This window comes from Botryllus schlosseri, chromosome 8 (assembly GCF_051294905.1).
Source record: "Botryllus schlosseri isolate E-star chromosome 8, Bs_hap1, whole genome shotgun sequence".
NCBI classification, from domain to species: Eukaryota; Metazoa; Chordata; class Ascidiacea; order Stolidobranchia; family Styelidae; genus Botryllus; species Botryllus schlosseri.
Window position 1 is genome coordinate 17748991 of NC_137243.1, and position 71901 is coordinate 17820891.

Below are 71901 nucleotides of genomic sequence, written 5' to 3' on the forward strand. Positions count from 1 at the left end.
TGCTCCGATGTAAGATGCTGAGCTACTACTAATGGCTGAATTCACATAATCTTACGGTATTTGCTCACAAAATTAAGTCTTGTTGTCTCGTTGGCACTACCTTTTCTAACTAACCATGTTCAATGTTCATTGTTCATACATAGACGCCAAACCTTGGTACGCTAGATACTCCACGCGTACTCCGTAATTACTGTATTATGGGTATTCGCCGTACCCACAATTTCGTCATCAGCACAACACCGATGCCAATTGTGGTTCGAAAAATAATGATCACCATGCTCGTATTCTAGAATTGTCGCGCATTGTCACTTGTGAGCTTGTTGTTTAATTCGTCATTGACTTGTACAGTATACGGCGTTGGATAAAGTTGTCAAATATTGATGCAACAACACTCAGTGGCACTAATTCTGAGTTTATTCGATTCGTTGGAAGGGAAATTCCACTGAACCTGATCGACGACGGACGGGCTAGTAACGAGCGCACCATTATCGAATTTCAAACCCTTGGGTATTTGGTAGAAAGTGGATTTCTGCTGATAATCTCGCGACATGCGCTCATTTCTGCAGTTACACTTGAACAAATCACACCATTTCTAGATTACATTGGACCAGGGGTGACCAACCTTTTTGTCATTCAAGGCCGCATTTCGACTACTCATGTAGCTTACGGCCGCATTCCAGGGCATAATCGTAATGAACTAACTAGACGCCAAATGCCCATGTTAGAGTGTCTATGTCCATTTCTGGTGAACTCCGAACTAATCTATTTAATCATATAGGCATGCTATACGCACCGAAATCGCGAGTGGTTTCTGGTTATGATATGGGCTGTACATTGTCGCGCGAAGCGAGAAAAATTTTCAGATTTACCAATGAATTTCGTGATTAATAATATAAGTAGTTTTACGTATTACTGTCAACCATCGATCCTTTCTAAGCCCATGGATGTGATCAGATTCACCGGTAGAGTTGATGGAGGAGGTGTTTTCGAAAGTTTAGTGCAAGTCATAAATGATGATGCATCTTCGGGTGGGCCAATTGTTAGTCACTTTGTTGCATGCTGTTATTTCTTGACCTGTCATCAGGATTGTCGGTATAGTGAAGAGTACACGATTCCAAGTTGGTATTTCTATATGGGGCGCATCATTTCCTCTGCCGTTCCAAAACGTAATGTGGGGCTCTAATTGCAAAGGGCTCTGTACTATGAAAATTCCCAGATTAATTGAAGTCTGTCAAGCAATCATGAGTCAATTCGTAAATTCGAATTGCAGTCGACGGCCACCAACACATACTAATTGAACTACGTTTCCACGGCCGCACAAATTTCCTTCTACGGACGCAGGTTGGCCACCCCTGCATTACACTGTATTGCAATTGCTTGATATTAACGAGCACAGTGCTATTATTAAAACCTCACGTTACTATTTTTAATGCTGTACAAGCGATGGCGTGGAGTAAATTGCGTTCTCGGACTTTGCAACTCACAAACATTGACGGTCCTTGCGACGGCTACAACCGAACCATTCGACAGCTTTCGGAGCCGGAGCTGGAGCAGTGGCATCAATGAGATACGGAGCTAGAGCCGGAGCAGGAGCAGTTTAAAATTTACGACTGCTCCAAAGTCCTTCTTCATTCGACCGGGGGTTCTCAAACAGGGGTGCGGTGGTGCGCGTACCGCCATCACTATGCGAGAGAATTTTCGGCGGAACGCCAGCAATTCCATTTTGATGACACTGCTTACCAAATGCAGCGTTTATTAAGGCTTAAACCACCATGCATTTACAGGGCAGTGTAATGTTACCTGCCTCATCTACATTACCTGCAGTGAATTTATGTTTCTCTACTACCGCGGAGATGAGTGTTACTACAAAGCCTAATGAGGCCTACTAGGCCAAACTGTAGGTATCGGATTAGTTGTAGCAGAGTCAGTATCTTCTGATTATCTCCCCCTTGGAGCTCGCATCCCCAATTGGGGGGGTTTGAGGTGCGGTAGTTACGGCCCTGGATTTAGCTAACCACTGTATGCAAACTCTGTTGCATTACGATCCAACGTGGTTTCACTGTTTCGCACAAGTCTGAATTGTAAACAGTTAACTTGTGATTAGCCATCTCTCAGTGCTGTGTGCAACTGTGCATTGTGGGGGCCTCATTTTGCCTCTCCTTGTAGCTGCCGCCTCTGGCGCAGAGTTAGAACCGCTGCTACGCCACTGGTTGCAGCCTTGTACAATTTCTTCATCCTTAGTTCGATTAGGCCAGGGATGACCAGCCTGCGGACGTACGACCAGTCGACCACATGCAGCCGTAAAACCAGCGTGTACTTTGAGTTCCTTTGAGTACACGCTGGTTAACACCGTAATTATGCGGCCATCTAGCGTGTGTTGGCGGCCGTCAATATACAATTGAATTAATGAATTGCTGGTTCCCAAATCTTTGAGAGATTTTAATTCTACCTAAGAATTTTCTTCACGATTAGCGCCATTCCTGATGAAATGGATTTTCCGTTTTCAATGTAATAGTGTCCTTGAGATCTGAGCCCCACCGTACTAATGCGAATCGCAGCGGACAGTGATGCGACATGCGACCAATGAAAATACCAAGTTGAAATCGTGTGCGTCTCACGATTGAAGGTTTTTCTGGCACGTTTGGACGATTTCAATATATTTTGACTTTAGCGACAACCATGGAAGGAGGTGAAGAAATAACAACATGCAACATGCTGCCTCCACCAGCTCTACCGGTCTGAGAATGAATATAATTTTGACAGTAATATGTTGAAACATTTTTCGCGTTCTACGCGACTACAACCCTGATCCCAATAACTTTTTCTGACATCAACATTAGCGATTCTGGTGCATATTTCGCAAACCTTAGGGAATGTTCTGCTTCTACCATAAGAAACTTTTATACGCATGGCGTATCTCAAGAATTTGGTGTTGGCACGGAACATCACGAGGGCCCTCCGCGGTGCAGTTCCCAGTAGCTAATTTCTCATGAGTATTTGTTGTTCAGATGGGCCATGATGACTCTATGCCGGAATGCGGACGTATGCTGTAATCGAAATGCGGCTTGCTACGGAACCGGTGTATTATGTTTCCAGGTCAGGGGTGTGCGAGTTTTCGGTAAACGTCAAAAGGGTGTACCACGACAAAAAAAGGTTGGACAGCACTGAGTTAGAGTAGAATGCACTCTGCTGCCGTTCAAGCTGATCTTGATGCGGTGTAAACAGATTACAATATTCTGTTATTGCATTTGTTGTGCGGACATAAATGAAATCAACTCGACTTAACGAAACAACAACAACAACAACAATTTGGGAAGTAGGCCTACGTCCCAGCGTAACAACAGAATGCGATAATATCTGGAAACGCCTATCTAGATATCATCATCATTAATTTCGATTTTAGGTGATATTACGCTGTTATCATACTAAACAACAGCCAATAGACTGAGGTGGATGTCAGATTGATAGGCCGCATTCGGGTAGTGTCAACATACTCCTATCCGTTTGTTACATCGCATTTGTCTCGACTATTCCGATGAATAAATGAATCGAACCGCTCATTATCACAAAGCCTATTGGGAGTAATCTATACCTTATGAAAGTACTTCCCTCCTGTCCGCAAGGGTTGTAATGACTCGATTGAGTCACGATTATTTGGTGACTCGAGTCACTTTTTCAAATGCGTAAAATGACTTGACTCGTGTCGATCTGTGTACTGACTCGACTTGAACTCGAGTCATTGCGTGCATGACTTGAACCAAGTCATATGACTCGACACTAGGACGACCAAGACAGACATTTGATTTTAACCTTGAAGAATAGTAAAGACTTTACTGTAAGTCACCACATTATTGGTATTTCGTATATCAGTATTTACACTTAGAAAATAGCGCTAGAAACTGTTAGGACTGAGGGAAATTACGATATGAATGCGTGCCATTCTTTATCACTCGAGCAGAGTTGAAAAAAGTGGATGTATCCGGACTGAATACAATGACTTGTACTCGACCCTCTACTCAGTGGTGAATTGAAAATGACTGGAGTCAAAACTATAAAAGTGAGATTGACTTGTGACCTGGCTACAACCCTGCTGCTCGTATGCCTACGACCCAAGTCCAGACGAAGTTATCGTCGACATCGCTTTCCCACAGCCTGTCGCATAGCGCCCTAGCCCAGAACGGATACATACAACCAGACTAGGATAACTAGATAAAAATTAACATCCTCGTGCTTACGAGAATGAATTCTGATTAGAAATGAACCGAACTTCTTTCTGCCTCAGAATTTAGTTCTATGTCCAAGTTTTGGCGAGCTCAGAAACTCTTATTCTAATTTAATTTGGAAGAGCTAAAATTCTCTTTGTCCAACTCTGCCTGCAACTAGAGTCGCTAACAAGTCCTCAGCATCGTCACACATCCAAACGACCACGAAATTGACCAGAATCTCATCATTTATTACACGAAGAGCATTAAAAGCGACAGAAAAAGAAAACAGACGCAAAAAACGAAACCGCGGCACACTCCAAAACCAACACTGGACGAATCCACCGAACACTGTTGAACTATAGAACGCAAATCGCAACGGACGACACGCTCGCCGTCTCGAACGTAGAAAAACACAGGCGCCGACCCGGCGGAACTCCAAAACAGTGGACGTCGTTGCAACGCGGCCGAACCGCCAGACGCAGAGAGGTAGTAGCAGTGTGTTTAAGGATAGATATTAGTCCTACGCCCTGCCTGAGACATCCAAAAAACAACGGTTTTAGTCCAAACCACGCGGTCTCGCGACCACAGACAGACAGCACCCACGACGGTACTTACGCATACTGGAAGGCCGACTAGACGCGCGATGAGGAAACGGTAAATATCTGCTGGTGAAATACAAAGATCTCACGTTTCGTAAAAGTGTCACCCACGATCATGGCGATGACAAGAAGACATGCGCACCTGCTGCTTTGAGGGTAGGACTCTCACGTGTCGCCGAGCAGTCGACGCGGGTCGACTTGCAGCAAGTTGCCGCATCTCTTCATCTCGCTGTCGAACTCGGCCGGCAGACCGTACGCATTCAGCAGCGTCAGGTACTGGAGACAACAGAAACCACGATTACGGGTTGCCATTTTTCGGCAAATTTCTCCGACAGCCAGACTTGGGCAGCTAGATAATCTAACTCTAATCTAATTTCTGGTTTAACTGAAAACGCGTCTATTTCGAGATTAAGGCGCGGGGCAAAACCAAAACGAAAATACAAACGGTCAAAACTTCACCTAAGAATGACGCGAGAATGCACAGTGACGTTACAAAGAGCATGCAAAATATACGAGGTAACGAACAAATAGGATACGTTACAACAGTGTCCCAACCCACATCCGAACGCTGTAACGTAAGGGGACCTTTTCAGTGGGGCAACGTCACTAATCGTGGCTGAATATTTTACAGTCCATGCACGAATCGAACGCGCCAGAGAACCGACCTCTGTACAGAGATTGACATTTTACGTCCGAAGATTTCAGTAATTGGCGTTCACGAAACGCGATATTTTGTACTTCATCCAAAGCAATGTATTCAAAGTGGACGCTGAATAACTAAACGCCAGAATACACGGCCGCACTACCAGCATCGACAAGATCGACCTACGCGACACGCTTCGTCAGTGGCTCGACTTCTAAGTTGTACGGCGGCCGTGTATCAACACAATTCAGCGAACGGACAACACGCATCCATCAATGTCACCGCATTCCGGCGACTTAGTCACAAGCGCGCGGGTCACGACCGTGTCACTGCATAAGCGTCAAACGGCGTATGACTACACATTCGTCATGCGAGCGTAAACAATCAACATGCCACGATACAACTGAAGTCCAGATAACTGAGTCCTGGTGAAGGCTACCATGTAATTCGACACGTGACGGCTCCTAATCCTAATCCTAGCCCATTCCATCTCTACTCTAACCCTAAGCCTAACCAAACCCATTACCTTAATCTTAAACTAACCCGCCACTCTGTCCTTAATACATACTTATACCAAGTCCTGCATGGCACAATTCACGCTCACATTCAGTGAGACATCCATTTTCGAAATTATTGATACAATATTGATGCATAGCCTTCATAATAATAATATATATTCCTTTTTTATGCCAAATTCATCAAAGGTAACGAATTCAAAGGTAACCCTAGTGGAATTTTCAGTACTAAAATCTGAAATCCTAACAGCAACACGTCACGGACAACTAACGTTTCGCTTACCTGGCCACTGTAAGCTACAAAGTTTAGTGGTAACCAAAGAAACAAAAATCATATTTACATCCGACCAGAGTTGATACGAAAACGGCAAGCTGTCGAGGGCCTGCTTCGCCAAACGCACCGCCTGCGAACGACAAGACATCCGTCATTATATCACAAAAACCCTTGTCCGACTCCGAACTCACTCTTGCTATCCTCCCGATCAGAAACAGCGACGATATCGATCTAGATTACACAATGATAGCAAGGTCACGCGGGGGGAATTACCAGAGGTTTGAGTGCTAATTGTGATGGTGCGCCAAACCGGGCGAAAGAGGGCGAGTATTGATTGCTCTTTACATAAAGTTCCAATATGTACCTTTTATGGGACCATAAAGAAAATAAAGCCAGTTTTACATGACATAAAGACATGCCGACTTCATTATATATTGTGATAATGTTGTGCGTTAGGGTTGTTCAAAAAGAACTGTTCTCCGGATCCCAGAGATTCACTGATTAAATTGTTTGGTTGCCTAAATAAACGCTGCACGCCAAATTTGGCTCAATCCCGACCTGTATACGCCGACGCAGAGACAATATAAAATTAAATATCAAGTTTTTTCTTCAAATTTTACTGCCGACCCCATGGGATTGATTAAACTCTGATTTGATATGAACTGAATTGATTTTGCTGTATTTCTTCCCGATTGCGATTTCAACTAAATTTCCAAGTTTTTGCGAAATCAGTAATTCTAATTGAAATCTAATTTGGAATAGCCGAAAACCTTCTAGTTCAACTCTGACATCATCCATAATCCATCATCCAAATCCCCGCATCGCCCGAAAATCTCGTGCAGGTGCTACCATGTCAAAATCCAAAATCACCGGCTAGGATTACCGCGATTGCCGATCCAAAACGATGTGACGTCACACACGAACCACGACACAAATTCGCAGTCGCGCGATATAAAAAAAACGATAAACTCGAGCCGCAGACCGTAGGAATGTACATTGTGCATTTATTTATATAGGGGAACCGCATATTTTGCGCATTTATCACGTCTTGTCGGCGCACTAACTTCGTAACTTACGGCGACGCGCTGTCGACACGAAAAACGGCAGGACAGTCAAACTATATGCGAACGGGAAGGGAAAAAAAGTAAATTGTTACTACATTTTCCACAAGGTCTCGTTCTGGCATCTGTTGCTGGTGGCTATCTTCCACACTGTCGACACCACCGAATGATAGTCGCCCAGCTCCCAGTGATGTTTACAAGCCCTGTAAAACGCAACAATTGTATCGGCGCTTACCAGTTGATAATACACACGAAACAGCCGTCTGAACTGCTAACAGTAAATAGGCACTTCGTGAATTCGTCATTTGGCGAACCCTAACCCTAATCCAAGCATTAATTGGAATATGTTAACATCAGTGGCGTATCCAGGGGGGGGCTTAGGGGGTCGGACCCCCCCTTTTCAAAATCCTAAAAATTGATGTAAAATATAGCCTCTAATATTTGCTAATTTCGTAGTTTAACATGTTCGTTTTTACCTATGAGAAGGCGAATATGGCGTGTTAATGTTATTTAAGGGGACTAAAACCCCTACCAAATCTTGGAATCATGCGCCGAATTAGTCGAAAGGATAAAATAGGTCATTATATTTCGCTAATTCCATACGAATTCTGCGCTTGTTCAGCTACATTTCAGCGGTAGTTGCTGACGTTCTCAACTTTCTTCCCTCGATTTCTCTCTCGCCTTGCTAAAACGAGAGACGCATTTTAGGAAAATCTAATCTAATTGGCCGACGCGATACGTAATTGCAAAGACGAAGTTGTCGGCAATCGACATCGCCCGCGAATTCGCTGCACCTGCTCGCCTTGAAATCCTAATTAAGAATTGCACGGCGTGTTGACTGATCAGCGAAACGCAGACACGGCGGCACCAGTACGACAATGGTATTCTCAAATCCACATTGTCTTCGCGATTATTGGCGAGAAATAGTCTGCGATTGACATTCACATTTCAAAATACAAGCCTAGCAATCCACATTCCCGATTGTTAGGTGGCTTGCTGGCGTTCAAATACAGGCCTGTGTTGTCGCTGAACGGGAGAATTGAGTAGGCCTAGTAGTATAGTTAACCTAATTATATCGGCTGACAAGTTTCTCTGTCGATCAAGTTATTATCCCAGTGTGTACTTTATATTAATTGACTGACTTGCAATTAAGGTCTAATTACCTTCGCGCGTACTACACGCTCAGCCGTACGGCTAGTAAAGCCATCGAAAAGCACACATTCGTGTACGATGTACACTGTTCACACCACACCTCTATGTGGCGATTGCGATCGCCCTCGTTTATGCTACCACCTTATTCCGCGCTTGTTCGTCCGCTGCGACACTACCGACCGTGCGCATAATATCGTCAAAAACCAACAAAGTCGCGCATCTCTGGCCGGAACTAGGCGCTTGGCGACGGGCGGCGTTTGCTGGCTCATGACTAAATGTGAGCAATTACGAATTTCTTTTAATCAAACCGTAAAAGAAACGCGATTTTCTGGCAATGTCTGTATCGTATTCGTTCATCTCCCACATACCGCAAATCTCTTTTTATTATTAAACTATACAATATCGTAAATATTCGCCTTGGCGTGGAGACGAGTGATTGTAATGATGACGTCATGATAGCCAATTTCGTAACTCAAACCCCCCCCCCCTTTTTCGCGCTCTGGATACGCGCCTGGTTAACATATATTGCCATATTGCGCACACAGAGCTCAAATTCACTAACGCGTTCATATTCGAATTCATGAATTCATATTTATGCATCGCTGTCCAACAGCGATTACATTCCAATGGCAAATTCCCCGAATGTCGAATTCACAAGTAGCCGCCTGAAAAGCAGGTTTGAAACGGCGCGTGTTTACCAACGATGACATTGGAACCGACGTTGGAATTGGAAAAGCGGTATACAATGATTCCATCCTCATTTGGATACTAAGTCGCTGATTAGCTTAGGATTCGCCGCGTGATGCCGTCTTACGGAATGAATTCAGGCTTAGAATTGCGACTCGGATTCGAAGCCGCGATCCGGAGCAGGGGTTAGAATTTGTCAAAATGTAATTTGTATCATCTCCGTGTCGACCAGACCTCGGAATGTTGCCTGACATCGAGCACGCAGCACTTGAATAAACCTAAACTATAACCGCAAAATCTAGCCTTAATCTAGCCTTAACCAAACCGTAACCAAGTCTTTACTGCACAACGTAAAGCTAAATTGATGTAAATATGCTGCTAGTGAAAACGATATTTTAATGGCAGGCTCGAAGCGTGAACGAACGCCCAAACAGAGTCAAGGCGAGCAAGTGCGCTGCAAGGGGTTTAAAACCGGGAGACCAATACACTGAGCGCATCTAATCTAAAACAGTTCTATGTTGACAAAACCAATTACTGCAAAATTCCGAAAGCAACCCACACTTTCTCAGCTGTTAGTTATCTAAAGTTGAAGGCGTCAGCTGCCCGCGTTGCGTAGAGTAAGTAATACTTTCGTAATTGACTCCATTATCGGAAATGTTCAATTTAAGGCGGCTCTGCAGACTTTAAATACCATGATGAGCGACGCACGGTAAAACTTCGACCAAATACACATATATCAACAACGGATGTGGTAAAGGAAGTTGATATTGTTACACGAACGAAATATTATCCTCATAAGTGCTTCTTGGAGGTACAGAACTTCAATTGAATACAATGGAATAGTATGTTCATATTGAAATGAACCCGGATATTTTCGGCTGACACTCGTCAGGGGTAATCGTCAGCAACTAGTAGAGAATTCAAGAGAACATCGTATATCAACAATCGTATCACAAAATATGACGTCACCAGCATGAAATGTCGAGCTGGTGACGTCATATTTTGTGATACGATTATTGATATACAATGTTCTTTCCAATTCTCTACTAGTTGCTGACGATTTCCCCTGACGAGTGTCAGCCGAAAATATTCGGGTTCATTTCAATATGAATATAATATTCAATCATATTTAAGTAAGTTCATTGTGGTACAGAATTTGAATATTGCGACCAACAATCCATTCATATTCGCAACTTATTCAGTCGAAGCATTTCAACTGACTCTGATCGGGAGCAACCGCCAGCAAATTGGGAGATGACAATTTTGAAATTTAAAAATGAGATAGATATACCGGTACCATTCTTAAGTTACATTTATCAAATTCCTTTATAAAGCTCGAATTGTAACCTCGTATTTACTGACAGACGCTGGCAACGAGAGTCGGTTGAAAAGCTTAGAGTGAATTACTTTGCGAATAAGTCTGTTTTGTTAGCTGCAACTTCACGTTGTTAATTAATTCACAAAAACCTTCCGACGTAATCTCCGCCGTGGCGAACGACAGTCACACGGTGAATCAAATCCGAAAAGTAGGAAGTATTCTGTATGTGTGACGCAATAACATCAAAAAAAGAGACAGCGTGAAACCGTTAACGAGTATATGTAATATTCGCTTATAAATAGTCGATAACAACAGCACTTAACGTCAATGTAATGTTCTAAAATTGTAGAGGCGTTACTACTGTACCGCATTACCACTAGCCGTTTGTATTGATATTATGACGCCTCACAGACAAAGTATTCCCTACATTCCGAATTAAACGCATAGCAGACGTTCGCTACTGTTGCGGGACACTCGAAAAAGCCTGTAGCGAATAATGTTAACGATACAAAGTTGTGATTTCGTGCATTTCTGCAGTTCCGTACACCGGGTGGCTTGCTCAATATACTACTTAATAAGCACGGCACTAGTCACAAGCGAAGATAGGTCAATCAAATCGAGACGCAGAAGAGGCACGACACCGCAAACACACCAACCTCGCAATCAACAACGAATTATAAGGCATCAGCTCCGTGAGAAAGTTGTAAGCCGTCGTGACCTGCTGCCTGGTGGTGAAACACGACAAGTAGACCGACGACACCTGCCCGCGAAAACAAGACGAGATTGAAAGAAATCCGGGGTCTGGAAACCTGGGAAAATGGCGCGCGCGCGCACCTGGTTGTGAAACGCGTAGTCGTCGTGACGGGCGCCATCGAGATGCGGCGTGACGGAGAGCAGGCCGCGTTTCACCAGCGAGCTGAAGCCTCTGAGCCATTGTTGCTGTTTCGTTTTGGTGGCCGCGGTCGCGGGCTCGGAGGTGCAGACCGCGAGAGTTTGCTTGAAACGGATGTACCTGACAAAGATAACGAACTCACGTTACATCGTCTAAAGCAGTGGTTCTAAACAGCGGTTCGTTGAACCAGTGATTTGCAGTAAACATTTACGATTGTTTCTCTGTTTTGTGTGAAAATCATCATGTTCAACTGTTCCGTTCTCTCACGACTGTTGTTGATGCACAAATCATTTTGTGCGCCTGTATTATATAGTAATGTAGATAATACAATGTTTTTTTTTCAATTCTCTACTGTGTCAGCCGAAAATATTCGGGTTCATTTCAATATGAATATACAATTCAATTGTATATTGAAGTTCTGTACCTCCAAGAAGCTCTTCGTCATATCTTCCTCACTTGAGTACTACCCAAGTACTGCAAGTAGACAAAATCTAGTAGAGTAATATGAAAAAGTAAAGGCACTTCGTTTCTGATGACATCTGGCTATTTCTCATCGAGTGTGGATGCCTCTTTTCAACACAACATTTTTGTCACAATATTTGTAGGCCGAGGAGTAAATTTGGTTGATCGACTTCAGCATATCTTCTCGACTAGGAACTCCCTTTGATTTTCAGTGTTGAAATTCTTGTAGTATCTCGCGTCGAAAAAGTCATAAAGATGATTAAATTTGAGGAGCAGCTAATAACGGAAAGCGATAAGTAATTTCGGTGATCAAGTGACGCCACTGTTTCGTTCTGACGCCGCATTGACGAACAAAGAAAATACGGATGAATGTAAAGTATTGGCTTCGCGGCCGGACAACAAATCTGTGACCGTCGAGAGTCTCCGATTTACTTGTGAGCAATACTTTACTATTTTCGCACGCAAAATAGGGTTTGGATACTGCAAAGATAGATCATGAGCATTACGAAGACGTGACGCAACAATGAAATTCTATACGTCAAATCAAATCTTTCGGCCCGATACCATTTCTTACCTGGACGTCGCAAAATTATCATTAAATTAATCAATTACAATCATTAACGGATGGGGTCAACTGATTACGGTTAGCGGATTTCACAACGGAAACCTTCGACTTTCCCATATCTCACCCCGCAGCAAGGAATGATAAACGCCTAAATTGGGGTTTGCTTAAAGAAAACATCAAGCCACCTTGTAATCGGTGTTAAGGCAATGCTTCCCACCTGATTTTCGATGGTAAAACAAAACCTAACACCCAGCCAAGATAACAGAGTTTGTTTAACGCATCTATGACGCACACTGCGCCAAATAACGCTGATAACAACGACACCACATCACGGAAACAGCACCGAAACAGGAAACAGAGTCGCCAATGGCTAGAACAGTAAGGACAGCCCCCAAAACAAAAAACAGCCGCCCCAATTATGACATGATTCAACGACAAAAGACTGTATTTACAATGCCGGAATATCTCAAACACGCCACTAATAAGGCCGTGGTGAATACGAACACGTTATGTTGACAAGGCCGCCACTTGACGGATTCGGCATAACATTCTCGGAAAGCGCGAGCAATTATCTCGCCACAAGAGATGCAGTAACACCACGAATATGTTGGTTCTCGGTACTACGAATTCGCGTGAGTGCTATCTTCGCCCCGAACATGCGACAAAGCGTCGTAATTAGCCCGACCTCTGACCGCGGAGAGGCGTGCCTTGTTGGCGCCGCGAACCGTTATCGAAAAACATGCGAATTCCTCGAGCAACGCGAATGCCCCGTCGAGAGAAAGGGCAGTCGCCGGCGTAATCACAATAACAAATTTTTGTAATATTCTCGCATTGAAATAAACACGAATATTTTCGGCTGACGCTCGTCAGTGGTAATCATCAGCAATCAGTATAGAACATTGAAAAGACCGTTGTATATCAACAATCGTAGTAAATATGATGTCGCCGGGACGGAAATTTTAATGATCGAGCCGAAAGTACGAATTTTATATTATACACGAACTCGTCCTGTTGGCACTATCTAGCTTGGCATATTTTGATAAAAGTCGACTCCAAGGCATTTCATTTGTGTGCCTCAAGACTTCGCAACTGGCCTTTGAAGTGTCGCGTGGACGTGTTTCAAGGGTGTTGGTTTAAGCAGTCCACAGCTCCGCAAATCAAGAGAAAGTGCCACCACTCTAAGACTGGTGGATCCTACATCAACACTGACATAGACAGCTAAATGCTCCAAAGGAGGCTGCGAGCTGCATCAAGGCATTTAAAATCTCCGACGACCAATGCCATAAAGGAAGAGTGTTCCATCTTCGCCTGTAACGTTCTACCGCTACATTATGTTCACGGCAAACTACCGAAAAAAGGAAATCAAATCTGGAGTGTAATAGTGGAACAGCGCCGTGTAGAGTATGGCAACAGGTTAAAAAGAGTTACCAGACGAATTCAAAGATGTGCGCAAAGAAGGAATCAAGCTATTTGTGGTACAGAACTTCAGAATAACGCGAAACAATAACTTCATATTGTTATTATTGTTATCGCTGATAAAGAAGGAATCGGATTGCAGTGGGCCGACAAATGAGTAAAGATATTCCTGGGTTAATCAACATTTGTCGAGAGCATAAATCAGCTCCAGACATCGCACACTAATTCAAGTGTAACATCACCCATTATAAGTGGGTAATTATTTACACTGGATACCGGCATAAAACCATTTACCCTTCCATGGTATAGAAATAACTTATAGACCCGTGTTTTCTAAACTGTGTGCTGTTCCAGATTCTGAGGTGTGCCGCGAATCGATGTGGAATTTTGGAACAGAACTGGATAAATATTCGGGATGCAGGCAAGAACAGGCCTATATTTCTTCCATATTGGTTTGATAAACTTGACAGTTTAAATACTACAGCAACATCAAAACTACGATCATTGGACGAAAACGAAGGCCTTGGAAAAAGTCATCGATTCATCATTACCCGCTCCTAATGAATCAAGTCATAAACATGAAATCATTCCGTAAATCCTATTTTCAGCAGGTAGTACAACAGCACTCCCGGAATTCACTGAAGTTACCAATAATTTTATCTGTCAAGAGTAATATTAATCCATTTGAGAATAATGAATCAACCAATCGTCCAGCAGATAAAGCATAGCTCATTGATTCTGCAAACGATTCCGTTTTTATAAAACGCTGCTTATGTAAAAATGTTCGAGTCCGGGCTGTGTGTGTGTGCCTCCAAATCGCAGTTCATGGCAGGCGCATGAGCGGCCAATAATAACAATATGAAGCGAGCTGTATCTTCTGGCTTTGTGTGATACAAAAACCGTTAACGTCTTAGATAAGGACGAAATGCGGGTATGTGTGTCATTAACGCAGCTTTGTGTGATACAAAAACCGTTAACGTCTTGGATTTGGAATTAAGGACGAAATGCGGGTATGTGTGTCATCAACGCAACCTCTGTGCAGTCACATACGCTCAACGTCCATATAATATATATATATATAAAGCATATAATATATAATATAAACCACAGTGATATATTCTTAATACCACAAGGAAGTACATTTTCTAAAGCAACTTTCCTTTCTTGCAAGTGTGCCGCGAACATTTGCTACTTTTTCTAGTGTGCCGCAAGCTGAAAAATTATAGACACTCAGAGCTGATCCCCGATTTCGTCCGGTTGTTTCATAATTTCACTCATAAAGTCATACAAACCTGTCCAAAAACTTATGTTACAATAAATCCAAAATATTAAAAAGGTTGATCGTAGTACGCAAAGTCTACTGGAGTACTTGAACAAAATGGAAGTACTTGGTACTTAAGACACTTTTAAGACACTCTTAACGTGGATAAAAAGTCTGAACAAACCTCCTACACTTCGGTAGGAATTTTTTGGAGGCGACCTCGATCGGTCTTGAACTTACAACCCATTGGTGCGGAAGTCGAGGAATGTATCACTACCGTATCTCACTGCTACTGATTGCCAAAATCTAAAATTTTGCATGCGGGAATCCGATGCTATCGACGTGTCCCTTGGTCTGGAGCCGTCACAAATCGACACGTGATTGTACAAGGACTCGATTTGAAATTGAGACAATTCATGGGGGAAAGATTATTTGGTGTGTTTCGACCATACCGATTTCATTGCACTTGGCGTCGATGCTGTGGGTCGATCACAACTTCATCGATATACAATTTCCGTGTGTGTGGCATTGTGCTCTATGTTTTGTATGTTACAGTACGATAAATCGAGGCTTAGAGCCTATGGAGGAATATATCACAGAAACTGTAATTATCGTAGACCCTATCTTTCTCACTCTATTCAAATCATTGTGTCCAACACGGCTTATTACCTCAACCACAATTCTTTCCTGCTGGCGATGTCCGTCACATCCCGTATAGCTTCCTCGTAATATTCGCAAATTCCATCCACAGAATAACCCGTGACGTGAAGCAACAAACTGAAACAAAAAGACGCTCTGCAAACAACCTACTCCGCATATTCATAACGACCGACGTACCAGTACATGAGCCACAGCGAGGACTTGTCTTTTTTTACACGATCCCAAGACATGTCGCTGGCAAACTGCGGTAGTTTCTGGTTGAAAGGCAACGCCAACCTCAACAGAGACCGCAGCATTAACTTGATGCTGCTGGCGTCCAGGCAGTCAGACTCTGCAAAAGACATTATTACAGTTGTGTTATTACAGGTGTGATGAGGTCAGGACATTCGCGATTGGTACGATATCAATACAACTCACAAGCATCAAGCATAGTAAAACAAAGCAAATCCAAAAGGGGAGGAAATTAGATGGTACAATTTAACTACTCCGCGGATATACGAGAATGACACAAAATAGCATGGAACACCTCAGCATACGACACTTGGGAAGGGTTGTAACCAAGTCACAAGGTTTCGAGTCACAAGTCAATACATTTTCAATTCACCACGGAGTCAAGTCCGAGATCAAGTCAGTGAGTAGAGGGTCGAGTCCGAGTCCAAGTCATTGCGTTTACTGTTCAGTCGAGTTCTATTCGGTTCAACCCAATTTTTTCAACTCTGCTCGAGTGATATAGAATGGCTCGCATATCCTAATTTTCCTCAGTCCCAACACCAACAGTTTCTGGGCCTATTTTCCATGTATCAGGACTGATAGACGAAATACCAATTATGTGGTGACTTAACTATTGTTCGAAGTTACAATGAAATGTCTGTCTTGGCCATCGTAGTTTCGAGTCGTGTGACTTGGTTTGAGTGATGCACAACGACTCGAGTGCAAGTCGAGTAAATACACAAAATGAGTAGAGTCGAGTCATTTTACACATTCGAAAAAAATGACCAGCGTCAAGTCGAGTCGTGACTCGAGTCATTACAACCCTGCACTTGCAGATGCGACATTTGATCATATGGGTTCAAGTTTGGGTCGGGTTAGTGTTATATTTAGGGCAGTGGTTCGAATTTTTTGTTGACTCATCGCCGCCGCCCCCCCCCCCCCCCCGCCCCCTGTCAACCTCAGCAGAGGTCATCAGTATGGTTATTGTTATACTTTTACGAAGTATGCAAGTAGGATGCATCTACCTACTCAAGTACTTTATATTGAATACTACTTCGATTGAATAATTTTATTCGCCCCATCTCTCAAAATTGCCCACTACAAAAGTAAACAGAAATTTCAGTAATCCAATATAATCTGGATTTGGTAGCAGGATATAAATGGACAAAACTTTTTGAATGGGTCAGAAGTTGAACAACCTCACTCGCTGCAGAACAAACTACCAGAATAACTTTATTTAGATACATTTTACCTGCCTATGATGCTGTCACTATTGTTACTCAGACAAGGGTAAAAAACCAACGCAAACCCTCATGTCATTAAAAACACAACACAACTCCACCTGATTTAAAATAAGGTGTTATGCCGGCCTCAAGGTAGCCCAGAACGGCTTCAACATCGTCAGCGTCAGTGCTTCTTTGTAACAGCGCCGCCTCGTAACAAAGTCGACCGTCCACAGTAGTACTCTCATTAATTATGTTCTCGAACGTCTGCAGGAAGACAAAAAATTCAGAAACTACAGCAGAAACCTGATTTTTAAGCAATAACTTTGCTTCTGCCGTTTGGAAGTGAGAAAAAACTGCAGGGTTCTTTTAGGCAACATAACAATTTAATGGGGTTGACCAAAAAATTTGAATTTTTTTTAAATAATCAATTCGAGAATTTCAATTTTCTCTGCGTCGACTTTTACTGATTGGAATTGAGCCAAACTAGGTGTGCCAAACAATTAAATCAGTGAATCCCCGGAATCCGAAATAAAGTTGTCATCAAGGCAAACAAGCACTGCACTGCCAGGGGTCTAAAGGCTTTTATACATATAAAACGATTCACGATTCCGTATACCTGCGTGGCTTCCTCAATGCTGCCGCGCTTAGCGAGACAGTCCGCGGATACTATGATGCAATCGATAAGCAGCCTGTCGAGTCTCTCTGGCGAAAATCCGAATCGCAAATTCTCGTTAGCGAGAGACAGCTCCACTTTTTCCAATATAAACCTGCAGGACGAAACCACACATTTTGTAGAACTGTAACGTTACTTAGAATCGTTTTTGAAAACATTTCAATTTATCAAAGCAGCTTTGCTACAGGACGCACGCCCGACATGACGCAGATTTACAGAACTACGTTTTACTTCCATTACAAGAACTGCAAAGAATGATGGAGTGGGCTAGCAAGGATTACTAACCAAATCCATTGAAAACAAATAAACACACTCAGATAAGGGGCAAAACCGAACTCGGTACCCAGGTTTATAAAATTCACTGATAGGTGACCACATATCTGGACACACACACACATAGTCTGATGATAACAATAAAAAAGAATAATAATCAATTTTGAGATGATACTATCAACTGACACGGGCAATGTTGGTATACTGTCTGTTTCAAAAGTGCTCCGTCAAATTTATACTCAGCGAGGCTAGGATCACCCACACTCACAGTCTACAGTTCGTCTCATAGCAGATTGATTAATCGGGGATATTCAAGTACAACTCTGTTTATCGTTCACAGCCATTTACAAGGAGAGTCCACAAAACTCACAAATTTGTTCTAAAGGTATTTGATTGACGATATGTACTGTCTACTGCATGCATGCGTGTTGTTTACATGACAGATGTTGCAGAACTTACTACCGGGTAACACTGAAAACGTCACTAATATATCGAAGATAAATGATAATTTTTTGTAGTTGTAGGAAAGGAACTAACATTGAAATTGAGCACTAAGGATTGTGATTCAAACAGAAAGCCTGATCTATCACCTGCAGAACGCAGATGTATGAGACAGTTTTAGCTACAACTGTTTCTCGCACTTTGGTAGGCACTGCGACAGACGTTGAAATAACTAGGCACAGTACCGGCTCAATTCCAAGGCGTCCATCCAGCATTCCTGAGTTCTTAGTAGCCTTAATTTCTCCCAAAGCAACAGCATGCATGATACGTTCACCGTTTCTCCTACATTGCATTCTTCGATCGCAACTGAAATAAAAGTCACAAGGATTTAACAGAAGGAAGTACAAAACATACTCAGATCTATGGATATTGCAAGTAGAGCCCCATCTATCTCGGTATCCAATACACATTTAGCGGCCTGTCCAAATGCCGTCATTCCACAAAATTAAGGAGACCTTCAGCACAATTGGATTGATGAATGAGGATCATATGAGTTCACTTCTTGGTGAAAATACTGATAAGACGTATCCTGAACTACAATATGTGTGTGTGTGTGGGGCTGGAAGTAGCTTACCAGTTTCTTACCGAGATGGAGTTTGTATTCAATATACATTTTTTTAATTTCAAGGTCAAGTGATGCAAAATGTCTCGTTTTCCGGCGCTGTATATATATTATATAAATATATGCCCCGTACCAATGAGATAACATCTAAAGTATCTTGAAATATGATCACACCATGTCAAACCTACTAATTCTTTTGGCAAGTTCACCCTATGGTCATGAATTTCATTCGAAGAAAAATCGTGCCTGCTATGTTGAACAGTATTAAAATGCACTTTTTTAACAGAAATGTTTGAAGTGGTCACAGATTTGGGTCACAAGGTCACAACCAAAAAAAGTTTTTTTTCGTACACATACGACAACCTCACCGTTAATATCGTCCAGTAGCGACGTGAAACTTTCCTGCGGAAGCTTGCCGGTAGAAGGAAAATGCAGCTGAACATCTGCGTCGGGGATGAGTTTCACATTCTGCGTCAGACACCCTGATTCCGTACCCCTGGAGAATCAAACGCAAATTCAAAGAGTCGCGTAATTTGGATAACGGTCCGGAGCTATACAAATAAATGTTCTGATGTTTTGTAGATGGGCCTTTTGTAACTTTCGAATATCAGCTGAATATTAGTAAAGGCGCTATTTATTCGTTTTAACAACAGTCGGGGCTCTAGTTTCTTCTTCTGCTAAGTAAATAGGTTAGTGGTAGGGGTGTCCGGCTTATCGATTAGTAAGATGTGGGTTAAGTCCTGACCGGGGTGTATATTATGAAAGACGATAACGTACGACGCAACGAGGATATCTATAAATGAACACTTGCATTCTGACTGAACGGTGAATAGCCTCGGCAGAGTTGCAAGGCAACAAATAAATGTCACATTAGTTATCATTACTTTTATATATCTTTGACGGTTACATGAAAATTTATATATCTTTGACGGTTACATGAAAATCAATCAACTACCACTGTGGTACATGATTTATCAAGCAAATCAACAGTAAAGTTGGATTCTCAAGTTGAAATTACGAGATTAAAATAGGAGTCGTAGTAAAGATAACCGGTTCAATAGCCCTGTTTTAAACAGCAGCTATTCTGCAATAGTTGGGAACATATCACAGGGGAGCATTGCAGACTCAGATTGCGGGAATCATCCCATCAACAACGACTCTCCACATAACAAATGGTTACCTCAAGTCTGGCGTCAAACACACCGGCAGACATTTGAAGTGTTTCACGTTAATTTGGCAAAGTTTCATGACGTTGAGGTGGATTGGCGTGAGACACTGCACTCCGGAATTATCGAGGGCCCATCGACGTTGCTGAAGCATGGTGCTGATGATACTCTGAAAGGTTGATTATGTAAAATAATTAGGCAACGAAAAATGCAATTTGAAGAGCTTTACTGTCGCGTCAATTTGCACAAATGTGATGATGAATGCGTTTAGCAACGCTTTATCCAAGTTTCCCACCAGAAATAAGTTCAAAAAAGAGAATGGAAAGAGAATTGAACTAAAGCTGCCGCTAACACGGTCAAAAAACTAGTCATCGAAATTCTCAAAACGGGTATGAGGAAAATAACATTTTTCATAAATAACATTGCCCGAATTCCCCGCCTATTTGGTACACATTCTCTCATATTTCCCATTTACCAACACATCCTGCTTCGCTGAAAAACTGACACACGAAGTGACAGAAAGCAACAGGACACGCGAGCATTCAGCAAACCAGACGCAAATTAAACATTCAGCAACCTTGTCACTTGTCAGTATCATAAGTGTCTGTGTCTCACCGAAAAAATCAGCAAAGCATCATTAATACTGCCTCGATACAGCTGCAATTGCACCTTCCTCAGTACCGTTTCAAGAAGCCATCCCGATATGAACTCCCGCGAACATCCGCATTTTTCCTCTGTTTCTGCAACGCGATCGTTAGCGCCGTCATAACGTGGAGTCGCCTTGCAAAGCGCAAGTGACTTACCTTCCGCAGATTTGATCAGATTGGTGATAAGTTGATTGAGTAAAATCTCGTATTTCATGATGTCGTTACGCCAAGATAGCAACTGCAAAAAAGAAATCGTGGATGTGACTTGATATTACTGAAAATATCCGGCTGTAAAGTCAAAACAGTAAAAAATTTAGATTAACTTCGAGTGAAGCAGGCTATACCAAGAAGTTGTTGCTGTAAGTTGGAACTAAATTGAGACTACATGTCGGATATCAGCCTAGGTTTCTCATCGCCACCGAAGTTTTACAAAAGCCTAGAACGAAAGTTATGAAGTTTTGCCATAAGTCGGCATCTCAGGAACTGGCTTGGCAAGGAATAGACTGCGAATGACTGATCCACATTTGAATTAGCACTTGGCAGATTATTACCAATAACTGGTAAGCTTACAAATCCCAGCAACATCACCAATGCAATCGAATATGTCTATTGTCAAACACTTCGTTTTATAATAATTTCTAAACAGTAACCAACAAATGGTTCAAAGAAATTTTTCAAATGTCTTCAATCTAGAGGAATTGGCCTACTATAATTCACTTTTTTATCCCAGTCAGAGTAGGAAAACCATTTCAGACCTTCTTGAAATCAGTAGCCTGCTTTGCTACTCTTGCTACTTTCAAAACTTATCCAGAGGTATTAATGCCAGAGTTATCGTTATTCTACTCCTGCTCAAAACAACTCACGGTGTTCCAAACATCTGTCGACAAAGGCACCAGATCGATTGCCTGCGCAACCATCTCGTCCAAGTCCTCGCTCGGCTGACTGTTCTCCCGCGAATGCAGCAAACCCAGGTAATGCGCCCACAACTCCCCCGAATATGGGTTCTCTTCCAACGCCAAACACATCGTATGGAGCGCCAGCTCGAGTCTGCGCAAGATCGACCAATCAAAATCATGGCAAAACATAATTGCACCATTTTCCATCTGCTCCCAGACAACGAGAGTTCACTTTCAGTGAAAATGGTGAAGAGATGTTTCGTGAACCACAATGTGTGCATTTGGGGCAGAAAATACTAGTTTATTTCCAATATTTCTTTTTTCAAATTCATGCCATTTCATCCGACATTTTGATACATGATTGCATGCATCAATGAAAATATCATTTATCAAAATCCAATCCGCCGTTGCAATTGATAATAGTGCGTAAAAGTTTCCTTTTCCTGTTCATTGGGTTTTGAGTCGTGGTCTAATTTCATATTTGGTAAACTCCTTCACCAGACATATTCACGGCCTATTTGAGAAGCTGATTACCAAAAACAGGCATCTTAGCGACCTCCAGACTGAAAACCACTGATATATACCAGAAAAGTTCTGTGGCCCAACCAACAAGAATGTCATGGCCCATAACTCAAAAACGTCGGTATAAGGCAGTGGTTCTTAACCTTTTTTCGTCCAGCGCCCCCTTTCAAAAATTATCGTGCTCCAGCGCCCCCCAGCTTCATATTGTGAGGAATGTGATAAAGACAATGAGTAAGAGGGAGGGCCGTAACAGCACTTCGTCAACCGCCCTATAAACGATTGCCTTGCGCACCCATAGCGTGATAAGCCAAACTTCTGAGGTCTTCGCCCCCACGAACCCCATAGCGTGATTTCGATGGTCAGCAAAGTTTGTGTGGCCTGGTCGCCCTAGGTACCAAAATCTTCTATAATGCATGAATGAATAGGTGGTAATCACATATATAAGTCGCTATAAACTTTTTATCCTCTCAGCCCACGTAATCAGATTTACCAGTAGCGCTGAGTGAGCTGTTGTACAGGAAAATAAAGGGCCCGTAAGTAATAATAAAACATATTCGGGAGTGCCCGTAGGTAAAATTATTCGTTACCAGGGCCGTAACAGCACTTCGTCAGCCCCCCCAAACAAATACCGTTGGTCCTGGGCCCCCCTCGGAGGATAAACCAAACTTCCGGGGGACTTCACCCCCAGACCCCTATCGGCTGTCCGCTATTTGCTGATACTAGGTATCTACATTGGGTGTCCATTTACTGAAGCAGCTACTCTCGCCTAGACGCGCGAGGCGCGGAAAATTTCATTAATTAATGATTGAAATTGGTCAATATGATCGGGATTTGCATGTATATTGGGATCAATTTTTATCCTCTCTCTGCTCACGTAAACAGATTTACCGGTAGAGCTGAGTGAGATGCAATGTTCCCTCAAAGCTGCGCACGTGCGCAGTGCTGACACCGTCTCTGCGCACAGAAAATCTACGTTGCTCACAACAAATCCGAAGTTATGACCTTTTGTTAGTCGTTACGCACTGTTGTCCAAGGGTCAGCGCAGTGAGTTGTTGAGTGTGCCGCAGACTCATCAAAACTTGAAGCGAACATTGTGAGGTGTCTTGGAAACTGTAGGGCCCGTAACTAATAATTAAACATATTCGGGCGGGCGAACCCGTTAATATGACTTCGTTGCATGATGTTATTTCGTGACCTCCTGTCTGCAATATCAAAAAATATAGAATCGCCCAACAGGGATATCGCTCATCAGGAATATCCCTGTCGCTCAATAGTACTAAACTAAGAGACACACACGATTTCAAATTGGTATTTCTTCACTGGCATATAATTTTACCCTGCCAGGTGGAATTCGTGTTCTGGGGTTCAGATTGCCAAGACAGGAACATTCGGTGCCAGTCATTTAGGCGCCCATGTACAATTAAATCTATATGTACTTTGAAGGTTATATAACGAAGTTTTCGGTGTTAATTTGTCCTGAATCCTCATTAAGGATATGTCCTATCACCACATCATCTACTGCGAAGCCATTTTTCTCCAGCGCCCCCCATACCGCCCCCCTGAGCCCAGCGCCCCCCATATCGCCCCCTGAGCGTTTCCGCCCCCCTTCAAAATCGCCAGCAAGGTTAAGAACCACTGGTATAAGGGTTGCGGTTTTCGCTAACTAATGTGTTTCAATTGTAAGGCCGTTCTTGCTAATCCTAAACAGGGCCAACTATAAACCAAATTAGCACACCCAAGCCTAATTTAACCTTAACCCTTACCCAAACCAAGCTAACATAGCCTAAACTTAACCTGACCCGAGCTAATAGTAAGTAACCCAAGGTATGTCTGGAAACAGACAGAAAAAGAGGTCCCCCTTTCATGCGAGATCGAGTAAGGCCGCGGTACCTGTCGGGACTGTTGGCCTTCAATTTGGAATCGGTGAGCTGTATCCATAGCTTGGTGTTCTGCGGTTCCTTCTTGACGGCGGATTCCAGTCTCTCCGAGTCTGGCTCTTTGCCCCCGGCAAAGTATCTCTCTTCCTGCTCGACAGCACTGTCTGAGAACAAAATTAATCCGATTCCAGACAAACATCGCATTTACCGGTGAAACTGGGCACTATGGTCCCAATGCAACGCTAAAAATTACCTCCTGTAGAAGCCAAAATCGTAAGGGATTCAAGGCATTTGAGTAATCCGCCTGAAACTTCTATTTGCCAATGGCTTGTGATAGCTATCAGTTAGGGGGATTTTTTTTTGACATAAAAAAAAAATTTGTCCAAATTGTAGCATTAGGTCAAAAAATGTCAAAATTGTTCACAAAGTCAAAGTTTTTTTGCAACCAACATTTCGATTGTATCACAGATGCTTGCACTGTGGGTGAACTTATCATTGATATTTTACAGCTTGTAGCCCAATTTATCGGCCTAACGTTGTAGGCGGCCCATTGTCTGCTCCTTCTGAACCAACGGGTCAAATGTGACACAAATAGGTTGGCATGGTGTTATGCTCAATGTACCGCAATACCCTAACTGAAGCGAGTGTGCGCGAGCAACGGGCATTGCTTTTTATATCAAGCGCATTGTGAAAAATTGTGATTCAGACAAAATTGTCAGAATGAAGCAACACGGTGCGTCAACAGTAGGGCTGTTCAAAAATAACCCTTTTTCCTGAATCTTGCTGATTACTTGATTAAATCGTTAGGTTGCCTTAAAAAACGACGCACACCAAATTTGAATTCATTTCAACCAATATTCGCGGATTTCGTAGAGTTTAAAAATTTTGAATTTGCCTAAAAATGCAAAAAAAAAATGTTTTTCAAATTTTTCTGCCAACCCCATGAAATTGTTGCGCTGTCTTCAAAAACGATGCAAAACAGATTTGACTCAATTCGAAGCCGTAGAAGTGGAGTTAATTCAGTTTTTCTTTGATAATTCTGGGATTATCCTTGATTGGTGGGTCATCCCAGAATTATCATCAAAAAACTTGAATAACTCCACTTCTGCAGCTTGGAATTGAGTCAAATCTGTTTTCCATCGTTTTTGAAGACAGCACAACAATTTCATAAGGTTGGAAGGAAAATTTGAAAAAAAAATTGTTTTGCATTTTTAGGCAAATTCAAAATTTTCAAACTCTACGAAATCCGCGAATATTGGTTGGAATGAATTCAAATTTGGTGTGCGTCGTTTTTTAAAGCAACCTAACAATTTAATCAAGTAATCAGCAAGATTCAGGAAAAAAGGTTATTTTTGAACAGCCCTAGTCAACAGCCGTGTAGGCCTACTGTACACACAACTTCAGTGTTGCCAGCCTACAATTGCTACTGTTAAACGTTCTTTGTCCATTCTTGGCAAGCTACTTAGTAAGGACAGACACTCTCTACCCGAGAATGTAGAAAAGTATCTTTCATCTTACTACAAAAAATTTTAATTAGTTCTTTCATAATGCGTGATGTAACTACTGGAATTCTTCATAGATCCGGATTTAGTTAATATAAAGTTTTTCATGTAAAAATTTGTCAGTTTCTAGGTCAAAAAAGTTTGCTCAGGCCTTTCTAATGACTTTCTAATGACAGTTTCAACCATGATTGAAGATTAGTATAGTACAATTCTTAGATATTGCGGGGAAACACCTAATTTACATATGTGAGGTCAAAATTGAGTTTTTTCAGGTAAAGTCAAAATTTTGATTTTTTTAGGTCAAAACCTTCGTTTTTAGGTAAAAAAAATCGCCCTAGGTTGGATTTACATCACTCATACACCGAATAGCTTTTTATGCTAGAATTGGGTGCAATTTCAAAATTCCATTCTCTGACAGCGGCTATCAAAAGCTACGTCAGACTCGACTAAATTGAACCAGTGAATTGACTTTGACAGATGCAGAGCAAAACCAACAGTAATTAGAACATGAAAGCCTACTTGCGGACCTTAGGAAAATAGAAGTGCTCCATTGGCTTGTAGAGCCCAACCAGTGATCAGTGGAGTGGACCCATGGTCAGCCTACCTACTGCCATCCCACCTGCAACCATTTTTTTCAAGTATTTTCAGTGCTGATATCCATATTTTAGTAAAAATAAAACGTATGTTGGATAGATGTATATTGCCGTGGCAACGTGTGGCAACACGCCCAAAGCGTTGGACATAAGGTCGGAGATACCAGCTATTGGCAGACATCACAACCAACCAAAATACATTGCTGTCACAGACTATTGGCTACAGTTGTAAAAAACATTGAATGTCGAAACAATACATTCTGTTGATAACATAGTCCTTGCGAACGGCGTGTAGTTTTGGGGACTCAATCATACTCTTCCTACTCAAATCATTGCGGTACGCTGGCTAGCCCAGCTATTGACACACAAGCCTGTCACCTCATACATCTATTAGTGCTTTAAGGGAGCATTGGCTTCTACTTCAATGCTTTTGCTTGCAATGACGTAAAATTTCGTAGCTTTATATATGCACAACTAAAGTAGCATCGGCGACCACTTGTGAAACACAAAATAACCATTCGGGGATTAGTGCGGTTGAATTACCAGGATGGTGAGAAGCGTCCTCCTGGAGCGATTTCTTGCCAGTTTTGATATCGTCTATCTGCACTGAAACGGGTGAGACAAAAGAGCCTTTACGCTGCTTTAATCGCACCGGCCGCAGCTTACAAATGGTTGTGAAGGGAGGCTGAAAGAAATGGAATATTGGAATAACGATAGTATCGGCTCACTATATGCTAGATTCTGAATACATGGCTTATGCAACCGAGTCAAGTTCGAGTCCAAGTCATCGGGCAGAGGGTCGAGTTAGGGTCATGGTATTCTGACTCGAGTCCAAGTCATTTTGACTGCTCAGTTTCCTGTTAAAGTCTTGTCAAACCCACTTTTCATAATCGTTTGGTGATATCCAATGGTCCGCATTTATAATATGCTGATTTCCCTCACTTTTAGCAGTTTCTGGTCCCATTTTCAAGTACCAGTATCAATAGCCGAAATCCCAATAGGGTGGTTACTTTAATATCCTTCGAAATTACAATGAAATGTCGGTCTAGGCCGTCTCGTGTCATATTACTTGGTTCAAGTCGTGCGCGGTGAATCAATTACAAATTACAACCCTGCCATATATATTCACCTGTTCTAAGGCACACAATTCAATACCGCTGTCTCACCTTATTTCCTAATTTGGAATTGATCTTGCTGGCGATGAGTACGCATTTATCATCAATCGTCATATTTTTATGTGTAGATCCCAGCAATTTCGAACATGACATCTGCGACATCTGTAAGAAGTATTCGATAGATTGTAGTGTTGCAAGAAAAATATTTGTAACTACGTTGTCACAATGGGCTTATTCTTAGTAATGATAGTATCGGTGCCAACGAGAGAGTATAACGATTTGTTTTTCGCAGTAACCAATGAACACTGTACGAGAATTGTCATCGTTCCTATTACACGAAAAGCCAGTCACATGATCCTGCACACGGGAAGAACATACCCCATTTACCATCACAAAATTCGAATTTAAGCGAACATTTGAATCGTAAATTTTCCATATAATTCAGGACATTACTGTGATAATTATACAGTAACAGCCAACACAGATTTGAAGGTTCCAAGTCACAATTCAATCTCGCTTTTATAGTTTTGACTCAAGTCATGCCGAGTCATTTTCAATTCACCACCGAGTCAAGTCCGAATTCAAGTCACCTAGTAGGGGGTCGGTTGCGGGGGTCATTGTGTTCACAGTTCAGTTTTCAGTTCAATCCGGTTCAACCCACTGCTCCGATCTCTCATCATATCTAATATAGAATGGCTCGCATTCATAATATCGTAATTTTTCTCGGTTTCAACAGTTTCAGGCCCTGTTATCCAAGAAACAGGACCGATAGACGTAATATCAATAATGTGGTCACTTTACTATTCTTCGAAGTTGCAACGAAATGTCTGTCTTGGCCGTCCTATGCTCGAGTCATACGACTTGTTTAAAGTAGTCATTTAAGCATTTGAAAAATGCCTCAAGTAGAGTCAAGTCACTAAATATTTGTGACTCAAGTCATTACAACCTTGAGTAGGCTACTTGATTTTGCACAGCGCTAATTGACACCAGTTAAATTACAGTCCTACTAAGTACAATACTTGGGATTGAAAACGAACAAAAACCATGAAAAAATGCGACAAAATCACACTGACCGTGATCAGCGACTCGATATTGGTGTCGGAATTGATCTTTTCTCCCAACAGAGACGGGCAGTATAACAGCAAATCCAAAACCAGTTCGTCAGAAGTCATCTGATATTGATCTGCGTGTTGCGCACGGCAATCTGGATCTTGACATTTGCCGCTCAAATCATACCTGGAAACGGAAGAGAAAAAACATTTTCGTAACTTCGACAATCACATCCAAAAAACGGGAGCACTCATATCCAAAAGAGTTTTTTCGTATGCCATTGATTGAAAAGGCATATATACAGGCTCTTAGGTGTTTTTCCATTACACTAACATCGGAATACTCAACCTAACGCACGACCGAGAATGAAATCGGTTAGGTACTAGATTTACCATGCCAATTCTTCTAGGAGTCAAAAACACCATTTCCAATTAGATCAATGTTAGTCAATTAAAACTGTCTAGTTCAGGGGTTCTTAATCTGGGGTCCATGAAAGGCTAATGTTGAAATTACAACTATAAGATCATATTGATCTCATAAAGTATGTCCTTTTTATGACCCAAATCCGTATTTTGTCTGATTTTTAGCACTCACCGCCGGTTACAAGTGATGACCTTTTCAGTCACCTAGTACGGTAGCTTTTTAAGTAACCACTGCCATGATTAAAACTGGGTGCAAAATATGATTTTATAATCATGAAATTCCCAAATTTCGCGGTCAGGGCGTCCATAAAACCACAGTCTAAGATTTAAGAGGTGCTCACTATATAAAAGCTTAGGGAACGCTGGTCTAGTTTGATGACTTCAGGGTGAGATATATGCCAGAATCGAAGACCCTTATAACCATGAAGGTCCGAGGCCCGCATATAGGTGAAATACATGGTAATCGTCTGAGCAAGCTTACTTCTTAAAAAAAGCTATGCTGAGAATTCAGACCATGCAAAGAAAGTCATGATTCCCAATGACAAAAAAAATGTGAATCGTAAAATACAGGTTTGGCAACACGAGCTTGACGAGGAATTAAACGCCGCAGTGATTGAAACACTGGCTTAACCGCAACTAAGTATTTCATCCCTTCAAACGAGCATCACGTCACTGATAACAGGAACACGGAAAACACCATACTTGCATAGCATCTTTCTCGTTTCGATTTTGTGGCTGTAGGTACTCGACTTGATAGGCAATTTCTCTTTGACCCGGAAAAACGGATTGAGTCGGTAAGATCGAAACGTTCGAAGTGGACTTTCGTAAGCCTGGAAATTGTAAAATAAAACTATATAAAAGACAAATACTACAACTTACGTACTGTAAACTGACCAAATTATTTGGTCATATCATATACAATTGGTCCGCAAAACATAGGTTGCCGACCACTGCGCTATGGCTTGCCATCCTTTGGTCAAATTCATGGGAAATTGCAACTGCAGTCTATGTTTGCAAGCAGTCTAAGTTTGATGCTTGTCAAAATTACTATTTGAAAGCGTTGAATTCAATAGATAAACAAAACTACACACAACAAAATAATGCCAAGAGTTTTACTGTACCATATCAATTGGCTTTCTTATTTGAGTGTCACGCTTTTTCGAGACAGAAGGCAGTTCGGTGCCATCCCATTTCCATTTCTGCGAGACGTCTGAACAGAGTAGAAAAATTTCCGATTGGAATACGATATATACCACGAAAATCAGCGTCTCACCTGTTACATTCGGTTCCCAATACTTTGACGCATACAGCTGATGATCGTACGACAAAATAGGATTGTACAGATCAAACGGTTTGTACCCAACAATGGAGTCTTTAACACGCTTTCTCAGCGCTAGACTGACTTCGCTGATCGAAATACTTTCTTTATCTGTAAAAGGCATCGTGACTAAGGAACGCATGCAAATTCAGGCTCAGGTACTAACTTGTGTCGGCCTTATCATCTTCCTTCTTTTCGACTTTGGGTTCGTCTAAAAATACAGTAGGCCTACATATTAGAGTGAGTTCATAGCGATAATTGACAGGCAATGGTACTATTCAATTCACCCAGAATCGCAGCATCTACGGTAAACGAAATATAAATTGCCAAAACTGAGAGCATAAAATTATTAATTTACACAAAATTATAGCATTTTATTCTGCCGACACACATGCACAAAATCTATGAATATAGCAATGCTCAAGAAACTAATGTCGATTGAAACTTGCAACATGATGTCGTGGGTTTGAAACACAAACAAGCACATACAGTAATAACACATTGAAACTTATGTGAGAGTCCCGAATTACAGTTACTTAATATCGATTTGTAAGTGCACTTCGCGAGCGCTACAGAACACACAACACAAGACCAAGGCAATTAAACTATAAACACGTGTAATTAAAAATCCAGCAATATCATTCAACGAGAGTAAATGCTGCATAAGTGACCTTCAATTTTTCCAGAATCTTCTTTGGCAGCCGTAGGCGGCAATTGCTGGCTTGCGGGAGACTGGGGCTTCGACCCCGGCAACTCAATCTTATTCAACGATAAATCCTGCGTGGAAGGCTTATGGGCGTGGCGGGTCTTACGATATTTTGCTAAATGTGATTCCACTTCATTCGATAACGACGCCCTTTTACGAACAATGCTGCCCGGATTCGCTGAAAATACAACATAGTCAGGCTTGTACAAACTACCAATCTGCTTAGTTAATAGACAACTACTATTTTTTTTAGCAGTTCTGGTTCTAGTTCTTGAAGATAATTCTTAAAAGTGAGTGGTTTTAGTTCTTGTTGCGTTGTGAAAAATGGTATGGTTCTAGTTCTATTTCTCGTTGCGGATTTTGAAGTGAGTGGTTCTAGTTCTAATCGTGGATCTTAAGAATAATTCAGTTATAGAACAATTAGAAAACATGTGTCGTCATTTGGCATGCATCATGATACCGGTGTCCCATTGTGTGATGCTCTTGCAGTCGTTGCTAGCTCAGAGTCATCACTACTAAGTGTTGTAATCAAGGCGCGGGATTTGGAGGTCGGAACCCCTTCTATTTCAAACTCAAAACCCCGACCTTTTGAAATGACAATCTTCAATATTTTCTTAGCTCATTTGAAATTCAGTAATTTGTATGATCAGTTATTAGCAGAGGTGGTCAAAGTAGTCATCGTCGCTACTCAAGTAGAAGTAGAAGTACCGCCAAAATTTCTACTCAAGTAGAAGTAGGATTGGTGGTTCACATGTAAGTAAGTATTCTACGCCTATTTCTGCCTACAAAACTGAAAACTGTCAAGTAGAAGTAGAAGTAGTCTAAAATCATAACTGCTTAAAAAGTAGTATTATTAGGCAAAATCTACTTCAAGTACTTCAAAAAGTAGAAGTACTTCGTTACTGACCACCTCTGGTTATTAGTTAGGCCTACTTGTGCTTTGGTTCGTTAGTTGCGGATTTTTGAAGGTCATTAGTTCAAGCGCTAATAGCGAGTTCTGAAAATCGAGTAGTTCTGGTTCTAGCTGCGCATTTTGAAAATCCAACAGTTTGAACACAGCCGAGGCATTACGGGCCGCCTAGCACAATATATTTACCTTCCAACTTCTTCATGAGGCTGATTTTCTCGGCTAGCTTCTCCTGCATGGCCAATAATCGCTGTTTCTCCTCGTTTAATTTTGTGATCTTGACTGGGGACGGCTTGCCAGCAGTGACAGTGGCAACGTTCTGAAGAAAGCGTACCCATAATTTGGCAAATATTCTCAGCAACACGAACGGGCAGCCACCCATCGTGGCCCAATGGTTACACTTCTGGTATTGGAAACCAGAGGTTCCGGGTTCGATTCCCGTTAGCTGCCTTCGAATCTGTCAGCCGATAATGGGGAGAAGCGGTCCCAAGCCCAGGTAAGTAGGCGTGGATGTTGAAAACTAAGTTAAACCAGGATATTATTTCATTAAAACTGGTAATCAGCATGAATGCCCAATTTCAAGCCATGGGGTTATTGGTCGAAAGCATATTTCTAGTAAATAGGAGTCACTAAGCGACCAGCTTACGAGTGCTGGCACTACAAACAAGATTTACCAGTACCATCACACGACATATCAACAATCGTATCACAACGTTCTTTCCATTTCTCTACTAGTTGTTGACGATTACCCCTGACGAGTGTCAGCCGAAAATATTTGGGTTCATTTCAATATGAATACACAATTCAATTGGATATTGGAGTTCTGTACCTCCAAGAAGCTCTTCAAAGATTTGACACAAAGAAATACAGTGCTGGTATGAAAACAACGAATCAGTGGATTGCCAATTACCGTAATTTTCCATGTATAATGCGCAAAATTTTCACGATTTTTTGCCCTAAAATAGGCGGGTGCGTATTATACATGGGAACAACAAGCCATGAAAAAAATCTCCCTCGATAATAAACTTGAAATAACGCCTTTCTTCATGTTTGTTTCCAATCGCGCATCACTTTCAGTCATCGCGCACAGTAATTCGTATTATAAAGTGTAACGCTCAGCCAATTAACGAAAAGCGCTTTGCCAATTAACGAGAGTCGTGTTCAGTTGGTGCTGAGTTGGTTTGCCGTTTGATCGCGAGCGAAATCAGGTCACTAACTAATAGGTACTCGCACGCCGCAATTCTCGTTAATTCATCGCGTCAACGACAGGCCCGAACAATCGCATATACAATTATACATATACAAGAGGCCATGTGCGCAAGATATAATCGATTGCGTAATCAGTCGCATCTACAAAAGACCTGGTGCGCACGACATAACCGTTAGCCTGAGCATTCGCATCTGTAATAGGCGTCGTGCGCAAGGTGTCGGTTCGTTGGCCTAAACTATCTCGCCGCCGACCTCGCAGGCTTTGGCTGCTATCTACTATCGTTTAGAGACAATGCCGTTAATTGTATAATGATTGGCAATCGCATCTGTAATAGATCTCGTTCTGAAGATGTCGTGTCGCTAGCCTGAACTATCGTGCCGCCGGCCTCGGAGGCTTTGGCTGCTATCTACTATCCTTTAAAGACAATCCCTTTAATTGTATAATGATTAGCGATTGTTGTGTCATGATTGTTCAACAGCGACATAGCAAAACAGAATGACATGGTATACTAAATCGGAACTATTCATGTACTGAAATGCTGGATGCCTACTATACATGGGTACAGACTTTTTCCCAGAATTTGCATGCTATTTTAGGGGTGCGTATTATACATGGGGGCGCACTATACTTGGAAAATTACGGTAGGCAATTACCATAAACCAGTGTGATGTAGTAAAATGAGTCCGAGTGAGATCACCACGTCACCAATTATAAAAAATTGATACATCACAACATTCTGCATACATAGAAAAAATGAAATATGATGATTCTATATTACAAATTACAATCCCCAGAAATTCCTTTAGCTCAAGTCACTATCTACATGCTTATAAGTTGGTATATGGACAACACCAGCAGTCAAAGACTTCGTCGACTTTGTCGGAAACACTTACTTCCTTGGGTACATTGACAAGTTTCCGTGCCGCGATGGCCGTTGCATTTTTATTCGCCCGCTTTTGCTGCTTTAGTTTGGCTTCCAGCGCGTTTTTCTCTGCGTTCCTTTTCTTCAGTCGCATTCTGATCTGGAGTTCTTGCAAGTGAAGTCGTTTTACAATCTCTTGACACTGCATCTTTTTGCTGATATTTCGAGAAAGAAGCACGGGATAAGGCGACAGCCAAATTGAATAGGCGAGTCTTACCACCTCAGATGGAGCGCAAAAATGTAAAAAGCACACTCGTTTTTATTACAGCCAGTAGTACGGTCGTTCTAAAAAACTTTTTTTCACGATTTTGGCGGCTATTAGCGAAAAAACGTTGCACATCAAATTTGACTCAATTCCGACCCAGAACAAGTAAAACTACCTACCATAGTTGGAAAATCTCGAATTTACTCTAAACATTAAAAAAAAGGAACCCCATCAAGTAATCTAATAAATCGATAAACACAAAATTTGGTTCGATTCCAACTGGTAGAAGCAAAGTTGTGGGTGAGAAGAATTTATAGTGAAGAACTCGGATAACTTCACTTCTACGAGCTACAATTGAGTCAACTTTGTTTTTCATTATTTTTGTAGACAGCTTCACAATTTCATGGGTTAGCCACTGAAATTTGAAAAGAATTTATATTTTTTCATAATAAATTTAAAAAATTCAAACTCCAACAACTTCACTTCTACTCGTGGAAATTGATCCAAATTTGGTGTGCAACGTTTTGTAGCCAACCTAACAATTTTATCTAACAGCAGCAAAAATCGGAAATAAAAAGGTATTTTTTAACAAACCTAGTGCACACATCCCGGTTTTAGGATGATATCAATTTTGGCAGCAATGAGGGTAGACATTGTGGGACAGTTCTTTCCAGCTGGTGGCGGGTTGAGGAGATATTTCAAATGGGTCGCAAAGCCCTTCACAATGTTACCAGTTTTTTATTCAACAGATACGTCATATTTTGCGATACGATTGTTGATATACAATGTTCTTTCCAATTCTCTACTAGTTGCTGATGATTACCCCTGACGAGTGTCAGCCGAAAATATTCGGGCTCATTTCAATATGAATATACTATTCAACTGTATATTGAAGTTCTGTACCTCCAAGAAGCTCTTCAACAGAAAACTGTAACATTTAGAAATGCACCACAGCCATCCACTGGCTGGAGAGAACCAAGTTAAGAGAACACGCACCTTTTCACGGCCGCGATTCTAGCCGCTATCTGTTTCAGCTCATCGTCGACGGCCTTCAATTCCAGACTCTTGGCGTGCCGCTCGCTCTTCACCTGCGCCATTTTTCTCTCGTCTTTCTTGATCAACGAACGGTATTTGAGAAATCGAGTTCTCGCGATAAGATGCGGATCGCGCGATCCAGTAGCATTTGACCCCACGATTGGTTGTTGAGGCGGTTTACCGCTCACCGCGGCTGTTTTAGGAGACACATCTATACTCTCCGATACATTATTACCCGTGTTCACGTATTGCTTCACAGAAGTCTGCATTCGCACTTGTTTTAACAGTTCCGACACCGTGTCGTTTTCCGCATCCACAGACTGGGAAATCTCGGATTTAGACGCAGCCAACGATGACTCATCCTCATCTGAAGACCCGATACAAACAACGACTGGGTCGTGTTTGGGTAACGCCAAAGGCAACATTTCGGCAGAACCACCTATCCTAGCGACAGTGTCGCTTTTTGCAGAATCAGACGCCCAAACGAAGGCACTCGATCTCTTTTGAGATGCCGCGTTCGATCTAATGATAGTGGTAGCGGTTTTCACTACGGTTTTAGAAGCTACCGGCGGACTAGCACAATTTTCAGGCAAAGTGGAAACGATTGTCGTCGACGTACTAATTTCTGACTTTGTCACGGTTGGTGTCTGTTGCTTTTCGATTTTCCTATGATTTCGTTTGCGAAGAGCTGGAGATTCATGGTTATTGGCCGGGGTAGACGCGGTTAAAGGCGCGAACATGGTAGGGGTGTCGATGTTTGCAGAAATGGGACCAACCGCGATGGGTTTATCGTCAAAAGTAAGTGCAGTGTTATCGGACTTTCTTTTCTTCGACATTGGAGATGTAGTGGTAGGAGACGGCACTTTCGCGATTCCTTCTTTGACGACGGAAGTCGATTTTAACAACTCGGAAGCGGAAATCGTCGATAATTTGGGCGGTACGATCGTCAATTCTGGCGGCTTGTACGGAAATTGCGAAGGCAAAGCGGCAGATTCTCCGACACGCGCCGGTTCGACGACGGCGTTATCTGAGCAGGGCAGGTTAACATTAGTAGGGTTGGGCACTATCAGGCGCCAGAGTGATTGCATTCCAAATCTAGTATTTGGCTTGGAGCAGCGGTCCCCCCGCGGGAAATTTCGAGAAACAAGAGGGCGACTGGGGCATCCAGTTAGACCGCCCAGTGAGATATATTTAATGAACACATCTAAAAGATGCACGTGAAGACGGCTCGTTCTGCCTGTGACGCGAAAGTTGACTAAAAAATGGTCGACCCAGCGGAAAGTAGTCGCGAAAACAGGTTTTCCGAGCACCGTCTCGTAAAAATGACCTTTTTTAGTCAATTCACCAGCAACCAGAGTTTGGTTAATAAATTCCCCGTTAATACCTCCTTTTCTTCGGATCCGTAAATATGGGGGGGGGGGGTAAAATTTGTGTCTAAAAAGTCTAAAAAGGCTGGGAACCACTGGCTTAGAGTCTCATTCGTTATGACATCATAACAGTATGGATGATATAAAGGTAACGTTAACATTTGTCATGTATCATTAATAACATACTTCGCCTGTCTACTATATTTTTTTGTTATTATTACATCACACGGACAGAAAATAACCAACATTTTGAATTTGATTCACTTTATCACTAACGTTCGTTAATGATGAAAGTCTGTCAAAAACCTTTCAGAGAATAAATTAATGAAGATTAATTATTGTTCCGTGTCACGGAAAGTTCAAGCGTGTACATTTTAGCGATCACATAGAAAAACAATCCCAGTTACACATGTCGTTAAAGCTAATTTGATGTTTTATGGACCATACCTACTTCCTACCACTTTCTACGATGCTGCGGGCATAACTTTGTGCTACATGTTGTTATTTTGAAATACGAGCAAGCGAGGTATCGAGGCTTCCACAGTGAAAAGCAGCATCGAAACTACGATTTTTGTTGATAAATTAACTCATAGTAACAAGGAGCATGTAATTTCAGTTCTCGAAAAAATCATATCTCACGAACCATCAAAATTAATACCCGATTCAGATTCAATTACTCCAATCATTGTGCCCCAGCCCTAAGCATCATTCGACAGAGAGAAACGGAAAAAACTCAACACCGCAGTCACCTTTCTGGGTCGCGTGGTCCAGCTGCTTCAACAAGGACTGTCGCAGTTTCAAGATGGCGTCATCGTCGTCGAACTCTTCAAACGACATTCGTCGCTGTTCCTGAATAAAGAATCGTCATTATACCCAAACAGTTGTTAATAATACAGCGCCAATACATTAATTCCAGAGGTAATTCGAAGTAATCAGAGTAGGTAATAACTACTCCCACTACTTTTCTGATGGTTATATTTTAGAAGACAATATAAAATTGATTATTATATTCATATTAAAATAAACCTGGATATTTTCGGCTTACGAATTCTCTACTAGTTGCCGATGATGAATCCCAACGAGTGTCACCCGAAAATTGTTGGGTTCGTTTCAATATGAATATACCAGGGTTGTAATGACTCTAGCCATTTTTTTGAAATGCGTAAAAGTGCTACTTTATACTGACCAGAACCCAGGTTCGACAGGGAATTTCATTACGATCAAACTACTGGCCCTTTTAACTTGCGCTATCGCAGTTTTTAAAAACTAACTCTTAGTTCCATGAGAGACTAGGATCTGTCATGTCTTGTAAAGAAGTTCCACTCTCCCCAATGTGATTCATAGAGAAATTTTGTTGATGTCAACCTTCGGGTGTTTCATTTGCATTACCCAGCGTGGAACACAAACTAATAGCACAGACTATATGTCATATTTTGTAAGAAAAAATTTGACTGCTATATCATGTTGACAACTAAAAATCTTAACAGTCTCACTGAGATTATAATTTCAAAGGTTTGGGAATCATTTTATTTGAGATGTCCACAAAACTTGGCTGCCCAGTAAGGCTGTTCAAGAAAGAACTTTATTTTCAGATTTCACTGGCTTTGTGATAAAATTGTTTGGTTGGTTGAAACGACGCTGTACAACAAATTTGGCTCAATTCCAACCAGTAGGAGCGATTTTCTTGCAGTAGAAAGTTTTGAATTCATCATTAAAAGTGAAGAAATAAAATTTTTCAAAATTTTTCTGTCAACCCCATAAAATTGTTAGGCTGTCAGTAGAGATGATGCACCCCAAATTTGGCTCAATTCCAACAACTAGAAGTGAAGTTATTGCAGTAGAAAAATTTCCAATTCCATGATTTTATAATAAATAATTAAAGGCTTCGTCACCGTAAATACTATTTTATTTAAACTCAAATTTTTCTACTGCAATAACTTTGCTTCTAGTGGTTGAAACTGAGCCAAATTTGGTGTGCATCATCTCTAATGACAGCCGAACACAGCCCTACTGCACAGCATATCCCTACTGACTTACCAACTTGAACAGACTGTATCGGTTCCACATGTATACCTAACGTTTTTCCATCTGGGTAGGGACCTGTTTAGAGGAAGGTGCAAAATGCTTCCCAAAGTCTCAGTCAAACTAGCAGCCCGAGTGTCATGAAATCCGGCATTTGTCATTAATAAAGATTATAACTCGCAAATTCAGAATGGCTAATGGGAGCAGAAACTACTAATATCTGTACTAATATCTGCAAAGACACAGGCAGTGGCGTATCTCGGGGGTTTTGGGGTCACACCGATGTGACAAAGACAAAATAAGTATGCCACAGGGGACAGGGGCGAGAAACTTCATTTTGCAAAAAGCCTTACTATAAATATACATGTGAAGAAGTGAATTATGTCTAACCGGATTATGGATTTTCGCAATGACTGGCGGCTGTACAATTCCTTCGGAATCAACCAGATTTTGTTTGACACTGTGTTCCAGCATGGACCATATTGATTCTTGACTAGGCGTCGCGTTTTCAGTGGGCAATTTACTGCTTTCTTCGGCGGGCTGGCGAATTGCGTTCGGATGGGTTCGGGCCGGCGAGGTTTCGATTTGTTCGATTCCAGGAGGCAGGAGACCAGTATCGCTGTCTGCCCCATCAAGCTCCATTTCCATCTCTTCGTAATTATCCTCCTACAGAAATAAAAAAAAAAAGCACAGCATGATAAAGATTGCATGTTTTGCAACGTTCGGATGGTGATGAATGTCTGCAATTTTTATCGATGGGTCAGTTTTCTATTCTGCGCCGAAGCAGGATTTTGCAACTTCAAATGAAAATCTTGACCTTCGAAACTATTGAGATTTTAATTGAACCTCTCTACAATTTGTTATACATGAACTCGTGTATTATCGGGATTTGAAATCAATACAAGATTTTCATAATGATCATATCCTATCTGGAACAAGATTTGAAAACACTTATAAAAAAGATAACAATGATATTACTGCTGCTTAAAAGGCCTACAAAACACATCTATAACAAGGAGCAGAGTTCACGTGGATCAAGTGGCACTTTAGCAAATTGATTTTAAGAACTCCAGAGCACCCAGTTATTCTATAATTCCAAAGTACATGAGGTATCCCCGGGCTGTACCTACCAGACTCGTTTCTTTTGCATTTTCTTCTTGTTCCTCTTTCGAATGCGATTCGTCCTTCTCAAATTCTTTCCCTTTTGTACTTACTGGAGATTTTTCCGCGGAAGCAGATTCGTGAAGTTTCATATCATCGGACTGAACAGTCTTTTTAGACTTTTTATCGTGATGCGGCTTGTTTCTGAAAAGCAGTTTTAAGTTGAATTTCACAGTACAAGAATCAATTGCTTCAACTTCTAAGGCACTGTATAAGGTGTACAGGAGGGTAGTTATTAGCCAGAAAGTTGTTCTACAATAAATTCTGTAACTTCATGTTCAATAGCCTATGCTGTCCACAGTGCAAAGAAGTCGAAGCAAATCCTCTCATGTCTGCCGAATCCACCCGCAAGCTCACTTGCACTCAAAATCACTGACACGCAGGTTGTGCCTGCTTTCAGCTTTCATTGACAAAGGAAATGAGTTGAATGATCAAATCATTGGCCAACTTCCTAACAACTTTACAGGCTATGTACGTACCATAACTTGATATTTAGTCATAATAACATCTGCTGTGTGGTTACAGTTAACATTAATTCTAGCTATTCAAGCAGCGACTATGTGTCACCAGAAACCAATAGACTGCCATTAAATTTGCGATAAATTTGCAAGAAACAGGATAAAGCTTTCACGAAGAAGCAATGGCTGCTTATTTAAAAACAGTCAGACACTTCATGCAATGTAAGTACAGCATGCCTCCAAATTTTCGCAAAAAACAGACCTTGAAATGTTGGTAACAAACCAGAATTTCAATGATCTCATGGGCATAAGATACTCCTCTTTATATGCCATGACTGGGAAGGATTATTATCTTATTTTAACACAGCATCAGGTAAAAACAGCTGTGCAAAGTTATATCAACCAGATATATACCATTCCCAGATTATAAGCAGACTTGACTCATATCCCAAAGGGAAAGGTATGTTGATAGAAAAACACAGGAGTGGATATAGTTGAAGGGACCAACACCATGGATGAAAACAGAAAGCCTTGTTCAGTTATTCCTACCATGCAAGTAGCTTGCACAGAAAGCTTGCACAAAAAGCTTGCACAGCAAGTAGCCTAGTGGCCAAGTCCCAATGGAATAAATGTTTTACTTGGGACTTTCACTACATAATCACATAACAGTTTGGTGAACAATAATGATCAGAAGCATCAGATTGCTTGGCTCAATTACGTATCAATACCCAGACAGTACGGTAGTCCACAAAATATACTTCCAAATGCTGCGCAATCCAAATTAGATCCCACAAATATATCCAACGCCATGATACAATTCACATCGGGCCAGACAAACAAAGCATGCAGACACCTCAAAGATATTTACTTGATTTTTTCCAAGATTTTCGATTTGGCCGGGCGGTAGTTTTTCACCATCTCGCCGAGCAAGGTCAACTGCGTTGGGTCAGGCTTTGATCGAGCCGTCCTGTAAAGCAGGCACAGGTAACTAAAACGTCTAGGCTATGTTCTTTTTACACTGGAGAGTGAACAAGACAGTCTTACTTCTAAATATCCTATAGAGAAGTAAAATGCAACACAGTGACACAAGGTTACATAAGATTAATATAGTGTCTATAGTTGTGTCAATTTTTGGTAGAGCATTACTACAGGATCACAGCTATGTCATGACCAAGTTACCAGGACGCAATTTTCTAGTCATCAAAGAAGTCATATATAGCTCACATTGGCATTTTTTGCAGTCGAGAAAAAATGTGCTACTACCACTGTTGCACGAACCCTCGCACTCCATACCTGACCTGTTCCAACTCATACTTAATACAAATGCGTGCTCTACCGTTTAAGGGGCACTGCGCTCTAAATATGATGTGGCGTCATATTAAAGACAACGAAGCGAAAAAGTTTTTGGCAACAACCATTCACCTGAGAAAGCCACCGTATTCAAACTGCAGGTAGAAGATTTTCATAAGTGATACTTTACGCTCTAGCTTATCCTTGTGGTTTCAGGTCACGCATCATCTCTGCTTAACACTTTGTGAAATTTGGTACTTTTGGACCATACCGCTTTGCGAGAGATATGCCATTTATGCTAACGTTTGCAGTAATGCTGATCAAACTCTTGGGTTGCATTTAGAAAAAAACGCTGCACACCAAATTTGGCTCAATTCCTTTCATTATTTCACTGTCAACCGCATGAAATTGTTAAGCTGTCTACAAAAATGATGCAAAACAAATTCGACGCAATTCCAAGCCGTAGAAGCGAAGTTATTTGAGTTTTTATTCATAATTCTGGGATTTTCCACCGTCAATGCTATTTTCGCGAATCCAAAACTTGCAACTGCAATAACTTTGCTTCTACAGGTTGGAATTGCGTCAAATTTGTTTTGCATCGTTTTTGTAGACAGCGTAACAATTCAATGGGGTTGACAGTAAAATTTGAAAAAAAATTTCATACTAAATTCACAAATTCCAATTGGCTCTACGATGGCGCGTAAAATTATTTCGTAACTATAATTCTCATTGATAAATTCAACTCTTAGTGGCAAGAGCCGTATAATTTCAATACTGGAAAAAATCATGTCTCACTATTCCTCTCGTATCATTGTGCCCAAACCTAGTAAATATGTTTCACACTATTATATTTAAAATTGGGACAGCATCATATTATGAGCGCGGTGCCTCTTGAAAAGAATACGGCAACAGTTTACCTTTCAGACGCGTGCCTCTTCGCTTTGGTGGCGCGTTCATCGGGTAACGCATCTCTTTTCTTAGCAGTAACCGGTTTCTTTTTTGCGGATTTGGAAGTCGTCTCGGAAACCCGGTTTATCAGATTTTTCACCCTTTTCTTCCTGGACCCCGATCTCTTTTTCACATCGCTCTTCTGCTTGCTTTCTTTGTGTGTAAGAGCAGACGACAGTGCTCGCAGTCGAAGCCCTAACAGTTCCTCATCGTCGTCCGACGAATTTATATTTTGCAGCTCCACAATCTCTGTTTCGTCTTCAACTATAACCTCCTGCTCTTCGTAAATAACGTCCTCTTCCGCCTTGGCGGCGTGAATTAGACCTTCAGGAGATCCAGTTGATTGCTGCACAATGCTGCCGGCCGATTCGTTTTTATCTTCTGAAGGCGCTGTGCTTGGGACTTCAATTTTGTTCTTCTCAACACTAGTTTGAGATAGGAATAGTGTTAGTCAGGACGTGAAAATCAATGATAAAATATCACAGACAGGCAGGGTTGTAACCGAGTCGCCAGGTTCCGAGTCACTTTCACTGACTCGAGACCGAGTCCAAGTCATTATGTTCAGCTTTTAGTTCAACCCACTTTTTTCAACTCTGCTCGAGTGGTATAGAATGGCTCGCATTCATAATATACTAATTTTCCTCAGTCTTAACAGTTTCTGGCCGTATTTTCCAAGTATCAGGACTGATCGAGAGTGAATTATGGTATACGCCTGTACGGCACTTGATGAATTCAACATGTCAAATTCGGCACTTGGTATGCATGTATTAATGTACATTCGGGTAAGGATTAGGTTGGTGTTAGGGTATAGGCTAGTTAATGGTTATGGTAGGGGGAGGTTAGGGGCCGTCAAACATCGAATTCACCGAATGCCATATCGACTGGCAACCACCTACAGATATGACATGACGCCCTGTGAGAATCATGTTTTTCCGACATAACTTTTAGAATGTTGGTCAGGTGCTGTAAATAAGTACCATCAAGTGTTAGACGCATATGCCCCAAGGATTTTTACACCAACTAAAAAACGATGCAATTACCTTGAGCCGTTTTTCGAAGATTTTTCTGGTTCGGCCCCTTCCTCCGAGTACTTGTCATGGACTAAGAAAGGTAGTTCAGGCAAACACACAAAAGACAAAGACACGATTTCACTGAGATCCAGGGACAAAAAGTTGATCAAACAGACTTTTGGGGGTAAATAACTTCAAAATTATATTTTAAAAATATATTCAAATATATATATGAAAATATAAATGAAAACCTGAAGTTTAATTGATCGAGTGTTGACAACACTATACCTCTTACTTTAAGTGTCATAAAGAACACATAATAAAAATCCCTAACATCAAAGCTTTGTTGAATTTTAGTAACTATGACTCCACATTGGTGTTGAATTACATTTATTTGGGTGGGCGAAAAATTTGGAAGCACCCATCAACCAGTGAAATATATATATATTTATATTAAATATGGATTCTCATTTGAAGACTGTTATGGTTCGAACTCGTACACCTGAATTCGATTTACTGCTTACCATTGGGAAATACACCGATTACTGGCGTGCGAGACACAGCTTGCTTTGAACTAATGTCAGAAAAGTCAGCTGGATTTAGACATATGAAAGTAGTGGGTCACTATCCAATCATTACCAGCAATTGAACAGGATGTGTCGCACAAAAACATGACAAATCCATGTCGTAGGTATCAATAACGCTAATACTTGTGTTTGAATGGCCAAAATCTGAAAATACCAATTATATTAGGTCTGAAATCAGCGAATGAAAAGGATACTCCATCTTCCAGGCGAGAGACTATTATCCGGACTAGCTGACGATAACAAGCGGTGAAGCGGGTGATACTGTTTTTCTTCAGATTTAGTCGCTTTGATTTTGAACGAAACTGGCTTCTTGGGTGCCTTTCCTTGCCTCTTTTTGGCCGAAACGTGGGGTTTGTGCTCATTGACTGGAGCCCGCACTCTGGATTCTTTTAGGTGGTCGGATACGTAACCTTTGTCAGGGGGGAATTGATATGGTCTGCAAGTCTCATTCTGCGAGTATCTTCTATGATTTTCGTTGATGAAAGGTATTACAAGATTTTCTGGGAATCGAGGGTGAAAGCCACGTTGGTTATCGTCGTCTGTCCTACGATCAATGTCAGGACGACGTTTATACGGTCGGTTAAGTCTATAATCAGTATCGACCAGGCGTTCAGTCAAATACCGTCCAGGTGTTCGATGGGGCGGATTCTCTGGAATGTGGTGAAAGTATGGCTTGTCGCGCAAAAATGGAGGCGAGGGCGGTCTCCACCATTCATCCCGATAAGGTCGTGCAGATGGTGGATTGTCGAAGTCATGACGAAATTGGTTGGGTTGCTGATAAAAGTTAGCGCGTTGCGGGTCTTGTAAACAATGTCTGCTCCATTTATCATAAGGACCCCCACGATTAGTTTCTGCCATTGGCTTCGTGCGGAATTCATCTTAAAAAATGACGAAACAGATATAAATTAGTTTGCTCAATTCAGTTGCATTGTAACGGCACTAGCAACATCAAAGTGTACTGACCCAATAATCACAATATTATTTATTATGCAATTTTAATTGTAATTGAATTGATCTTGATAGTTTCAGAATAGTGCAGTGTAGTTATAGTGTACACATTCTGATACAAACCATTGTATGGAGGTCTAGCTTCTTCTCGGTGAAATATGTGATGTTCAACAGCTTTTGATAGAGGATCCGCCTCATCTGTTAACATTTCCAATCATCATATAAAACAAGCTGAATATATTGATCAACATACCATCACTTGAGGCAACGATACCTTCCGAAGAATCATCATCGTCATTCATGGTTACCGTTTTACCGTATAGTGGTCACAGATTAAATTTGCTCTGAATGTTGTTGACTAAAGTGAAGTTATCCGCCTTCGCAATTGCCGTATCCTCACTAGTACCAGATCAATATATTGGTCAACTATGCGAGATATGCTACGCTACGAAGAATATAATACCATGTCGTTTATATTACAACCTATGGCACAATTTCTACAATACCACCTTTTGCGAAAGCGATGAGATTGCTCGCGATTTTGGAAAACAGCGTAATTTATCGAAATTCGACTCGTAAAGTAGAGACACTAAAACACGGAATCAGGACTAGAATTCGGAGACTCGGAGTTGGAGCAGTAATTGCAGTAATTACGCTTTTCGAGGGGTTTTCGTCTGGAATAAGTATGTTTTATCACAAAACTAACACAGACCATATTAATGAACTATAGTTTACCCTTTCTAATAGGTATGTCAGCCTGGAATGACGCCATGGATTGCATTTGCGACTTCTGTATCCATAGATGGATCTAAAACGGCGAAGACTCGTGTGTAACTTCAAGGGATACTGCATTGCGACGACATTCCGACGTGAATATTTCAACGATTAGCTTCTGACTACATCAAACTCAACGTGAAGCAGTCTTGAGTAGCAGTGATGTTAATCGACTTCGGTGATGTTTGCTTGCGAGTGCAGGAACACATCAAGTTTGCTCTCGATGTCTCAAAGAAGTTATCGAAACCTAAACTGCTTCTGCCCTGTCCATGATTTTGCCATGGTTATTAAACTGTAATTGCACTATGACTATACAGTTCTATGCACCAGAAATATATCAACGAGATCATTGTGATGTACGGTATTTTTATTTTAGCGATCCACATAGTATAGAAAGAGTATGGTTCAACTGGGCAATTCATAAATAGTTTTCAACGTTGCCGGAAATATGCCAGTCTTTTGTGACACCGAAATAAAGAAGGATAATTAGTTTCTTGCCGATTGAGATGACCAAATAGGCTTGTCATTGAATACGGTACACTGTAAAACCAAAATATCAGAAACAGAACAACAAAACTAATTCATGTAATTGCTTGAGTGTCAGGAATGCTGAACACTTGCATGTAAAACAGAACTAGCCAAGAAAGAAACATGTTGACATTGATGCTACTGAAATAATTCCTGGTGGAGTTGATATAGTTGCCGATTGTCAACATTGAAATCTTTTGGGTGAAATCTGGCTTTAGGGTTGTATCGGAAGACACACTGGGTATACGAGGTTTTAAGATTTTTATGGTAGAACTGTTAAAATATATGGAACTAGTTCTGTACAATAGTATTTTCTTTTGGCGATTTTTGGCTAGATGTATGTATGTATAATTAATAGGGCTGACCAAATTGAAACTTGACCAAATTTTGACCTAACGTATGCAAATTAGGTGTTTTCCCACATAATGTTAAAATTGTACCACTCAATCTTCATTTCCGGCTGGAACTGACTGTCCTAACGACGCAGTTTGGCCTGAAAAAACCGTTTTTGGCTTAGAAACAGGCAACTTTTTACATGAAAAAAAACAATATTTTAACGAAATCTGGCCCTATGAAGAATTCCAGTGGTTACAATATGTATTATGGTAGAAATAATTAAAAGATGTTGTAGTACAACGAGAGATACTTCCCTACATTCTTGGGTAGAAAGTGCATGTCCTTACTAAGAAGCTTGCCAAAGACGTTTAACAGCAGCAGTTGTTGGCTGACAACACTCAAGTTGTGCGTACACTGCTGGTGACTCACAGTGTTGCTTTATTCTGACAATGTTGTCTACATCACAATTTTTCATCGTGCGCTTCTTAATGTAAGAATGATGCAATGTCCAAGAAGTCTTTCTTCAGTTAGGATATTGCGGTACGTTGACCATAACACCATGTCTACCTATTTGTTTTATTTGACCGTTTACGATTCACAATGAGCAGACAATTAGACGTTTACAACGCTAGGCCTATAAAATAGGCTACAAGCTGTAAAATATCAAATGATAAGTACACCGACAGTGCAAAATCGACGATACAAACGAAATGCAGACGTCGAAAAAATTTTGACAAATTTTGACCTAACGCTACAATTTTGACATGTCAAAACACGCCCTAATAATTATACATTAATGATTTCCGTAGAAATTCCACCCCCTATTTAAGTGAGGGTCTCGAGACGATTTCATTGGGTCTGTGACAGCTTTTCGACCAAATTGCTACTAAGCACGGAAAAGTCAGGCCGCTGGTGAAAATAAATCAAAAATCGTCAGATTATATTTTCATCTGAACAAGACACACACAGATAGGAGCATGCCGAACGACCAGTTGCAGTTTCTCAAACTGGCATCCACCTTGGCCTAGTGCTCGTCTGCTCGATGTCACAGTTCCTTTCGGTGTTAGTCTCTATTCCGCGGCTCTTTCTTGCTCATTCCATTGTTTCACAGCTCTTTCCATTCTTTGGACTTTGGAGCAGATCCTTTAATATTTGAGGGCTTCCAATTTTCTCTCTTGATGTCTCTAATCCATTCGTTCTTTAGAGCATCATTGCTTCCAAGGGAAACTGAACACATACCATAGTAATAATCAGGTGTTCTTAAGCATTCCTTCAGCTGCAAACTAATGCATAATACAATCGTCTGTTCATGTATCTGTAAATATAAATTTTTTCAAAGTGTCAAGCTGGCTTCAAGCAAAGTGTTAGATGAAAAATTTTCTCCCTTATAAATGCTAAAATTTCACAGATAAAAAGTAAGTGGATATCGCCGCTTACACTGCATTTCCTCATCCTCGCTATAACTCCTCACAAACTCGATACTGCCTTCAAACGTTTTGTACAGCCATAGGCTTATAACTTATAAGCACAGCACACCTGACCGACTGATCCCCCCCCCCCCCCCCACCATCGACATTATCTTGGAATCACCTGTACATGGATGTGAAAATGCATATGGATAAAAAATTTAAAAGGATCACCCAGTGATCAGTGATATTAGTTCAGAGTTGTGAATCTTACTTCTATAGCTAACTGCTGTTCTGCCATCTGAGTTATCTCCTGTTTCTATCGTACTTCTTATTCTATTCCCAGAATTCCCGATGTTATAATCTGTAAGTTATAGTAATAAATGGTTTAGTATAAACGCAATATCAAAAGATGGACGGCTGATAACAAACAGTACCTGATTATTAGTCCGTTTTATGAAGGTACAATGCGTAAACCCATAAGCGCCCAGGTAAAATTTCCGACGACTAGGTAGCCAAGGAGACAAAATGGCTACGCTTCAATTGTCTCCGCTGGAGACAACATTGGGAATACGAGATGCGCACCGCTTGCTCGAGACTTGGTCGGCCAAGAGAGAGAGAGAGAGAGAGAGAGATATGATATTCTTTCTCGCCTGCACCATCGAGATGCTTTGGCGACGGAGTTGCGATACGGCCCATGAGGTCATCTAGTCTGCGCCCCCGTTTTTTTTTTCTCCTCCATGCTATCCGTGATTGCTGAGCGCCTAGCAGGATAGCTGCGGATACCATTTATCGAGTCTTTGGTATGACCCGGCCGGGGATCGAACCCACGACCTACCACTCGAGAAGCCGGACGCATAACCATTACACTATCTCGCCCGATATGGCCAAGACCGACATTTCATTGTAATTTCGAAGAATAGTAGAGTAACCACCATATTGGGATTTCGTCGAACGAAGGGGGGCAATCTTTTTGCCATTCACGGCCGCATTTCAACTACCAATGTTGTCTACGGCCGCATTCCAGGGCATGGTCGTAATGAACTAGCTGGACGCCAAACCCATGCTAAAGTGTCAGAGATGAGCGGATTTGGAATTTCTATGTCCTAATCCAATCCAAATCCGAAACTTCAAATCCAAATCCAAAACCTAATCCATAACTTTTACATATTACAGTCCATGTCCAATCCTAATCCGATTCCAACTTGAAATTCAGAAAAAATGCTAATTTATGCATCATCATTGGTTTATTAGCAATTTTATCAGTTCAATACCCCACAAAAATGCGATGCAATGAAAAGACAGGAAGATGTCGAAGCGACAAGGAGTAGTCTATGGAATCTGACACCCACCTTGGCCTAGGCGATGTAAAGAGGAGGCATGCACACTAAATGAAAGTAAAGAAGATGGTATAGAAAAAGAACGCGACAAGAAATAGGGCGGCATGTCATGGGAAGCGAGATCGATAGGTCAGTCGTGGTCCGGTAATCTTGAGGATGGACTGTATTTATTTAGTAGTAATTGCTTGTATTTCGACTTGAATGTGGACATGCTCGTCGACTGTCGGATGGCCGGCGGGATACTGTTCCACACATCAGGTCCGGCATATTTGATGGAGCGATGATCTTTTCGGTCGATCATATGATATTTGGACGACGTGGACGCGCGTGTGTTGTACTTGTGCGCTTTTGATTCAGAGGTAAAGAAGTCATTGAAATATTCGGGGCAACGACCGCAGTGAAACTGATACAAAAACTTGGCGATTTCTAGTTTCCGCATATCTTCTATGTTTAGGACGCCGAATCTCTTCAGCAGCGACTTATTGGATGGGCAGCCAGGCCCCTTTGGGGCCCTAGCTATGATTCGGAGTACTTTATGCTGTAGTTTCTGAAGTGGCTTGAGTGCAGTTTTACTGGCAGCCCCCCAACAGAGGATGCCATACTGTAACTTCGATTGGATTAAGGATTTAAAGAGTATCAGAAGAACCCATGCTGGCATGAAGCGCCCAAGGCTGTAGAACAGGCCGCACTTCGGTGATAATTTAGTTTCTAGGGACTGAATATGACTCTTCCAGGACATGTTCGAGTCCAGTAAAACTCCGAGATATTTGGCATTATCTGTGTTGGAAACGGGCTGACCAGCGATATTAACGGTTAGGTTATTTTTTGAATTTACTGTCAGCAATTGCGATTTCGAGGCGTTTATGCAAAGGTTGTTCTGGGCCGTCCACTCATGGACTTTGGGCATTTGGTCACCAGTCAGGGCATTCAGCTCTGACGTCAAAGATGCGGAAGAGAGGAGGTGAGTATCATCAGCGAACAGTGTGGTGTTCAATGAGGAGGTTTCAAAAATGTCGTTGACATATAAGGTGAAAAGGACCGGTCCACGCAAGTACTGAACCCTTGGGCACACCACAGGTCACCGGGTGAGGAGAGGACAAGGTGTCTGAGATCGCAACCATTTGTTGGCGTCAAGTGAGGTAACTTTTCATGAGCTCAAGTTGTGGGCCCCGAAGTCCGTAACGCGCCAATTTCGAGATGAGAATTTTATGATCTACGCAGTCAAACGCTTTTTTTAGGTCGAGAAAAATGCTACATCCCACATTTCGCTTCTCTGAGATATCATAGTACTGTTCGGCCACTGTTAGGAGGGCATGAGCGGTTTGGTGTTTGTTTCGGAAGCCAAATTGTTGAGGGGGGAAATGACAGACATTTTGGCGAGGAATGAGGACAGGCGGGAGAGGAGCAACTTTTCGAATACAATCCCGATGCATGGGAGAACGGATATCGGACGGTAGTTGGTGACATTAGTTCTATCCCCAGCTTTGTGTACAGGGACTACTCTGGCTTTTTTTAGATAGCTTGGGTAGACTCCATTTTCTATCATGAAGTTGAAAAATGGGCCATATATTGACCGATATGCATGCTTATCATTTTTAAAAACCATGATGGGATTTGGTCATAGCCGTCGGCCTTGTGCGATTTCAGTTTGTGGATGGCTACTTCTACTTCGTATTTGGTCCTAGGTTCAAGCACAATTGACTGGGATATCGATCTCACCTCTGACCTGGCCGACACAGGTTTTGTAATAGAAGAAGCAATATTTGGGCCTACGTTACAAAAATATTCATTGAAGTGATTCGCGATGGCCGCCGGGTCTGAAAGTTTGTTTCCGGTATCCGAATTCACAATTTCCGAAACAGACTTATGGCCTTTTTTTCGATGTAGGAGAGAGTTAAGTCCTGACCATGTTTTTCGAGTGTCCTTTATGTGTCTGTTGAAAAATCTCTCATTGTACTTTGCTTTTGCCTTGGAAATGAGATGCACGGTGCGATTCCTGAAACGTCGAAATCTTTCTCGTTCATGTTCTGGGCAGTTCTTGGTGTCTATTCGGTTATGCCACCGGTTACGTTTACGGATAAGTTGGATCAGTTTTGTGGTCATCCACGGATTTCGCTTCAATTTTCTTTGACTTCTTGAAAGGCGCTGTAGAGGTGCAAATTGTTCCACCAGTGATTTGATAGCAGACATAAACTCTACAAATTTTTCGTCAAAGTTGTTTACCGAGATGTGGGGGATGGCTGATGTTTTAAATTGATTGAATGCGGCATCATCGAGCGCTTCTTCGTCCACTAACTCTCGTCGTCTGCAGAGGTGATTTGTTTCGGGGGGGTGTCCTTTGTTGTTCTTGTGATAGAAAACCAATATGGTTGTGGTCACTGATTTTTGCCGAAATGACAAATGGAATGATTTTCATGTCGCGCGAGTTGGTATATATGTGGTCGATCAAAGTCCTTGACTTTTTGGTTATGCGTGTAGGCTCGGTGATCATTTGGTGGAGACCGGCGGATTTGACGGCGTTGGAGTATGCGTTGCCTTTGTGTTTTAGAAGGTTTATGTTAATATCTCCCGCAATGAAACACATCTTTTTGTCGCTGTTGACTTTGTCCAGTGAGCGCTCCAACGCTTTTGCGAATTGGTTCATGTTTTTCATGGGATGACGGTATAATACGGCCACAAGAAAAGATTTGTGAATTCCAATTGGGTGATCAACTTCCAGTCATAGCTCTTCGCAATCTTTGACATTCAGATCGTAGTCCGTGCAAATTTCGTAAGGAATTTTTTCTTCAATGTAAAGACCAACACCTCCGTAGGATTTCTTTGACTTGGGTGCCGGAGTATACTCGAAGTTGTAGCCCGATATATCAACGTTTTGCATGGGTTTGGTTGAAAAGTTTATTTCTGAAATTGCTACGAGGGTAGGTGACTTCAGGTCAACGATAAGGTCTTTTAACTCATCATGGTGGGAATTAGATTGCAATCCTCTGATATTTTTATGAATCAAACTAATTTGTTTACCCTTCGGGGCTTGCAGAATTGATGCCGTCTCGTTGATCGATATTGAGTTACACTTTCTGATCAGTGGGAAACTATTCTTATTCGTCATGATTCCGAGTTGACCCAAATTTCCATGTTAGCTTGTCAGTGAATGGAGATACTTCTGCGTTCACGCAGTTCGATTCGCGTCACGCAACACTGGCTTATCCAATTATGTGGGCGAAGAGCGCTACAAATAGCGATTTTACAGTAGCATATATCGAAATATATTAGCACCAAACCTTTAGATGAATAATATCAAGTAGAGTTTCGGCCCCATGGTCATATCGCAACTCCGTCGTCAAAACATCTCGATGGTGCCGGCGCAAAAGAATATCATCTCTCTCTCACCGGTAGAGTTGACGGAAGGGTGTTTCCGAAGATTTAGGGAAAGTTATAAATAATGATGCATCTTCGGGTGGGCCAATTGTTAAGTCACTTTGCTGTATGCTGTTATTTCTTGACCTCGCATCGGGATTGTCGGTAGTGGAGGAGCGCACGATTCCGACTTGATACTTCAATATGGGGCGCATCATTATCCTCTGCCGTTCGAATCGACACTGTAGGCTCCGATTGCCAAGGGCGCTACTAGACTAGTCATTTTTATATAGCAGTGGTTATGTATATTACAGGAGAAAATGGATTTCGTCATGAGGTTTTATTCACTTTTTTGAGACAGACTATAAAAAACTATTTTCCATAAACCTCAACAAAACATCTTTAAACAGCAATACGTTTGTATCAGTAGGATATTGGCAATTTGGATATTAAAATGAGTTTACACAAGAGCATTTTTAATCTCATACGGCCTTTCTGTTGCTGTGGTTACTGAAGCATTAGCAGTTTTGAAGCGAAACTGCTTCGTGATTTCCCTAACTTAAAAAAGAGGTTCGCGGACCCGCTGAAAATGGAGTCCCGTTTGAGAACAGCTGCTATAGTCTGTTTTTATCAGCCAAAATAGAGGATGGAATACGAAGCTTCGAAAATTTCAAACAAATTGATATGGTACACTACCCATCTAGAAATCCGTGAGAATATAAACGCATAATTCATTCGGTTTAAATCAGCGGTTCCCAACGTGGGCGATTTGGCGGTCTAGGGGGGCGAAAATGACGAATGGAGCGAAAATGACGAAGGGGGCGACAGGGGGGCGAAAATGGACAAAGGGGGCGACGGGGGACGAAAATAGCGAAGGCGGCGATAGGGGGGCGATAACGCGTCAAAACGGCTGACCTTTTTTTTTTAGTCAACCCACGGAAATTTAGTTACAAAAGTGTGTCAAATTAGACATCGAGCCGAAAATTTGAACTTTTTTTTTTTTTTTAGTCAACCCGCCGGTGATTACAGTCTGTATGCCCAATTTTCGGTACACAAAATTTGGGGGGCGATGATCGGTGTTGACCTTGAAAAGGGGGCGATGGGTCGAAAAAGGTTGGGAACCACTGGTCTAAATCATACACGAGGGTTGGTAAAGGTAAGCGCAGAGTCGACTAAGGAACAGAGATGCGATTTTATTATTCTACTTCTACTGCAACTGTGGTTCTTAACCCTTTTTTTTGTCCAGCTCCCCCTTTCAAAAATTGCCTGGGTCTGGCGCCTCCTATTTTAAGTACTGTAGTAAAAACAATGGGTAAGTGCTCGAAGTCCAGTTTCGGATTGGGACTTCACTATTAGCTATATAGCTAGACCACTCGACTAATTGACGGTATAATTGTATGTGCTATTTTCGCGATCAAATCCAGGTTGTTATAACAACCATCGGATAAGGCCTACAACAGTGGTTCCCAACCGAGGGGGGTGGGGGGGAATTCCCCCCTTGGCGGGAATTTTGAAATTTTTAGCGGGGATCAATCAGTCAATCAGGTTTATTAGTATTTTCATCGTTTCAAAACATCACAAGACTGTGATACAATGAAAAGATAGGAAGGTGTCGAAACAACTTGGAGTAGCCTTTAAGATCAGACACCCACCTTAGCCTAGGCGAAGTAAATAAGAGACATGCACATTGAATGAAAAGTAATGCAAAGAAGAATATAAGACGCAAGCGACAAAATGAGGTGGCATGTGGCGGAGGGCGAGGTCGAATTTCGCTTTAGAGGGTTGTATCGCAAGATACACTGGCTTCACAAGGTTTTAAGACTTTTATGATAGAACTGTTAAGTATAAAACTAGTTGTTTACAATTGTATGTTTGAACAAGCCTTTGGTACAGAACTTCAGAATAACGCGAAACAATAGCTTCATATTGTTAATTTATTCGCTAAAAGCTTTTCGACTGACCTTCATCAGTGGCTAACGTCAGTGAGGGTGGATCAAATTTGAAGGTACGACAGAATGAGCGTAACATAATCTTGCTTCTCAAGACACGGTATGGTACCAAGGCAGTCGCTTAAGGTTATTACCAACTTATCGGATTATAAGCTGAGTGACACTAAAGAGTTGGTATTATCTCTTGGTCTTGATTTTTGTGTGCCACCGACTGAAATCAAGCGTGAGGGAGTCTTTGCTGAATTTGAGGTGATTTTACCTGGACAATTGTCACATCATCACCAGAAATTTGATAATGAATGCAGAGCAAAGGAACACAGTGAGAAAATTGTGGCCCTTAAAGCCAAACTAAGCAGCTTAGCGCACGGTTTTTGTGGAACTCCAATCGACAGAAGTGATTTCACAATGACGTCCGATTGTTACAGGAGCATCAGATCCCTGACATCCAATCAGTCAATTCATATAACCAAGCCTGATAAAGGATTTGGTGTAGTCTAGAGTTGCCATACGTCTGGAATTTCCCGGACAAGTCCGGAATTTCACTGTTCAAACTAGCGTCTGGGAGGAATTTCTAAAATATGCCACATGTCCGGAATTTTGAAGACTTGACGTAGACTCCTAATTTTTTTCGTAAATCAGCATAAAAACACTATCTTTTGAGAATATTCATGCTGATGCATGATATTTTTCTTCGCGCTGCGCGCGATTTACTATCACATTTATTGATTTTAATATGGAGACTACCACCCTCACAAAAACTGCAATAGAATATAAATGAAAACCACCTTCATTTACTGGAGTAATAAGCCTAATTGTAATCGCACTTATGGGAGAACGGTATATTCCTAGATATCGTTAAGGCCGTTTAAATGCTTTATTCAAATATAGTGGTTCCAAACGGGGGGGGGGGGGGGGTCGTTTGCTTTTATTCTGGGGTTCGCGAATTTGTTGTACGTAATCAGCTCGTCAAATTTTGATCTGGGCCACGGAACATTTTCACATTGGAGATGGAGTCGGGACCATAAAAGGTTGGTAACCGCTGGATGTGGGGTGTTTATAAAGCTCCGTAGTGCGCACCGGCATAAGGTTGATAAGCAATCTTATCGGTGGGACATGAACATGTGCAATTACGCTCCCTGTATTTTCGAACTCATCACCCTCCACCAGTTCTGCCGCTAACTCTGATCATGTGGGCGGAGAGTAGTATCTATACACCAATATATGGAACAACCAATATTATTGACAGAATTCATTCAAATATTTTAACGACCAGATGCATATTGAAACCAGACTCATATAACAAGCACCCCCCCCCCCCAGAAGTTGCAACGATTACCCTATGGTGTGGGCTCACAAAGGGGCTGAAAACATGTGCTTTCGGTCCCGCTTACACGACACACAGCCACATACTCCTGAACCGGATAGTGACCGCCTCTGGTCTATGACCAAAGCTTAGCTAGTGTGACGTCATAACTCATTTTGAAATCCACTAGTGAGCGCTAAAGAGTGTTTTGGTTTCAGAAATATGGTAACCCTAGTGTAGTCACTTTGAATAGGTATGACTACATTTCAAAAATGGATTTAATTCTCGGCGACCAGTCTAAATTTGAAATCATTGGTCCTGCGTGTGACAATGACAACACCTCCAAGATAGAAGCACGTATTCAGCGTCTACTATTCACCCTCAAGATGGCGGGAAAAATCTCTTCTGCTGTATCCGACGACATCAGACCCACTGGCTCCATTCGACCACGGATGTATGGTCTTCCGAAGACTTATGAATCGAATGTAGGCTACCCTAGCTTACGTCCAATACTATCGATGGTTGGATCAGCGTATCATAAAGAGGTTCTGTACTGTGAACCTTTTTCATATATTACAAATTTCTATTCATTATAACATCTTTGGTTGAAATTTATTGCATTTCAACTGCAGTCCACTATATACATTGGGCTGGCAGCGTAAGAAAATCAACACTAAACGAGCATGCACCTTGACAATCTCGAAAATGTCTGCTGTGAGATTGACCTGCAATCACACAACATCAAAAGCGAAATACACTACACGTAGGTAGTCAGCGAATGATGTTTATCCAACCAATCAATGAAATTGATATCGTTGTTTGATGTAAAATATTTAGCAGGCGTACGGGGTCAATGTTAACTTCATATGTTTATTGTAGGCCTATCATAAAAACCAAATCCGTGCGACTGGGGTGTTGGCTAACTGCTGTATAACTTGTGAATGAGGTAGCCTAATATTGGTACCAAGTATAGAAACCCGTTTTACACTCTGCTCAATATTAACGTAGCAATACTCAAACGCCAAATATATTGTCTGGTCTGGCATGGACCGTTAAGGCGTAAGCTTATATTCCTTGCAAAGCGACGGACGATATTCATTTCATGGGATTATTATATTGTTTGACTGCCGCAGTTGGTACATTTGGTGACGTTTAAAACGTCAATGAGGCTATTTCAGCATTGTGGCAATATGTGGCCCGAGTCGTCGCTAGGCATCGCGTACAATCTATACATTTGTATAGATAGGGTTACCACCATATTTCTGCGACCTAAATTCCGGAAACTCTTCAGCGCCCACTAGTGGATTTCCAAATGAGTTATGACGTCACACGAGCAAAGCTTTGCTCATAGACCAGAGGTGGTCACGATCCGGTTCAGCAGGAGTATGCGGCTGTGTGTTGTGTAACCAGGACCGAAAGCACATGTTTTCAGCCCCTTCCCGCTCAAATAAACAATGATTTTGAGCCCACACTATGGGGTAATCGATGCAACTTATGGGGGGTGCTTTCTTTATGAATCTGGTTTCTATCTATATGCATCTGGTCGTTAAATTTTTTGAATGAATTCTGTCAATAATATTGGTTGTTATTGGTTATTATTATATAGATACTACTCTCCGCCAACATGATCAGAGTTAGCGGTAGAGCTGGTGGAGGATGATGAGTTCGAAAATACATGGGGCGTAATTGTACATCGTTAAGTCATGTTCATGTCCTACCGATAAGATTAGATATCAGCCGTATGCCGGTGCGCACCACGGAGCTTTATAAACACCCCAGATCCAGTGGTTTCCAACCTTTTATGGTCGCGACTCGATCTCCAATTTGAAAATGTTCCGTAGCCCAGATCAAAATTTGACGAGCTGATCACTATAAGAAGTCAGCACCTTTGCCCAGACTTACTCACGGGCTATAAAGGCAAACGAACCCCCACGTTTTGAACCACTATCTTTGAATAAAGCATTTTTACGGCCTTAACGATCTCTAGGAATACAGCGTTCTCCTATAATTACGATTACAATTAGGCTTATTCCAGTAAATGAAGGTTGTTTTTATTTATATTTTATTGCAGTTTTTGCGAAGGTTGTAGTCTACATATTAAAATCAATAAACGTGATAGTAAATCGCGCGCAGCGCGGAGAAAAATATCATACATCAGCTTAAATAGTCCCAAAAATAAGGTTTCTATGTTGATTTACGAAAATATTATGAGGCTATGTCAAGTCTTCAAAATTCCGGACATTTGGCATATTTTAGAAATTCCTCCCGGACGCTAGCTTGAACAGTGAAATTCCGGACTTGTCTGGGAAATTTTGGACGTATGGCAACCCTAAGATTGGCTATCACTTCACTGAAATGTACGGTTGGAATTAGCAATATGACGTCACGTGACGTCATGAGGTTCACGTTCGCGTCCACACAGAAAATTTCAAAAAGGTTCACGTTCACACGAACCTGAACCTTTCAGAGGTTCACACCATCCCTAATTGGACAGCATCCCTTACATTTCGAATTTGATCCACCCTATCACTGACGTTCGCTACTGATGAGGCAGGGTTGCCAAATTGGCCCTTTTTAGAGACAGTTGGCCCCCAAATAATCAATTTGGCCCCTTGGGCCTTTATTTTCAATATTTGGCCCTTTTTGGAAGCAGTTGAGACATATTATCAAACTATAGCTATTCAAATAAATGTATCGCGCAAATTGAGCTGTCGATGTTTATGCCAATGTCAAAGATTCAGTGGAAACATAGTAGAATATGAAGATTTGGATTTGTTTTTGTAGAATGTAGACTGAAATGAAATTGTAAATAGAGATTTGTGAACAGGTGGACGAAAAAGCATCGAACAAGGCTGGAAGCTAAGTAGCAGAAAAAGTCTGACGAAGAGTACCTTTATAGTACTTGATGTTTGACAGAAAATTCAAAGATAAAATCTTCAACATAACCGGAGAGTTTTTTGGTGAGAAACCTAAAGCTTAAGTATATAAGTTGGACTAGTTTCAAATGTAAAGAAACTAATCTCTCAATTTATAATTAAAATTCATAACATTTAATCACTCTCATATTATTGCATATAAAGTTTTATTTTACGATTTATATTCAGTTGGAAAAGGCTTGGAATAATAGCAGTTGTTGAAGTTGGATCCAGTGTAGTTGTAGGTAGTTGATTTCGTGTCCTACAACAGTATCAACAATATAAGACTGGAATTCCAGGTGATAGACAAAAGGTCTGTGGGTAATGTTGCAACGTTATTCACGTTATTGAACAATTTGGCCCTTTTTGGCCCCTTTTCTGGCGCTGTTTGGCCCTTTTTCTCGAAAGATGTCTGGCAACCCTGTGATGAGGGTCAGTCGAAAAGCTTTTGGCGAATAAATTAACAATATGAAGTTATTGTTTCGCGTAATTGTATGTTTATTAGGCGGATTTTAACCTGCATATGTTTAAATGCCTTATTCGTAGATATTACACCCCCTGATCAAGTGAGGCTCGCGAGTCGATTTGGTTGGGTCCGTAACCGTGACAGCCTCTTGACCAAATTGCTACTAAGCGGGAAAAAATGATGCCGAATTCAGCACAAAACCGCTGGTGAAAGTGTTCAACTTTTTAAGCCAGCATATGAGCTAACTTAAAAAACATACCAAATTCATCGAGTCAACTCAAGGCGATAGCAAGCGAACTTGATGATTTATTTTTCGTCAGCGGCTACCCGACTGGTAAAAACAGGTCAAATTTAGCGGCACTTTACCAAAGTGTAGTGCGGTGTGCATTCGACATATTTCGGACATATCTTGCACAGTCAACAAATGGTTGTGCGTTAAGCACCTTTTTTAGTCACTGGCAACTTTCTCATAGGGGGGACTATCGGGGAATATCGGGGAATATCGGCCAAGGGGTCCACGAGACGAAAAAGGTTGGGAACCACTGGCCTATGGGGCCGTAGCATTTCGTTCGAGATCAATGTACACATCCCGAATTCTCCTCTGCGATTGGCAATACGGGGATTTTAATTGTATTGGGTTTTGTTTTACTGTTTTGTGAGAATACTAAATCAACTGCGAATGTAGTAGAGATTTGCTCACATTAAATTTAATACTGCACCAAGCTCTCAACTTAACTTGAATTGGATACCAACACTATTAAGCACTAAGCAGTGTTATCCTTTATGATACGATGAAGAAATATTATGACGATTTCATTTTGTAGCTCTCAAATACAAGTATATTTATAGTTAATCATTTTGGCTAAGAAGTTTCAAAACATCTTTAATGTACAAATGGCACACTTGAATATTTTCGGCTGACACTCGTCAGGTTCGGGTTTATTTCAATATGGATTTACTTTTCAATTGTATATTGAAGTTCTGTACCTCCAAGAAGCTCTTCAAAGGGCACACTCATAAAAGTAGTACAGTATAGTGCCTTTTCGATTTCGACACGCAGTGCGCTGCAGGACACAATACCTAGATCAAAATATTTTGTGGAAATAACCCGAGCTATGAGTATAAGTACCAGTTTATCAATATTTTCATCATTTCAAAACACCACAAAACTCCGATACGATGAAAAGATAGGAAGGTGTCGATACGACTTGGAGTAGCTAGCGTGGCGGGAGTTTTTCAACGTGGAATTGGCAATCCATAAGTACGCCAAATTCAGTGTACATGAATTAAAATAAACCACTGCATTCATGGAATCATCGTCGGTGGATATTCCACGATGAGTGCAACAAAAAACGTTGTGATTTGAAAGATTTTGTCGAATGTTTGTTTGCAACGATCATGGCAGTGATATAAGAACTACTGTTCTCCAGTGTTGGGATGACTCGAGTCATGACTTGACTCGAGTCAGACTCGAGTCACCTTTTTCGTATGAATTGACTTGACTCGAGTCACTTTGCTAAAATGACTTGACTTGACTTGACTCGGCGTATCAGAAATGTGGATCGACTCGTGACTCGGAGCAAAATTCACGAGTCGATTTCAAGTCATCAAGTAATCGGTGTCGATAAATATCACTGTATCTGCCATATGTTCGGATTGTTCGCGAAACGCCTCCATTGTTCTCTCACAAATAAATTGAACGCAAACGAAGTGATCGAAGCTTACAGCTTACGTTGTCGTAAACTAGTACAGTAAAGAAATTTAATAGCAAAATGACTATTTCTGTTCTCTGTTCCAAACCTCTTGTTTTATTTAAATAGAACTAGAATATAGTTTATATAGTCCTCAACCTTTGGCGTAGGCTCGAATTGTATCATATCAATTTGTAAAGGGGTATGTATTGCATCTTATCCATTCGGTTCTCTATTTTCTATTTTGGCTGGTAACTATAACTGAGGCTATGCAATTACTTACGTAGTTTAACAGTGATACGAATGTGTGAGCAATACAGCCCCTTCTTGCGTGTATATTTAGATCTATATCCGTTCATCGGTTCAGAATAAATGACCACTCAATATGTATTTGAGACATCTAGCAAAATTCAATGATGTAATCATGCCTCATATTCCGAAAAGGCAACTTGATTTGAATTGTGACTTGACTCGTGACTTGACTTGACTTGACTCGACTTGACTTGAGTCACCTTCAAAAATCGAGTGACTTGACTTGACTCGAGTCACCTTCGAAAATCGATTGACTTGACTTGACTCGAGTCAAAATGTGCAATGACTCGAATTGACTCGTGACTCGAAGGTAGTGACTTGATCCCAACACTGCTGTTCTCAGGGGGGGCCAACCTTTTCAGCCAAAGGGCCACATTCGATTGACAAACTATTGCACGGGCCACTAGCCGCGCGAAGCGAGAAAATTTTTCGAAATTCATAGGTCGATAATATTGTCATTTGACTATATTGCGGGCCTGCAGTATATCGCTGGGCTCAGTTTGCAAGGACTGGACTATTGGGCGCCTGGACACATCGATATCGAAAGCTTCGACCAACATGCGTCAATCATTTTGTGCCTAGGTGTCATAGTCGACGTTCTTTCTGCGAGCGCAAACGCAAGGCCGCATGTGTTGAACGACACTTTGTCTCGTAATCGCAAATATAGTTAGACTCAATCTGATACATGAGGCGTTCTTTCATTTTCACAAAGGGGTAACAATATTAAGAGAAAGAAATCGAGTGACAACATGTTGCGCGGAGCGTGTAGACAATATTTACTTTTGATAAATCTATCGCAAATTATTTTGCTTTATTGTAGTGTACGAATATCTACCAAAATGTGACTGGCTTATGGATCTGCCAATGCGTCGGAACTGATATTTGAGTCATCACATCTCAAGTGTTGCGGCCAGACTAATCAAATTTTTGGTTGGCCTTGCAAGTTCACAATCTGTGCAATCCATTTTTGATAATATTACTAATTTCGGAAATTACCTCGCCGCTCAAAACCTTCTCGCGGGCCACGGGTTGGCAGGCCCTGTACTATATAATAATATATACTCATTACACCATCTACTGCGAGGCCATTTTTCTTCAGCGCCAACTATACCACCCCCACGAGCTCAGCGCCCCCCATTTCGCCCCATGAGCGTTTCCGCCCCTTCAAAATCCAAATCGCGCCTTTGGGGGGCGCTGGAGACAAGGTTAAGAATCACTGTACTACAACGACAACGTGAGCCGTGATCATTTCGTTTGCGGTAAATTTATTTGTGATGTAACAATGGAGGACCAGTGAAACGTACAATGAATGAATGACTGGTTGATCTCACAAGTGTCACCGGCGTATCGCACATAATCCGAACATACATATGATCAGACTTGGACAACTAGATAATTCTGATTGTCTAATTTCACTAAATTATAGCGAAATGCCAGTAATCTAATTCTAATCTAATTTGTGAAACGTTTCGATGCTCTAATTCTAATTCTAATCTAATTCGTGAAATGGTCCTATGTGCTAATTTTAATTCTAATCTAATTTATCGTTTTCCTGAAAATACCTTGTTGTCCGCAGCATTTCGCAGCGAGTTTACAAGAATATCCCTCTCGCGCAGGGAAATCAAGTGCCAAGCCACCATCGCATTACTTCTACCGTAATTACAATCAGAGTAGTAATTGTGACGAATAATAGCCATGCGTTAGTACAACTCCGAAGCCGTTTCAGCTAGTGCGGAATAGTGTTGTTGGGCACTGGCGAATAGCATATTTTGAAATAACAACAATAATAATTTGAAACTGAGATCAATTTCAGCATTTCAAATTGCTTTACTTCGCGTTCTTCCAAAATTACAAACCAGATCGCTGGCTGCGTGTGGCCAGCGTCTTGGTGACCCCTGGTGAGTGCAAAGCGAGCCAAGCGTGGTGAACAGACGTTAACCATTCTCGTGGTTATGGGGGCGCACCGTGATTTGATATGAACTGAACTTGATTTTTGCCGAATTTATTTTCCATTCACAATTTCATTCAATTTCCAAGTTTTTTGTGAATTCAGTAATTTTAATTCTAATCTAATTTTAATTTGGAAAAAGCTGTGTAGCTTCAATTCTAATTCTAATGTAATTTGGAAAAATTGTGTAGCTCTAATTCTAATTCTAATCTAATTTGGAAAAATTGTGTAGCTCTAATTCTAATTCTAATCTAATTTGGAAAAGACTGCGTAGCTCTAATTTTAATTCTAATCTAATCTGGAAAAAAACGTGTAGCTCTAATTCTAATTCTAATCTAATTTGGAAAGGCTGAAAATTTTGTAGTTGTCCAAGTCTGCATATGATACAGTGATTTAGTCGACACCGTTTACTTATTGATGACTTGAAATTGACTCGTAAATTTTGCTCCGAGTCACGAGTCAATGCATATTTCTGAAGCGTCGAGTCAAGTCAGGTCATACGAAGTTAACTCGAGTCAAGTCATGACTCGAGTCATCCAACATTAAATCCTATATCATGATAGGTACAAGAACAATCATAATATTATTGCCATCTGCATCCATGCATCCATGTCTATGTGAACATGTCTTCTTTGTTTCGACTGAAATTAAAGCTATGCAGTGAGCACGAGAGAGACTGCTTGGAGTTAAAGACGACATGCGGATATGCTGTCAACAATGCAATGTAACCTTGACTATACAGCCTATGTTCGCAGATATAATTATAGCAATCACAATACCACATTCAACCCAACCTGCGAGTGCGGGTGCGGAACTTTTAGGCCTAGTCATTCTGAACTATTGGCATATACTTCTACTTCTGTTAATGTGTAAATATTTGCAGCCACATGCCCTGAAATATTATCACCTGAATAGGCTACCCATGTTCGTGAAAATTACTAATGAGCCCTAATTCGGTTTGCTTTTCAGCTGACAAGTGCTGTTTCTATAGGAATAGGAGCAAACTTCTTAAAACCGCAGATATATCCGCCGAATTACTTTGATAACTTTCGCAAATTGCGATTACCTGAGCAGAACAGTTCATTCATGTTCAAACTTGTCTCAACATGATTTCACTTGCCGTGTGTGAAAGGCGCGTCTACAGCCTTAGACGCTTCATGCCAGCCTAGGTTCTTCTGATACTCTTTTAGGCCTTAATCCAATCGAAGTTACAGTATGGCATCCTCTGTTGGGGGCTGCCAGTAAAACTGTACTCGGGCCACTGCAAAAACTACAACATACCGTACTCCGTATCATAGCTAGGGTAGGGTTACCATATTTTAGAAATCTGCACAGAAGACACTTTCTCAGAATGATGACTAAAAAAAATTTCTTCGCTCAACGCCCAAAATGCGTCCTCCGAAGACACTTTCAAAAAAAGTCAAAAAAGAGGACAAATCCTCTTAAATCATGACGTATGGTAACCCTAAGCTAGGGCCCAAAGTGACCTGTTTGTACATCCAACAAGTCGTTGCTGAAGAGATTCGGTGTCCTAACTATAGAAGATATGCGGAAACTGGAGATCGCCAAGTTTATGTATCAGTTCCACTGCGGTCATTACCCCCAATATTTCAATGATGTCTTTACCTCGAAATCAAAAACGCTCAAGTACAACACACGCGTGTCCACGTCTTCCAAATATCATATGATCGACCGAAAAGATCACTGCTCTATCAAATATGCCGGAACTGATGTGTGGAACAGTATCCCGCCGGCCATCCGACCGTCGGCGAGCATGACCACATTCAAGTCGAAAACAAGCAATTACTACTAAATATTTTTCTAGTCAATCCTCAAGATTACCGGACCACGACCTTACCTATCGATCTCGCCTCCCATGACATGCCACGCCATTTTTTGTCGCTTGCTTTTTCCTATACTATCTTATTTTACTTGTCATTCAGTGTGCATGCCTCCTCTATACACCGCCAAGGCCAGTGGTTCCCAGCCGGGGGGAATACCCCCTTGGGGGGAATTTTGAAACTTTTAGGGGGGAATCTGGCCTGGATTTTTTAATGTAGAATCTGGCTTTGGCATTGTATCGGAAGATACACTGGGTTCACGAGGTTTTTAGATTTTTATTGTATAGAACAATTGCATGTTTCTTTGGCGGATTTTAAGCTAGGTGTATGTTTGTATGCCTTCCGTAGATACTACACCCCCTGATAAAGTGAGGCTCACGAGACGATTTCGTCGGGCCCGCGACAGCCTCTCGACCAAATTGCTACTAAGCTAAAAAGTCTAGCTGAATTCGGAACAAGGCCACTAGTGAAATTGTTCAACTTTTTAAGCCAACATATGAGGTAACGTGAGAAACCACATACCAAATTCATCGATTCAACTCAATTCCATAGCAAGCGGATTTATTTTTCGTCAGCGGCTACTCGACCGGCAAAAACAGGTCAAATTTAACGGTTACCAAAGTGTAGTGCGTTCCGCATTCGATATAGTTCGGACATATCTGATCTGAATATGTTTGGCCATTAATTGCTCAGTCAACAAATGGTTGTGGGTTAAAAAGCACCTTTTTTAGTCACAGGCAACTTTTTCATAGGGGGAATTTTAGCTCAAATATCGGCCAAGGTGGGCACAAGACGAAAAAGGTTGGGAACCACTGGCCTAGGCCAAGGTGGGTGTCCGATTCCATAGACTACTCCAGGTCGCTTCGACACCTTCCTATCTTTTCATTGTATCGCATTTTTGTGGGTGTATTGAACTGATAAAAATTGCTAATAAACCAATGATGATTATATAGCAGGTGTACACATCCATGTTACTTTTCATTTCAGCACAATTGCGAAAATTATATGTTGCGGATTACTTTTCTGTTTTACATCGTTGTCGCACTCGTACGTCAGATAAAATATCTATGACAGACTGTTAGCACTGTTAGCACTTGTCTCATGAACTGAAAACTTGAGTAAGCGTATTCTGTAACATTGATCGACTGACTACAGTACAATCTCGAGATATTCTGTGGGTTATAGTAATCTATAGTTATCCTTATTCTCTTAACATCCAATTTCACGCATAAATGCGTTCCCTTGATGTTCTATGATTCCAACCACCTGCAGGACCGTAACTGCCACACCCCAAATCCCCCAATTAGGGGGGGGGGGGCGAGCTCGAAGGGGCCCCAAAACTGTTTCGCGAATTAGTATAAATTAGAGAGTATTTTTTGAAAATTTATGCAACTTTTTCAAAAATTATTCATGCTCCGCGCGATTTCAAGTTGCCAAGTATCTTGATTTTTGGGTATTCTCCTCCCAAGAAAAATACACAAAATTTATAGAAATGGGCATATCGGCGATGGCCATTACCGCACCACACTGTTCCAAGGCATATAAAGTTTTAGGCCATGTAACATGCGACTCCAAGAAGTGTGCCAGAACAATCGGCAGCGAGAAAACCTTGGCCGAAAAGGAATATGCCCTTATGCTGACCGAACACTTCGTTATATATACAAAATACATATAGGTTTAATTGTTCATAGGCGCCTATGATTGGCGCCGAATGTTTCTGTCTTTGGTAATCTCAACCTCACAAGACAAATACCATCCCGCAGGTAAAAATTTTATGCCAGTGAAGAAATACCAATTTGAAATCGTGTGCGTCTTTTAGTTTGGGCGATTCTATATTTTTGATACAGCAGACGGAGGTCACAAAATAACATATTTTACGGAGTCATACCAACGGGCCCTACAGTTTCCAAGACACCTCACTCAGTTCTACCGGTAAATATGATTACGTGAGCAGATAAGACAAGAAATTGATAGCAATATATATGCAATTCCCGATCTTATAAACCAATTTTATCATGAATCATCGAAATTTTCGCGCTTGGCGCTGGCTCACTGAGCAGTACGGCTGATATCGTGACAGAACCAAACAACGTGATTGGGGGGTCGTTTCATCACCCTATGGGAGCCAAAGACCCATTTTTAGGGGGGCTGACGAAGTGCTGTATCGTTACCGCCAACGGGTATATGCCCGAAGATGTTTGATTACATTGGGCAAAAATTTTGACCAAAAAATTTGTTGATTTCGAATTTTGCACTTGATTTAGGCTAATTTTGGCGTGCTGATTCCAGAAATGCCACTGGTTTTCTTCTATCATGTCAAGTTTTTGCTCTACGACATATGCCCAAAATATGCAAATTTTCACGAATTTAGCCATAATACTTTTCCATACCATATAAACCACAATTTTACCATATAATAAGTTATCTAGCCAAGGGTTCAATTAAATTATTAAGAATAAAGGTAGTGGTATGACCGGTATCGATCTCTAGGTCGATGCTTTCTCCCATTTTTGCTTAGAGGATGCAACCATCCGAGGATATTTCACACACATATTTGATGCAAACTGCAGGATAGGGCAAGAACAATAAACATTAGGCTACATTTACTATCAGCTATAGGTCCAATGCCCCATTCAGCTTATCCAGCGTAACCTCAAACTGCTATATGCTCGATAATTTGGATCAAGATCAATATCTTAGGGATAACAGGCCTAATGATGTAGATTTTGAAATTGAAGATGATTCAGAATGTAAAGTAGTCTATCAACACAAGTTATCGATCTTTGGGACTTGGAATAGAAAATTTCGGAACTTCCAACATCCTTACGAAGTGAGAAACGATTACTTGGCAAGGTAGAAAGGTATCTCACTTTCAATCAGGAGAATCAGCCTTTTCTTCGTCGGCCTACTTTCGGTAGCTTTTTGTATTGCCGTGATGCTGGTATTGGGATGATACTGTCACCATGTATTACTGGAGGAGTTAGGAATCCCCATTTAGAACTCAAGTGAATGACGAATGCCTATAGGTAGCTCAAAAAGGATCCTAAACTGTGGCATTCTCCAAAATGGCAACGTCTTAGGTACAGTAACAATTGCACACTCAGTTAGTCTTCGTGAATGCTACAGAAACCTTGAGAATAATACAGAACATAGAATTGTTGCAATATCACGAGCACGATTGGATCGTATGTGTCAGCTTTGAAATAATGTGTTTTCTTTGTTTTTCAGACAATAAGGATGCACACTGCACAGCACAGGCAACCCTGATACACATGTGCCACTGCCATATGTTTATGTCGGGCAACAGACATTAACAAAAAAACTAAAATATATTGATAATTTCCCTGAAAACCTTGACATAGTCAGAGATGGCCAAGGAGAAAATGTCCCCCAACATCTGAAGATGATGGGGATAAGATACCAGAGTAGATTGGAGCTTACATATGTTATAGCTGACTATAGCTCGAGTATCAAACTAGACAACCTACAGAATTATGGGTTATTAGCGTGAATTTGAGCCATGAAACTCGTACTTTATTTGTCCTGTACAAGCAATATCAGTTTAAATCAACCAAATATAGCAGTGCAAATGTTTATTTGAAGTCTAATGATTTACTTTTGACTGGTTGTAGTTTTTGAAACGTTTTATACAATAAACACAAAATATTAAAAGTAGTGCTATTATGTTGGTTTTAGGCAATGTAGGGGTGCCTAATCCAAAAAATTGACGTGATAGAGAAAAACTGAAGTCATTTTTGAATTCAGCGCCCTAAAGTTAGTTAAAATCAATTGCCTGATCAAAGTTAATAAAAACTGTGTTGACCAGTGTTAATATTGAGGTGGTCCTATCTTTTCAAACACACCTCACTCAGCTCCATACCTGCAAATCTGATTACGTGAGCAGAGAGAGGATAAGAATTGATAGCAATATATATGCAATCCAGATCATAATCATGAATTATATAAATTGTTTGCGCATCGCGCGTTTAGACGGAAAAGCGGACTCAGTAAACGCCCCCCAATGTAGATGATAAGTAGCGGTACACAGCGTATAGCCTGAGGGGGATCTGGGGGGCTAATCCCCCCAGAAGTTCGGCTTATCATCATATGGGGGGGGGGGCAAGACCAATGTTTTTTTTAATGGGGGGGGGGGGGCTGACAAAGTGGTGTTACGGCCCTGACCACCTGTATATTCACTGAGGTTGCATCGTAACATAAAGGTCTGGCCTATGTATTCATAGATGCATGGTTATATTGGTTGAGTTTTTCAGCACGGATTATATTGGAGGTCACGGGAATACACAATCGAGTATTTATAAAATATTGTTGTGGTCGAGGATACTAAAATGCAGGATGCGAATACTTTCCTATTGTCACACTGCTGTGTGTAGGCCTAAGGTTGCATTTAAGACAATGTGCTTTAAAATACTTTGTTTAAAACATGCTCAGTGTTTGCATCTGAATATAGCTATCTATAATCAATATAGATTGCGAAGACGCAATGCTTTCTACACAGATTACCTATACCGTTGATACCACTTGTAAATTTCCAGGCAGAGATGCCAGTGCATGTACATTGTACAACAATTAGTGATAATTCAGAGTCTGATTCTTCCGTCGTATGTAGTTACCGTTCAGGCGTAACTCACACACAGCTTGCTTTTTTTCGTCGTATGGCAGTGTTTTAAACATGTCTTAACAAAGCCGTGTTTTTTGAACGTTGTCTAATTATGCCATAATTGTGTAAATACATTCGATAAACCATGTAGTATGAGCCTACGGACGATTTGCAACCACCAATATAATCGACGTATATGATGTGGGGTGGCTGGAACCCTCAAAATCGTCGTCGGTTATAGCATGTAGATATACATCATTGCTACGGAATGGGTTGTTGTTATTGTATGTGGGGTTAATGGTATAGTCAATACTAAGGTTTTGTGCACCAGACCACTTCGAAAACAATATATCGACAAAAATTATATTGATCGGGTGACTAATACAAATTCAATAACAGGCTAAATTGTATATGAACTGGATAATAGGGCCCGTAATGTCATGTAGACATGGTTCCGTCTAGCCGCACTCTCTAAATATTGTTTCTGACAATCATATACTGGGCACACAGGCAGGAAGTGTTCGACCGTCTCTTCGGCCATGCACGTGTGGCGCAGGCCATCTTCGTGGCACTTTATCCGATAAAGATGAGAATTCAACCGACAATGTCCCGATTTCAACCTCAATATAATAGAGGAGTGCCTTCGTGAAAAATTCAGCGGCGCAGGAATTTCCGCGATGGGTTCGTGTATTTTGTGATATGCCGACCCGTCATATGACGAGTTGAAGTCTTTAATCCATTTCTCGCGGTATATGAATGCTATGAGCGTTTTCACTTCTTGAACAGACAGTTCGAAAGGGTCTCCAATGTCATCTGCGTGATCCGTGGGTGCAGCCACTCTTGCTAGTTCGTCAGCAGTTTCATTTTGTCCAACTCCCATGTGGCCAGTAATCCATATCGAATCTGTCGTTTTCTTTCGAGATCTTAATACCGTCTAATACTCCAATCTACGGAATGGGTGTTCTGATGATGAAGACCGCCGACCGTGAAAATGCTGCATAACGATGTAGTCCTAGTTATCAATATTTTGGTATCTTTGTGGCAGTGGTCGGATGCTCTTTTCGTCGAGGGAGTCATATTTACCCCATATCATCAATTGTCAATGTCAATCCCATGTGAAGTCACAATGAAAGACTCGTGACGTCATGGCTGAAAAAAAACACAATAAAAACATGTTTTAAACAAGTGCCCTATTTTAAACATGTTTGTTTTAAACAGATTTTTGTTTAAATGCAACCCTAGATGTGTGATATCTATATAAACGTCGATTTTATGTCAAAAATAATTCCATACCTAATTTGATGGTGACGTTTGAATTATTTTTATTCCCGTTGTTTTATATGTGGGGTCGTACGCAGCTAGATTTTAAATTGTTGTTGCAACAACAATTTTACCTTACAGAGGCGTTGGGGCATAAATATCAAATAAAAATATACGAGGTTAGAACCCCTTCAAAATCAGGACTCATTGATGTTGGGTTATTTTTCATTCTTCAAATTTGACTTCGTGAAGTTGCTCATTGTTACAGTCAGACGGAACTTTCCATTTCAAAAATATAGCTTTAGTTATATAGGGATGGTGTAAGCGTGAGGTTCATGTTCGCGTTCTGTGTGTTAACCTCTGAAATTTGGAGGTTCACGTTCAAAAACGAACCTTGATAGGCTCTGCACTGTGAACCTTTTTCACAAATTACCATTTTTCACGTCATTATAAAATCGTTGGTTGAAATTCCTCGCATTTCAACTTCGCACCACTCTATGCATGGCGCTGGCAGCATGAATAAATCAACACAAAACGGAAATGCACCTTGCCAATCTCAAAAATTTTACTTGCTTTGTTGCAAAAGTTTTATAAAAAAAAACAGCTTTCCATTTGTAAATATTTAGTGACTCTCTGCTGTGACATTGACCCGCAATCAGACAACGTCAAGGGCGAAATACACTAGGCAGCGAATGATGCTTATTCAACCAATCAATGAAATTGATATCGTTGCTTGTACTTCAGCATTGTGGCATTATGTGGCCCGAGTCGTCGCTAGATATCGTGTACATTAATATAGGCTATGAAATGTAGGGTTGAAA

The 71901-nt window shown here is 41.3% G+C and overlaps 1 protein-coding gene and 1 long non-coding RNA gene across 6 annotated transcripts; one reads left to right on the forward strand and one right to left on the reverse strand.

Moving 5' to 3' along the window:
• Nucleotides 1-4432: 4432 nt before the first annotated feature.
• LOC145445353 (uncharacterized) lies at nt 4433-45584 on the reverse strand. Of its 5 annotated transcripts, none has more exons than XR_013916970.1 (39): nt 45293-45584; nt 45163-45237; nt 44286-44969; nt 43535-43595; nt 42464-42919; nt 41125-41223; nt 39768-39942; nt 39028-39303; nt 37365-37464; nt 35210-36275; nt 33980-34163; nt 32066-32195; nt 30935-31147; nt 30430-30474; nt 30219-30374; nt 30067-30155; nt 29648-29775; nt 28547-28709; nt 27525-27635; nt 26902-27043; nt 24277-24427; nt 21832-22015; nt 21125-21206; nt 20937-21061; nt 20336-20490; nt 19524-19651; nt 18779-18899; nt 17763-17913; nt 17263-17410; nt 15888-16041; nt 15720-15827; nt 11289-11466; nt 11111-11214; nt 7396-7500; nt 6428-6467; nt 6304-6366; nt 4947-5080; nt 4821-4867; nt 4433-4736 (listed from the first exon to the last, which is right to left on the reverse strand). XR_013916970.1 is itself a non-coding variant. In XM_080323549.1 (38 exons), the coding sequence occupies exons 1-37, from the start codon at nt 45339-45341 to the stop codon at nt 4970-4972; spliced, it is 6510 nt and encodes a 2169-aa protein (XP_080179675.1). In that variant the 5' UTR covers nt 45342-45584; the 3' UTR covers nt 4433-4867; nt 4947-4969. The 5 variants fall into 5 exon arrangements, 3 of the variants coding, with proteins under 3 accessions (XP_080179675.1, XP_080179676.1, XP_080179674.1); XR_013916971.1 differs by having other exon boundaries at nt 4821-4870; XM_080323549.1 differs by having other exon boundaries at nt 4433-4867.
• Nucleotides 45585-45595: 11 nt separating this feature from the next.
• On the forward strand, nt 45596-47772 carry LOC145445354 (uncharacterized). Its single transcript, XR_013916972.1, has 2 exons — nt 45596-45722; nt 45787-47772. It is a non-coding gene; the product is annotated as an uncharacterized LOC145445354 (long non-coding RNA).
• The last annotated feature ends 24129 nt before the right edge of the window (nt 47773-71901 follow it).

What these genes read in the sequence shown, in the direction of transcription:
- LOC145445353 (XM_080323549.1), bottom strand. Translation starts at nt 45,341, where the DNA reads ATGAATGACGATGATGATTCTTCGGAAGGTATCGTTGCCTCAAGTGAT. An exon ending in TATCGTTGCCTCAAGTGATG is followed by an intron (nt 45,238 to 45,292) that starts GTATGTTGATCA and finishes AAATGTTAACAG; the next exon opens with ATGAGGCGGATCCTCTATCA. An exon ending in AGCTAGACCTCCATACAATG is followed by an intron (nt 44,970 to 45,162) that starts GTTTGTATCAGA and finishes TCATTTTTTAAG; the next exon opens with ATGAATTCCGCACGAAGCCA.